Here is a 72,089-nt window from a genome sequence, read left to right on the forward strand (position 1 = left end):
TTAGAAGGTCCATTACCTATTTCTGGTCTTCAGTCAGTAGACTTGTTTTATGAATATGAATGTTCACACCCAAAGTCAATCTTCCTCCGTGCACCTGCTGCCTTGCTGAGTAAACCAGCATCATTCCTGATTGATGAGGTTCACTCGGGGCTGCCCTTGGAGGTCAGCATTATGGTAATGGAAGTACATCACGTGCAATGTAAGGAGAGCGTTGAGAAGCAATTAAAACAGAAAATGCCGGATAAACTGAGCAGGTCTGGCAACGTCTGTGGAGAGAGAAGCAGAGTTAGCTCTCTGAGTCCATATCGCTAACTCTGCTTCTCTCCCCACCAATGTTGCCAGACTGCTGAGTTTATTCGGCATTTTCTGTTTTTATTCCAGATTTCCAGCCTCTGCAGCATTTTGCTTTTATTTCAGGTTCCTTTTAATTGAACTTCAGCCTTGCTATGTGATCCCTCATGCTCGATTCAGTTGTTTGTAGTGCATGTGGGTTTTCTCTCCTCTTCTTCCTTCTTCCATTCTTCCTCATTGTCTTCTTCTGCTTCTCCTTTAGATCCCCAGGGATAGTGTCTAGACCTTCATGACTGCAAGATTGTGGGTTTAGTTTCTAGACCCTCATAACTATCAGATTTTCAGCACGAAACAAGGAGCATGCACACACTCCTTTCGGGCATCTACTGCAGAGGTTCCCCCCCCCCCCCCCCCCCACACACACACACACACACCCTCCTAGCGATTTAAGCAATGCTTTCTCTGCTTTAAGAGCCTGATGATTTGCTCCACAGATTGGCAAGTGGTTCCATGCCTGCCTTTCTCAGTCAAGGTTCTCTAACCTCATGTGGTCAGATTTCAGAGGAGGGTCAACACCCTTACGTCTCTGAAAAGCCATCTAGTTAATCCTGGAAGGTTAAAGATGGGGCAGATTCTTGCAGAATAAAAACATCGTGGGTGCTGCCAGGATAGCGTGCCTACACCAAGATTAAGTTTTTGGTGTGATCACAGACTAACCATTCATTGACAGAGTGACAGCCCCCCCTGTGGTTGAACAACTGCTTCACAGCTTCACAGAGCTGTATGTGTGCAGTCACCTGCTTCCACCTGGTGAAGAAAGGAAAGGCAAGACCTTCACAGCCAATGGGGGTGCCGCCCTACCTGGCTTTAAGTCATTGAGAATGAGGTGGCACGTTTCTTTTTATCTCCTTAATGAATGTCTCCTGAGGGACTGAGAACCCTGCTTCATCTCAATATCATCCCAAGAGATGGTATTCCTGGAAGACCCTGGTCCTGTGGAGTGTCCTAAGGCGAGCCTTCCTTTTCTTCCTCCTCACATAGGTTCCACTCTTTGCTTCCTCCTCTGCCCATTCTATTCACCTTACAGAGCAAGTAAATACTATCCCCATACCAATGTAAGGCAATGCTTTTTCTTTACTTTCCTGCAGTCAGCAAATTCCTCTGGCAATTCACAACAGCGCTTCTACCAAAGCTGCCTGAGCACATCAAGCTGCAACTGAGGCTTGTTAAGTAGGCTGAGAAATGGGGCCCACATTGTCTCCTATCACCATTATTGATTCAGCAGTGAATAAGAAAGATCTTCCCTGCATTATGTTTGACCAATTTTGATCAAGTTTGATATTTCTGTATTGCATCATCTCATTGACACCAGTGGCATCATGATTGTGCACATGCAGCATGTTCAGGTGCTGCAGGGAAGCCTCTGTGTCCATCGCTTCCACTGTCCCAGGCCCTGTGGATCACATAGGAAGCGGTCAGCAGTGCCTCGCACACTTCATCTCCCTGTGTGCTGCTAAGCACAGCTTGAGCCAGCTGAATTTCACAATCTAAATGTCTACAGGTGTGGGTGAGGACTGCTTGTGGGGGTAGTCAAGGGCAGAAAGAAGTGTTTAGGCATCATGGCCTAGGCATCATGGTGGGGCACAGGTTTTAAAGAGATTTTGTCTGGTCGAAGCATATATTTCCCAGAACAGAAAAAGATCAGCTCCCGAAAGTTACCATCTCAGCTCAAACAGGCAAATGAGTAGTGGCCATTTATATAATGATCCATTTGAGCCATATTTAGTGCTTGTACATCATCTGTTCAAATTTCACATGTGTGTGCAACTCCCTGACAAATACTTATCCATCTGGAGAAAGAGGTTTTACATGAACAAATGGAAAGCTTTTATGATTGATTCTTTCCTGAAGTACATTTTCTCTCGAGCAAAAATTGTGGGCAGGGCAAATTGAAGTACTGTAAGTTTGAACGCTCACACTGAGAACAAGGGTAGATGGGAAAGAAACATGAGAGAACAGGCCAGTTGACCAAAGAAGGAGGTCAAAATGCAATTGAGAGGATCTTCCAAAGCTAGTATTAAGATGGTGAACTTCCTAAAAGCTCCAATGAAATTGAAGCAGGACCCGGCTTGAGGATATTGAATTAAGCAAGTGATTATATCATAATTAAAAACAGAAAATTCAGGAAATTCTCAGCAGATCTGGCAGCATCTGTAGAGAGTGTAACAGCATTAAAATTTCAAGTCAATGTTCAGTTCTGATGCAAGGATGTTGATTCGAAACATCAACTCTTTCCAAGTGATATATCACTTGAGGAGGTAATATTCCCTCCGAGCCTGTAAGAAGGGAAAAAAGGGATTATCAGTGAAGGAATTATCAGGTAATGATGGTTTAATATTCAGATATGAAGCATGGGTCATCCTGGAGGGCTGAAGGAATCAATTCCATGATCAGGCGCACAATCTGGTGCGGTTGTACTCTAACTTGATAGGTAGAAGTAATCTGATGGGACTGTTGTGTTATGCTTCTTCATGTAGCATAAGCTGCTTCCTTGATGTATATTCTGACAAAGGAAGGTTCAGACTTGGAGATAGGTTTAACACATTTATTGAACAGTTAACAATTCTCCTACTTGAGATCGACTCTCCTGCTAATCTTGCTATTGTAACGCAGTCTAACTAACCAGTCTGCTCTAAGCCATGCGGTGGGTGTGATGCTTCCGATCTGCCCCTGTCTCTCTGAGTGTCACCTATGGAAAGAAAAAAGAGCATGTGTGCCCTGTCCTTTTATATGGGTATCCCCCTTGTGGTAGTATCACCTCTGGGTATTTCTTGACTGCCCATTGATCATGTCCTATCCTACTGACCGATTGCTTAAATGTCTGTGTGTCATGATGTCTCTGGTGCTCCTTCTAGTGTTTATTTAGTCCTAGTGTATCTACATTAACCCCTTGTGTAGTTACAGTGATGCATATGACCATATCCCCCCTTTTTTCGTGTTACATATTTTCTGTACAGTTTTAAAGAAAATTGAACAAAATAGGTAGATAAGTGATGACATATACAAATCATGATGACAGCGACGATTACACAATACCAAATAATATTTTCAAGTCCAAAGTTCATGAATTAATATGGTTGAGTGGCTTTCTTGTTTTGTTCGTGAAGTGGTGATGTTGATGGTGGCATGTCCTTGTGAACACCATCACTGTTCCTGTGCTTAAGGAACCAAGAAGTGGTCAAATCACTTTGTCGTCTGATTTGGACTCTTTTTTTCTATGCTTGTGGTCGCGACGTAGTATATCATCTGTGTTGTCCGGCCTGGACTGTTTCTTGTTATTGCAATATTGATGCAGTATGTCATCTGCCTTGAAAGCTGGTTTGCTTGTTTGCAGTGGAGCAAACTTGAATCAGTGAGATTTACTGTCAAGCCATGGTATGGCTGTAGTCTTGCCAATGTTAGAAGCTGTGCTGTTACATTGTCTTTCATTTGCAGAGTTGTACCATGTCGTACCAGTCGTTGTTCCAGTGCTGTTGTTTTTGTCGTGCTTGTTGTTGACATTGGTGCCTTTGGTATTCTTCTTGTTGTTGTCAGTGTTGTTGTTTTTGTAGGTTTTGTTTGTGTTTGTTGCGCTCAATGACCACACCGAGTGGAGAATTCGAGTCCTTCACAAAGTTACTTGTGTCAGTGTCCTATGTGGCATCTACTGTTTCATTGAGTGTGCCGTCTCTGATTCCTTGGCGCTCCCTGTCTGGAGTCATGTCCGGTTCACTAGAATCATCTTTGGCTTGTCGATGCTCCCCGTCTGGAATCCGTTCTGGTTCACCTGAATCAGCTTTGGTTTCTTGACGCTCCCCGTCCGGAGTCATTTCAGGTTCACTCGAATCATCTAAGGTGTCACTTGAATCATCTGAGGTGTCACTTGAATCACCTGAGGTGGCTTGATGCTCCCTATCCGGAGTCAAAACGTTCAGGAATGCATTTTCTTGTGGAGCAGCTCGAGTGGATGATGTCTGAATTAACGTGGTGTCACTGGAGTCAGCAGTAGTCTTACTTTGACTGTCGAGTGCCTCTGTACATACTAGCTGAGAACAGTCAGTCTCGCTGTCATGTTGCACATTCTGTATGGGAACTGCGATGCCTTCGTCACTTGTCGCACATACAGTGGGAAGACCTTCTGTGTCTTCTTGTCAGTTAATTGAGCTAGCTAGACTGTCAGTCTTCTTCTGGTGGCTCAAATAATCTGGATGGACTGTCTTAGTCGCTGTGTTGTTCACGTGGGCATGATAGACTGTCATAGACTTCTTGCTGTGCACTTGAGCGTGGCAGATTTGCATCGTCTGCTGCTGGTTGCTCAGATAAGGTTGCTGGTACTTGATGGTCTTGTTCGTGCAAGGACTGTGCTCTGGATGCGTTGCTTCCATTGTGGAGTCTGTCAACGAGCTCGCTGTGGAGGCTTGCGTTACTCTCTCTGTGGAGTCTTTCAGCGTTCCCTGTGTGGAATCGTGCATTGGTCTTGCTGTGGAGTCTTTCATCACTTTCTGTGTGGAGATGTGAAGTTGAATCGCTGTGGAGTCCGTCATCACTTTCTGTGCGGAGTCGCGGACTCTTTGTGGTGTGGGGACCACCTTTTGTGTGGAGTTGAGGACTCTTCGTGGTGCATGGACCACTCTCTGTGTGGAGTCGGGGACTCTTCATGGTGTGTGGACCACTCGCTGTGTGGCATCAGGCCGCTCTCTGTGGGCTTGTACCGCTCACTGTCTCTTGGTGTCAGGCTGCAGTAGAATCCGGTACTTCTGGGTTAGGATGTCGTCTGTGCTGGGCTAAGGATCCTCAAATCCGAAGAACTCGTCCATGTCTGTGTCGGATTCTTCACTGTACAGCACATCTCTTTGGGGTTCGGATTTGGTACTGAGGTCGCCATGTCCAATGATGAAATTATCTTCCGAGTTGTAGTCTTCAAGGACCATATCATCACTTTTTGTGTCGGAGCTGTCATTGTGGTCGCGATGTCTAAAGAAGTAATCAACGTTTGAGTCATAGTCTTCAAAGACCAAATCATTTCTTTGGGTGGTATAACTGCTTGTTGCAGGTTTCTGCGGAGGTTACTTTCAGCTACTGGTTGAAGTTCAAGCATTGTGCTGTCGTTCCAGGTGAAAGAATTGTGTTTTCCGGCTTTAAACTTTTTTTTCACTATGTTGGGACATTTCCCCTTTAAGTGGACGTGCTCCAGGGCCTCTGACGTCATGACGTTTGTGACGTAGAGCATGGGAATGGATCGCGCATGCGCAGATTGCTTTTCCGGTACTTTGTGCTCTTTTGCAACTGCGCATGCGCGGCTTCTCGGGCATGCGCAAATGGACCTTCCTGTTCTGTGCGCTCTTTGCAAAACTGCACATGTGCGGCTTCTCACGCACAGTTTTGCCGATACGCTTCGTTTGGGGAACTGCACATGTGTGGCTCCTTTCCAAGGTGGCTGCCAATCAAAACTGCCATTTTCTGCATTTGCAGGCCTACCTTCGCCTCGTGGTGAGTATTGGCGCCTCTTTTATCATTCACTGTGTTTTCCTCGCAGTATGTTTGAAACATGTCCAGGACTGTCTGGAAGTCTCTCTTGTCTTGCCTTTTGGAGTACTTGAAGGTCTTGATGATTTCTGTTGCACTTGCACCCCGCTTTTGTGAGCAGAAGCTTTATTTTCTCTGCATCCGCTATGCCATCTAGGTCGGATGCTTCCAGGTAGATCTTGAATCTCTGCCTGAACGCACGCCAGTTTGCACTGAGATTACCGTTGTACCTGAGCTGCTGTAGAACCGGAATATCGAACATCTTGCCCGGGTGCTGTTGCCTGTAGTCACGGATTTGTTGAGTTGAACTATAGGGATTCAACAGGTCACTAACTGGTACCATGTTGTGTTATGCTTCTTCATGTAGCATAAGCTGCTTCCTTGATGTATACTCTGACAAAGGAAGGTTCAGAGGTAGGTTTAACACATTTATTGAACAGTTAACAATTCTTATACTTGAGTTCGACTCTTCTGCTAATCTTACGATAGTAACTCAATCTAACTAACCAGTCTGCTCTAATCCATGCAGTGGGTGTGATGCTTCCGATCTGCTCCTGTCTCTCTGAGTGTCGCCTATGGAAAGAAAAAAAGAGCATGTGTGCCCTGTCCTTTTATATGGGTAGCCCCCTTGTGGTAGTGTCACCTCTGGGTGTGCCTTGACTGCCCATTGATCATGTCCTATCTTACTGACCGATTGGTTAAATGTCTGTGTATCATGATGTCTCTGGTGCTCCCTCTAGTGTTTATTTAGTCTTAGTGTATCTACATTAACCCCTTGTGTAGTTGCAGCGATGCATATCACCACAGGGACTAGAGGCAGTCACTGAGCATTATAGCCACAGTAAAACCCAAATCCTGAAGTTAAAAAAAATCCTCTTGAGACTCAAGCACATGGGGTCCTTGGATTAATTTACAGGTTGAACTATTCGACCATTCCCACCATCCTCAACCAGTAAGATGGTGACAGTGGATCCCCTCTCTAAATGGGTAGAATCATTATCTTGTACCTAATGTTTCCAGTAAGAGAATGGCAAAACCTTGGTGGCCCATGTGCTCACAACATGGAGGCTGCTAAAATTTATCAGTTTAGAGAAAGGAAGTCATTTCACTGTCTGGCTGTTGCAACATGCCATGATGCCGTTCTGAGTTAAAAAAGAGATTTCCACATTGCCCACAAGTCCACTTCCTCAGGAATTGTAGAAAGGGTTTGATGCGACCATCAATTCATTCATAGACACAAGTGAAGTAAACTGTGACTTTAATCGACTTACAACTGAGCCTGCCTGCGACTAACTGAACTGAAGCCAGGCTCGCAAGACCGCAGCACTTTATACTTCCTGCTGGGCGTGGAGCCAAGGGCGGAGCCCTGTACACGCTCCTCATCTCCTCCTGTGGGCAGAGCCGCACAACGGCTCACAGATGGAGCCCACAGGGGCACAGTAATATACAGTGTGGATTTATAGGTTGTACATTCACCACATTCCCCCCCTGTTAGAAAATCAAGTCCGGCGGGGGTGACGGGTCTATAAGTTCAGTCGGTCCGACGCTCGTCGTGCGTTGGGACCGACGGAGCACCGGAGTTGCAGCCGCTTCGGATGGCTGTGGACAGATGTTCGGTGCGAATCCGAGGGTGGACTCCGGGGGTGGTTCTTCCAGAGCTTCGTTCCTGACCGGTGTGACCGGTGTGACAGGGGCGCAGGAAGCCTGTAGGTTCATGGGCGCAGGGCATGGGAGGCCGGATGGGGTGTAGTTTGAGGGGTACTTTGGCGGTAGTGGTAGTAGTAGTGGTAAATCCTGCAGGTGCCAGGTCCCGGAGGGAAACGGTATCCTGTCGGCAATCGGAGTGTTCGACAAATGCGTAGTGGGGGTTTGAATGCAGGAGTAGGACTCTCTCTACCAGGGGGTCTGTTTTATGTGTCCGGACGTGCTTCTGTAGGAGGACAGGGCCCAGTGTCCTCAACCAGGATGGAGGCGAGGCCCCCGAGGTAGTGCCCCCAGAGAAGACAAATAATCGCTCGTGAGGAGTCTGATTTGTGGCCGTACACAGGAGGGACCTAATTGCATGGAGCGCGTCGGGGAGGACCTCCTGCCAGTGGGAGGTCGGGAGATTCCTGGACCGTAGGGTCAGTAGGACGGTCTTCCAGACCGTCGCGTTCTCCCTCTCCACCTGCCAGTTCCCTCTGGGGTTATAGCTGGTAGTCCTGCTCGAGGTGATGCCCTTGCCGAGCTGGTACTGACGCAGCTCGTCGCTCATGAAGGATGAACCCCTGTCACTGTGGACGTAGCTGGGGAAACCGAACAGGGTGAAGACACTATGCAAGGCTCTGATGACTGTATGGGAGGTCATATCCGGGCATGGGATGGCAAATGGGATGCGAGAGAATTCTTCTATAATATTGAGAAAATAGATGTTACGGTTGGTCGAGGGGAGGGGCCCTTTGAAATCAATACTCAGTCGTTCAAACGGCCGGGATGCCTTTACCAGGTGGGCCTTGTCTGGTCTATAGAAGTGTGGTTTACACTCCGCTCAGATCGGGCAATTCCTGGTGACAGCTTTAACCTCCTCGGTGGAGAAAGGCAGATTGCGGGCCTTGATGTAGTGGGCGAGCCGGATGTGGCAGAGGTCATTGTGGATAGCCTGTAGTCGGTCGTCTTGCGCGCTGGCACATGTGTGCAGGACAGGACATCTGGGGGCTCGTTGAGCTTCCCCGGACAGTATACGATATCATAATTATATTTAACCCCTGTCAGCATTCTGAAGGGTCCGTTCTCTCAGCAATACCCCGGTCCACTTCTCCATCACGCCCAATGCATCATCCCTTTCCCACACAAGGGACATCACATCTAATTGCAGGAGGTGCAACACCTGCCTCTTTACCTCCTCCTTCCTCTCCATCCGAGGCCCTAAATACTCCTTCCAGGTGAAGCAGCGATTCATTTGCCCTTCTTTCAATTTGGTCGACTGTATTCACTGCTCACAATGTGGTCTCCTCTACAATGAGAAGACTAAATGCAGACCGGGTGGTGACTTCGGGCAGTCCACAGCATGATCTGACCTTCCGGTCGCTTGCCATTTTAATTCACCATCCTGCTTTCATGGTCACATTTCCTGTCTTTAGCCTGCTACAATGTCGGACTCCGATGAAGCCTGACAGATTCTGAGGGAACAGCAACTGATCTTCCGATGAGGCAAGGTACAGCTTACTGAATTCAATATTGAGTTCAAGAACCTCAGACCATGAACTCTGTTCGATATTTTGGATTCTTCCCCCAGGTGCCAGTCGGTATCTTGTTCTCTTGTTTTTGCTTTCAAACAGCATTGATCTTTATTCTGCAATTACGACTAACTCTGACCAAGCTTTGTATCTTTAATACTATCGCTACCATTCCTTTTGCCTGTATTCCATTACATATTTTCTTCCCTTCCACCAACTTTTACAAAAGCATACACCTATCACATTCTGAGGAAGTCGTAGTTGGCTCGAAACATTAACTTTGCTTTTCTCTCTCCGTAGATGCTGCAAGAGCTGCTCAGTTTTTCCCAAAACTTTCTGTTTTTACATAATAAAAAGACAAAGGGTAGGATTATGCCGTAAAGCTATCTAAATAAATGTAAAGTCGCCATAGTCCCAGATGACCGTAGGCTGCTTTCCCCTATGAGGGGGGAGCTGACTGGTGGTTGAGTTTAACCTGACCCTCAGGGTAAATCACCACATCTCAGGCGAGAAGCAAGGTTGAGAAGAGGGGGGGGGGGGGGGGGGGGGCTTCATGAATAACCTCTGTAGTGATCTCTAAATGTGCATGTACACAAGGGGTTAATGTGTAATCAGTAGCACCACATGATCACTAGAGGGCCGGACCAACAGGGGTATAAAAAGCAACCACATTGGGTCTCTCACCCTCTCTTGGGTGCACTGTGACCAGGGCAATAGCAGACTAGTTCAGATGGCTAGTGGAGTTACATATAGTTATCGTAGTTAGATCTTGTTAACCTTATTACTAGTATCAAAGTTAAAGTAAAGAACTCTTGCAATTATTGTTATGGTTACTCAATAAACCTTTTGTTAATACTGGAGGAGTTCGAGTCTTCTCCATCGGGATTCGGAATACCTCATCACTAACCAAGGTTTGAGTAGCACATGTTACCTACCACACAGGTAACAAAAACAACTCAATCTCAGCTACTTCGGGTATTGAACCCAATCTTTTGGCCTTGCTCTGCTTCATGAACCAGCTGCCCAGCCAAGTGAGCTAAACAAAATTTGATGCTGAACCACCAAAAGAATATTTTTAAAAACATTTTTAATAAAAAATTTAAAGTGTCCAATTTCTTTTTCCAATTAAGGGGCAATGTGGTGTGACCAATCCACCTAGCCTGCACATCTTTGGGTTATAGGGGTGAGACCCATGCAGACATGGGCAAAATGTGCTAACTCCACACGGACAGCGACCTGGTGCCGGGATCGAACCCGGGTCTTCGGCAGTGTGAGGCAGCAGTGCTAACTGTCACGTCACAGTGCCGCCCCAGATAGAATCATCGATTCCTACAGTGCAGAATGAGGCCATTCGTCCCATTGTGTCTGCATCGACCCGCTGAAAGTGCACTATACTCAGGCCCTATCCCCGCAACCCCACAACCCCACCTAGTCTTTTGGACACTAAGGGGCAATTTAGCATGGTCAATCCACCTAACCTGCAGACCTTTGGACTGTGGAGGAAACACACGCAGACACTGGGAATCTTCCCACAAACCTCACACAGTCACCCAAGGTCTGAATTGAATCTGGGTCCATGGCGCTGTTAGCCAGCAGTGCTAACCACTGTGCCACAATATATAAAGAATATTAAGGCAGATGACCAAAAGATTTGTCAAAGAGGTAGGTTTTCAGGGTTGTCTTTAAGAAGGAGATTGCAGTAAGGATGCAGAAAGGTTTACAGAGGTAATTCCGGAGACTAACGACACGGTTGTCTGCTTTTTACACAATGTATCTTTAAATACATCTTACACTAACATTAACCTGTGGTATGAAATTTGCAACAAATACGAATGGAGCAATGATATGCCTCCTGGGAGCAATCATTCTTTGTCTACTCACTTTGTTATTTACTGTGCAAGCATGTGTATGCATTTCTTTGGATTGCACGAGCACTTGACAATCATCAATGATCAGATCTTTGGTTCAAAGTGTAAATCGATAAAACTCATCTACTTGAGGAGGAAGTGTAGAGAGTGATTGAGTAAACCCACTGAAGGAAAATATCATCAATTTTAATAACCCTACCTGGTAGCCATGCCTTCAGTTGCTAAGGTGCTAAGTCTGGTATTCCTTCCCTGATCTTGTCTGTTTCTACCTCTCTCTCCTTGTAAGACACTGCTTAAGGTCTACCTCCTGGACCAAGCTTCTCTTCATCTGTCCTTATATCTCCCAGTGGCAAAGGTTTCATAACATATCTCTGTAGTACCTTCAGATTCAAAAAATATATATATTTTTAATTAAGAGTACTCAATTGTTTTTTCCAATAAAGGGGCAATTTCGCATGGCCAATTCACCTACCCTGAACATCTTTTTGGGTTGTGGGGTGAAACCCACGCAGACACAGGAAGAAGGTGCAAACCCCACACGGACAGTGACCCAGGGCCGGGATCGAACCTGGCACCTCGGTGCCGTGCGAGCCACTGGGCCTCCATGCCTCTCCTATCTTCAGATCTTTTATTATGTTGAAGGCTGTTACTGCTGTTATGTGGTGATGCATCAGGTGCTGGTTTAGCACAGTAGGCTAAACAGCTGGCTTGTAATGCAGAACAAGGCCAGCAGCGTGGGTTCAATTCCCGTACTGGCCCCCCTGAACAGGCGCCAGAATGTGGCGGCTAGGGGCTTTTCACAGTAACCTCATTGAATTCTACTTATGACAATAAGTGATCATTATTATTATCATGTGATATTTGACCATGATGTAGTCAACGATGTTAAGCGAGGGACAATCTTTGTAAATACAACAGTAAACCTGTCATCAAACTATCTTGTGGAAACTCATTGCAAGACATAGGAGCAAACAATCAAACCAAGTGACTGTTAGAGAACAATCATAGAATTATTTTTCATAGAATCATAGAAGTTACAGCGCAGAAGGAGGCCATTCAGCCCACCGAGTCTGCACCGGCCCATAGAAAGAGCGCCCTACTTAAGCCACACCTCCACCCTATCCCCGTAACCCAGTAACCCCACCTAACTGTTTTGGACACTAAGGGCAATTTATGAATGAAATGAAATGAAAATCGCTTATTGTCACAAGTAGGCTTCAATGAAGTTACTGTGAAAAGCCCCTAGTCGCCCCATTCCGGCGAGGCTGGTACGGGAATCGAACCGTGCTGCTGGCCTGCTTGGTCTGCTTTAAAAGCCAGCGATTTAGCCCTGTGAGCCAAACCATCCCCTATTTATCATGGGCAGTCCACCTAACAAGCACATCTTTGGACTCTGGGAGGAAACCAGAGCACTCGGAGGAAACCCACGCAGACACGGGGAGAACGTGCAGACTCCACACAGACAGTGACACAAACTGGGAATCGAACCTGGGACCCTGAAGCTGTGAAGCAAAAGTGCTAACTGTTGTGCTACCGATAAAGATGTGAAATGGTGAACCAACATGATAGACTGATAAAGAAAAATGTGCCGAATCAAGAAACAGACTTAAACACTGTTACACGCAGAAACAAAATGTTGAGGCCCCCAAAGCACCGTTGGCTGAGGTTGTGTTACCATTGACAAGAGAACACAAACCCAAGGGCAGCTTCAAGAGAACAACACACTCAAACAGAGAAAGAAACAGTGACAAAGCAAATGGCATGATCAGACTTTAAAGTGCATCTAGGTTTTTAACTGATGGAGGAATATCTTCCATCTGGGATAAGTGTCTCATCGTCCACTCATATTTCCCTATTATACATGGTCTGCATTTGTCTTGTAAATGATTAATTTTTTTCCACAATTATGTCCCATCTAGAGTGGGGAAGAAATAGACCAGATAAACTAGATCCACAGTATCTGTGTGTTAATTGGATGGATGTCTGACTAAAATAGTGGACAACGGATATTAAGAGCTTGTGAGCTATTATTCCTGTGGCTGAATTGATAACACCCTCAATTCTGAATCAGAAGCTTCTGAAATCAAACTACGCTGGCAATCTCAAGCATGCATTCTAGTCTAACATTTCAGCATAGGATGGACAGACGTGTAGCTTTTGAATGTTAAGCCAAGGCACTTACTGTTAATTGTGGTGGTTAGGTCGTACGCGAAAGACCCCACGGACCATTTTCCTGACCAGCTAAGCTCAACCAACTTTACAAAAATGAATGGACTGATAAATGCACAGTTAGCTGACACATTTGCTTAAATAACATCATTGAGGGGTCTTCAAAAAGTAATTTTTTAGCTGTGAAGTGCTTTGAGACATTCTATGGATGTGATACGTTGCCTCATAAATGCAAGTTCTTGCTCCTTCATTTATATTGGCATGATTTCAAAGTCATGGAGAAAAGATGATAACAAGCGCTGCATGAAGAGAAAAAACAAATAAGGATGTTCTGCCAGTGGCATAGAAGCATAGAAAATCGAAGCTGGAGGAGGTCATTTGGCCCTTCGAGTCTGCTCCACCATTCATTATTTTCATGGCTGATCATCAAGTGCAATACTCTGATCCTGCTTTCCCCTACATCCCTTGATCCTTTTAGCCCCAAGAGCTACATCTAATTTCTTCTTGAAATTATGCAACGTTTTGGCCTCAAATACTTTCTATGGTAGCAGATTTCACAGATTCACCACTCTCTGGGTGAAGCAATTTCTCCTCACCTCAGTCCTAAAAGGTTTATTGCTTATCCTCAAACTATGAGCCTGAGTTCTGGACTCTGCCACCATCGGGAACATCCTTTCTAAATCTACCCTGTCTAATCCTGTTAGAATTTTGTAAATTTCTATGAGATCCCCTCTCACTCTTCTAAACTCCAAGGAACATAACCGTAACCGACGTTAGTCTCTCCTGGTATGACAGTCCCGCCAACCTTGGAATCAGCCTGGTAAGCCTCCATAACAAGAACATCCTTCCTCAGATAAGGAGACCAAATCTTCACACACTATTCCAGGTATGGCCTCACCAGTGCCCTATACAATTGCAGTAGAGCGACTCTATTCCTATACTCAAATCTTCTAGCTATGAAAGCCAACATACTATTTGGCTTCTTTTTTTATTCATAAAGCTACATTACAGTAAAGGTAAAGTTACTATAGTCCCAGATGACTGTAGGCTGCTTTCCCCTTTGAGGTGGCTTAACCTAAAGATCACCACACCTCAGGCGAGGGGCAAAGTTGAGGTGGGAGAATAACCTCAGTAGGGGGAGTTGAACCTATGCTGCTGGCCTTGTACCTTATGCTACATCACAAACCACTGATCTAAACCAGCCCCCTACCATTTTCCCTCTTTATCCCTGCTGTACTGCACGCATACTTTCGGTGCTTGACACGGCACGAGGACTCCGAGGCCTCACCGAGTATCCACCTCTCTCAATTTACAACCATTCAAATAATAATCTGCCTTCTTATTTTTGCTACCGAAGCAGAGAACCTCACATTTATCCACATTATACTGAATCTGCCAAGCATGTGACCACTCTCTCAGCCTCTCCAAATACCGCTGAAGAATCTCTGCATCCTCCCCACAGCTCACCCTCCCACCCAACTTTGTATCATGTTCAAATTTGGAGATAATAGATTTAGTTCCCTCATCCAAATCATTAATATATCATGTGAACAGTTGGGGTTCTAGCACAGATCCCTGTGGTACCCCACTAGTCACCGCCTGCCAATCAGAAAAAGACCCATTTATTCCAGGATGTAGGGGGACAATAAGGGGGATATTCAAGGTGTCAGCATCCTGCAGTGTCTCGCCATTCCGTTTTATTTTACCTGAAGCTGCAGAGATATTAAAATGTGAATCCAGATTGTAAAAGACAAGGGCCCTGAGCTACGCTGTAGGATACTAAGGGGCAGATGCCAGTTGGTTCATCTCTCTGATATAAGAGCAAAGAGAGGCATATCAGATGACTGCCAGTTTGTCTTAGTGTCTATGTTGATCGACTTTTTAATCTTCCTTGTGATTCATGCTTACAAATGTTAGGAACTAGGAACAGGAGTAGGCCATTCAGCCCGTCAAGCCTGCTCTGCCATTTAATACGATCATAGCTGATTAGAAACTTCAATGCATTTTACACCCACTATCCCCATAACCCCTTATAGAATCATAGAATTTACAGTGCAGAAAGAGGCTATTCAGCCCATCGAGTCTGCACCGGCCCTTGTAAACAGCACCCTCCACCCTATCCCTGTAACCCAGTAACCCCACCTAACCTTTTTGGACACTAAGGTCAATTTAGCATGGCCAATCCACCTAACCCAAACATCTTTGGACTGTGGGAGGAAATCAGAGAACCCGGAGGAAACCCATGCAGACACGGGGAGAATGTGCAGACTCCACACAGACAGTGACCCAAGCCGGGAATCGAACCTGAGACCCTGCCACTGCGAAGCATCCTGCTTTCCACCACATGCTCAGGCAGTGCGTTCCAAACCCTAACCACTTGCCATATAGTTTCTCCTCATATCATTTTTGCTTTTTTTACTCATTACTTTACATCTGTGCCCTCTCTTCCTCGATCCTTTCACCAGTGGGAACAGATTCTCCCTATCCATTCTGCCCAGACCGCTCATAATTTTGAACACCTCTGTCAAGTCTCCTCTCAGCCTTCTTTTCTCTAAGGAAAACAGTCCCAGACGTGGGTGTGAGGCTTGCAAAAGGGCTGTGTGTGAGAGTGATATTAATCATATGAACTATAGAGTTGAGTTCTGGTTAAAAGTAACTGTTGGTTGATGGATGATAGGGGCGTAGAGGTTTGAGTGGTGGATAAAGCTGGTGGCACAGCTGGTAGAATGTTAGAAGTTGAACTCACTCACCTTGAGAGTATATAACAGATCATTAAACATCTTCCTGCATTGCACCGATGCCTTTGAAGGACCACTTCTGCTTGTTCTCATTGCCTCCTGAGCATCTCTTTGGAGGATCTCCTTTTGTGCACATCTCGCCTCCTCTCCCCTGTTCCAGAAAGACCTCCGGTGCAGTATATAAAAACTAAAAATGCTTGCTTTCCTGTATGTTCAGCTACTCTTTAATCTTTCACAACTACAGATTCAGTTCAAAAATTTCCAATTAGTTTGTGCAGCCACAATGCACCTCCACCTTAATAGGTCTGGTTACCTTTAATCAGTGCTGGCAACGCATAATATTGGTGCCCCCCCCCCCCCCCCCCCCCTCCCGCCCCCCTCACTCATAATATTAGTGACCACCCAGCTCCCAAGGAAGATGTGTGCAGCCAATTATCAACAAGAGTAGCGATCATGCAAAGTCATGCTGCCTGCATACAATGACCAGACAAGGGTTAAATCACGAACCATTTATTTGCTATGTATCTTCACTCGCACCTTTTCCCTCTTCAGGAAATGGCGGAGAAGCATTGAAAGTATTAGCAGACCGGTTCCAAATGTTGTGTTATGCTTCTTCACGTCACATAAGTTACTTCCTTGATGTATACTCTGACAAAGGAAGGTTCAGACTTGCAGATAGGTTTAACACATTTATAGAACATTTAACAATTCTTTTACTTGAGTTCGACTCTCTTGCTAATCTAACTATAGAAATTCAATCTAACTAACCAGTCTGCTCTAATCCATGCGGTGGGTGTGATGCTTCCCTGATCTGCCCCTGTGTCTCTGAGTGTCACCAATGGAAAGAGGAAGAACATGCGTTCCCTGTCCTTTTCTATGGGTAGCCCCCTTGTGGTATTGTCACCTCTGGGTGTGTCTTGACTGCTCATTGGCCGTGTCCTATCTTACTGACTTATTGGTTGAATGTCTGTGTGTCATGATGTCACTGGTGCTCCCTCTAGTGTTTATTTAGTCCCAGTGTATTTACATTAACCCCTTGTGTATTTGCAGTGTACTAGTATATCTACATTAACTCCCTGTGTATTTACAATGATGCATATCACCACATCCCCCCCTTTTCGTGTCACATATTTTCTGTACGGTGTTAAAGAAAATTGAACAAAATAAGTGATGATGTGTAAAAATCATGATCACAATGATTATCATACAATAAGTCCAAATAATATGTATGTGTCCAAAGTTCATTAATGAATATGGCCAAGTGGCTTTCTTGTTTTGTTGGTGAGGTGGTGATGTTGATGGTGGCATTGCTTTGTAAATGCTGTCAGTGTCCCTGTGCGTAAGGAACCAAGAAGTGGTTAAATCACTTGGTTGTCTGATTTGGACTCTTTTTTTTCTTTCGATGCTTGTGGTAGCAATGTATGCAATTTGTGACGTCCTGCCATGGTATGTCATTATACTGAGCTGAGCGGTAACAGTGTCCCGCATTTGCAGAGTTGTACCAGCTCGTACCAGTCGTAGTTCCATTGTTGTTGTTTTTGTCGTGCTTGTTGTCGATGATGTTGCCGTTGGTACGCTTCTTGTTACTGTCTTTGATGTAGGTTTTCGTAGGTTGTGTTGATTGCGCTCAATGACCATCCTCTGTGGATAATACGAGTCCTTCACACAGTTACTCGTGTGAGCATCCTTTGCGGCACCTGCTGTTTCCTTGAGCGTGCCGTCTCTGATTCCTCGGGACTCCCCGTCGGGAGTCACGTCCGGCTTACTTGAATCAGCTTTGGCTTGTCGATGCTCCCCGTCTGGAGCCCTTTCTGGTACACCTGTGTCAGCTGAGGTTTCTTGATGCTCCCCGTCCGGAGTTATTTCAGGTTCACTTGAATCTTCTGAGGTTTTGTGATGCTCCCCATCCAGAGTCAAAACATTCAGGAATGCATTTGCTTGTGGAGAGGCTCGAGCGGATGAGGTTTGAATTAACGTGGTGTCACCGGTCACCAGTAGTCTCACTGTGATTGTCGAGTGCCTCTGTACACACTAGCTGAGGTCTGTCACGTTGCACATCTGGTATGGGAAGTGGGATGCCGTCATCACTTGTCTCACATACAGTGGGTAGAGCCTCAGTGACTTCTTGTCATTTACTTGAGCTGGGTAGACTGTCAGAGTCTTCTTGCTGTGCACTTGAGCATAGTAGACTGACATAGTCTGCCTGCTGTTCACTGGAGGTTGCTAGACCTTCATTGTTTTGTTCATGCAAGGATGCTCTGGAGTCTTGCATTGCTTCCAACGTGGAGTCTGTCCATGAGCTCGCTGTGGAGGCTTGCGTCACTCTCTCTGTGGATTCTTGCAGCGTTCCCTGTGTGGAGTCATGCAGTGGTCTCGCTGTGGAGACTGTCATCACTTCTTATGTGGATGCTGGGACCCTTCGTGGTGTGTGGACCACTCTCTATGCGGCAGCAGGCCACTCTCTGTGGGCTTGTACTGCTCTCTGTCGCTTGGCGTCAGGCCACAGCATAATCCTGCACTCACGAGTCAGGATGTCATATATGCTGGGCTGAGGATTCCCCAATCCGAAGAACCCGTCGTCGGGGCCTTCAATGTACAGCACCTTTAGTTGCGGTTCGGATTTGGTACTGGTGTCGCCATCTCCAAAGATGAAATCTTTGTCTGAGTCGTAGTCTTCAAGGACCATATCATCACATTTTGTGTCGGAGCTGTCATTGTGCTTGCGATGTCCAAAGAAGTAATCAATGTCTGAATTGTAGTCATCAAGTACTAAATCATTACTTTGGACTGTGCTAACTGCTTGTTGCAGGGTTCTGCAGAGGTTACTTTCTGCTACTGGTCGAAGTTCAGCCATTGTGCTGTTTTTCCAGGTGAAAGAATTGTGTTTAATGGCATTAAAACATTTTTTCACTGTTTTGGGACATTTCCCCTTTAAGTGGGTGTGGTCTGGGGTCTCTGACGTTATGATGCTTGTGGCATAGAGCGTAGGAAGCGATTGAACAGGCACAGATCGCTATTCCTTTACTTGGTGCCTTTTCTGCAACTGAGCATCTGCGGCTCCTTTCCCAAGATGGCTGCAAATCAAAACTGCCGTTTTCTGCATTTGTAGGCCTACCTGTGCCTCGTGGTCAGGATTGGTGCCTCTTTTACCGTTTTTTCTAGTGTCTTCCTCGCAGAATTCTTTATACTTGCCCAGGACTGCCTGGAAGTCGCTCTTGTTTTGCCATTTTGAGTATTTGAAGGTTTTGAAGATTTCTTCTGCTCTTGCATCCACAATGGTGAGTAGAAGCTTTATTTTCTCTGCATCCGCCATGCCATTTAGGTCGGACGCTACCAGGTAGATCTCGAATCTCTGCCTGAACGCACGCCAATTGGCACTGAGCTGCTGTGGAACCGGAATCTCGAACATCATGCCTCGGTGCTGTTGCTGGTTGTCACGGATTTGTTGAGTTGAACTAGAGGGATTAACAAGCACTCCTGGAACCATGTTGTGTTATGCTTCTTCACGTATGCTTCCTTGATGTATACTCTGACAAAGGAAGGTTCAGACTTGTAGATAGGTTTGACACATTTATTGAACAATTAACAATTCTCCTACATGAGTTTGACTCTCTTGTTAATCTAACTATAGAAACTCAATCTAACTAACCAGTCATCTCTAATCCATGCGGTGGGTGTGATGCTTCCCTGATCTGTCCCTGTGTCTCTGAGTTGCCTATGGAAAGAGGAAGAGCATGAATCTCTGTCTGAACGCACGCCAGTTTGCACTGAGATTACCGTCGTACCTAAGCTGCTGTAGAACCGGAATACCGAACATCTTGCCTGGGTGATGTTGCCTGTAGTCGCGGATTTGTTGAGTTGAACTATAGGGATTCAACAGGTCACTAACTGGTACCATGTTGTGTTATGCTTCTTCATGTAGCATAAGCTGCTTCCTTGATGTATACTCTGACAAAGGAAGGTTCAGACTTGGAGGTAAGTTTAACACATTTATTGAACAGTTAACAATTCTTCTACTTGAGTTCGACTCTTCTGCTAATCTTACGAAAGTAACTCAATCTACTAACCGGTCTGCTCTAATCCATGCGGTGGGTGTGATGCTTCCGATCTGCCCCTGTCTCTCTGAGTGTCGCCCATGGAAAGAAAAAAAGAGCATGTGTGCCCTGTCCTTTTATATGGGTATCCCCCTTGTGGTAGTGTGACCTCTGGGTGTGTTTGACTGCCCATTGGTTGTGTCCTATCTTACTGACCTATTGGTTGAATGTCTGTGTGTCATGATGTCTCTGGTGCTCCCTCTAGTGTTTATTTAATCCCAGTGTATCAAGTTAACCCCTTGTGTATTTACAGTGCCCTAGTATATCTACATTATCCCCCTGTATATTTGTAGTGATGCATATCACCACACCAAGCATGCCACGGACCACGTTTTCTGTGAACAGCAAGTCCTGGAGTGGAGCTTGAACCTGGAGCTTTTGGATCAGACGCAGCGCTGCCATCGACTGAGTCGCAAGACCTATATCATGAACCTGTGATCCCTAGTCCCATTTCAGATCATATCCAAATCAATCCCTTACCTGCCTCAGGAAGGATGCTTCAATTTTAATGACTAAGTATATATACAGTTGTCTTCTCTGTTCACACACGTTCCAGATCTCCTGTCAATGATCCACAGCAAAATGTATTTCGAAGCACAATAAGTTCCATAGAGAAGCACACAAAATGTCTTTGTCAAATTAAAGTGGAATGAATAGCAAGGACCATTTGTTCATTGCAAATGGTAAAATACTGCACAATGTCTTCTTATGGAAAGGCACATCCTGTGCCATAGAAAAAAGGCCCCCTGGTAGTATAGGGGAAATGTTGATAAGAGGATACAAATCAAAGAAAAGCATGTTGGAAGATGTTATCGCTATATTAAAATTTCTCTGGTCTCAAGGCATGTTAGTCATTTGTGCTGACACGAAATTCCACTTTGAAGAATATGCCGAAGGCATCGGGACTTAATAATATTTTGGTTTGCAGTGGGTAATCCGTTCAAGGTGTCTGGCCGGGAGATGAACATCCACTTTCCTTGCCCCAAAATTGATCAAACCTTATGTGAGCGGAAAACTCCACCTGTAAACCGAGATGAAATAATGAAAACCTCACAGTGATTACTGTGCTGGTAATAGGATTTAAAGAATGCTAAGCTGTGTGATGGATCATGCATTATAGATGGCAATTGAATCATTTTCACAGAAATGATTGCCACCGATTCAGTTATTTACTTACAGTGCAAATTGCTCTGGTTCAGACATGCAAACTGGGAAAGGTCAGTTTGTCTTAAAGTTGATGCACTTTCCCTTCTTGTCTCCTTTAATTTAATATTTGATCTTGAGATGTGAACGACAAGGTAGAATTTATTATACATTTCTGCTTTCCTGGAGAGCATTCAGAGTTGATGTAATCCTGACCTCGTTGGGAAAGGAAGAATCATAAGATCTCTACCGTACAAAAGGAGGCTATTTGGTCCACCAAGTCTGTGCTGACCCTCTAAAAGAGCACCCTACCTAGGTTCACTGTCCTGCCCTATCCCCATAATCCCACCTAAACTTTTTTTTTCCAATTAAGGAGCAATTTAGTGTGGCCCATCCACCTACCCTGCACAACTTTGGGTTGTGGGGGGTGAGACCCATGCAGACACGGGGAGAATGTGCCAACCCCCCACGGAGAGTGACCTGGGGCTGTAAACGAACCCGGCTCCTTGGGGCCGTGAGCCAGCAGCGCTAACCACTGCGTCACCGTGCCACCCTCAAATCCCACCTAACCTGCGCAGTTTCTTTGAAAAGGTTTCTTTGCCTGGAGGATTGAGTTACCACACAACAATTGAGCAGCCCTCATGGTCATTTTCTCATGCCATCCCACAAGTTACCAAGTGGTTTGAATTAGCAATCTCTGGATAACGATTCCAGCTCCATGACCACTAGTTCACTGATTCCTTTCAAGCTTGTACCTCATGTTTTGTGGTTGAGTCCTCTTGCAACAAACCATGGGCGAAATTCTCCGACCCCCAGCAGGGTCGGAGAATCGCCTGGGTCCGCCGAAAATCCCGCCCCCGCCGTGGCAGAAATTCTCCGCCACCCGGGAATTGGCGAGGCCCCGCGATGGGCCGAAGTCCCGCCGCTGGGAGGCCTCTCACGCCACCGAGGTTTGAACCACCTCTGGTGGCAGCGGAAGCGGCGTTGCGAGCGGGCCCCCGGAGTCCTGTGGGGGGGTGCGGGACGATCGGACCGCGGGGAGTGCCCCCACAGTGGCCAGGCCCGCGACCGGGGACCACCAATCGCCGGGCAGGCCAGTGCCGTGGGGGGCACTCTTTCTCTTCCGCCGCCGCCACGGCCTCCGCCATGGCGGAGGCAGAAGAGAATCCCCCAGTGCGCATGCGCCGGTGGTGACGCCAGCGGCAGTTGCCGCTGACGTCACCGGTGCATGCACGAACCGGCGAAGGCCTTTTGGCCAGCCCCGGTGCCGGGCGCCGGGCCTGAAAGGCCCCTGGTGCCGGTTTTGGCACCAGTCGGCGTGGTGCCAACCGCTCTGGTGCGGGCCTAGCCTCCAAAGGTGCGGAGAAGTCCGCACCTTTGGGGAGGCCCGACGCCGGAGTGGTTGGCGCCACTCCCCTACGTCGGGACCTCCCACCCCGCCGGGTAGCGGAGAATGCCGCCCCTTTTCTGCATTATTTTGAAAGTTAAATTGTTTATAAGTTAGTACTCTTTAAGTACTTTGCTAGCCGGGCTTTATTGAGAATAGGTTTAAGTTTCTCCTAATTGTAATCAAATAGTAGATCTCTACCAGATCCGACTGGAGAACATAAGGCTGGATTCTCCTATTTTGAGGCTATGTGCAGAGGAAGGGTCTAGCTATACAATGAAAAGGTCAGCGGTGCCCCTGCACCGATGCTCTGCCAGTTGGAGGGCTAGCAGCCGTGCCACATGGAATTCCTGGCGTTTCCGACATAAACCGCCGGAGAATTGCCAGATCCATGGCCTTGCATGCACACGGCGATGACCTGCAGCACAATACAACATGGCATGGCCGGTGCGATCCACCGGGACAACTAATGTCCCCCTGGATACCCCCTTGCCACCCCCAATATCTAACCAGCCCTCGCCGAAGCCTCCCTTCCAGCACCACGGCTCCCGTCCGACTGTGGCAGCGCTGATAGTAAGCGACTATTTCCTGATAGATCTGATAGGTGGAAAGAACTATTTAGTGTAAATATTAAGACCCAGTTTTAAGATCCATTTTAAAATGAGGATTTCAGCACTCATAACCTCAGGTCTTGCCAAAACACATGGCTTCAGCAGAAACACAAAAAGCCTGACACATGCATAAACTAATTGGTGATAAAAACAACATTTTCACGAACCAAGATGAAAAAGCCCATAAACATATTTTCAAAGACAGTTTGACACTAAGAAATGAGCTGTACCAGTAATCAGATCAAGGCCAAGTAAGCACCTTAGCAATATGAAGGCACCATTGTCCAGAATGTAGATAAAAGCAAAGTCAGCAGAAAACCAGTAGAAAGCAGTCATGATAAAAGCACAGAATCGCATTCCATAACATACACAAATATTCAAACATGAAACATTCAGAACTTACGTTGCACATTAAAGATTAACAGTTAACTATTGAATCAAATGATTTTGATTTAACCCAAACCAATTAGGACGACATTGAGGTGTAGATAGATGGCTCAAGACTGATAAGATTTCCTTTAAACATGATGGTCCTACGGCCATCTTTATTCCGTGATCATCCTATACTTTGATCTAACTATTCGCTAACTCTATTTTTTATATTTTCACTTTTTCACTCTAACTCTTGAAGTAAATGCAAGCAGTTTTGCCATAAGCAACAAACCATTTCTGTATTATTTTGAAAGTTAAATTGTTTATAAGTTACTTCTTTTTAAGTCCTTTGCTAGCCGGACTTTATTGAGAACAGGTTTAAGTTTCTCCTAATTGTAATCAAATAGAGGCAATAAAGGTTCTTGTTTGCATCCGAGAAGTTTAACTCACATTTCTACTGAGTTTCAGCGTCGCAAGACTTCACTAATTCCGCATGGTAGATCTCTACCAGCGCCAACGGCAGAACATAAGGCTGGATTCTCCTATTTTGAGGCTATGTGCAGAGGAAGGGTCTAGTTATACAATGAAAAGGTCAGCGGTGCCCCTGCGTCGATGCTTCGCCCGGTATTCCCAACATGAACTGAGAATTGCCAGGTCCATGCCGTGCATGCACACGGGGATGACCTGCAGCACCGTACAACATGGCGCTGGCCGGTGCGGATCCACCAGGCCAACTAATATCCCCCTGGATACCCCCTTGCCACACCCAATATCTAACCAGCCCTTGTCGAAGCCCCCCTGCCAGCAACACGGCTCCCGCCCGACTGTGGCAGCGCTAAACGCAGTCCGCAGCCGCCATGCCAGGTTTACGAAAACTCAGACCACATGTGACCTGCGTGGTTGAGAACTCGACTCATCGGGGGCGGAGCATCGGGGAGGGCCTCAAAACGACGCACTGACGCAATCGCAACGGCGTGCGGCACACGCCTCAATGATGCCGATATGGAGGGGGCAGAGCATCTGAAAAACCCCTATCTGCTGACCCTTATTTGGTTGCCAATGGGAATTCTCCTCCCGATCGCTGAATATGATTTAGCCATCGGGCAACGGAGAATCCCGCCCATAGTCTCCCAAACGGAGAATCCAACCCAGTGCTTCCACTGTATTTGAGGAGGAAAATTTCAGAGACTCACGATACTCAGAGAAAACATGTCTCCTCATCTATGTCTTGAATGGGTGACCCCTTATTTTTAGACAGAGACTCCCTAGTTCTTAATTCTCTCACAAGAGGAAACATCCTCTCCACATCCACCCTATCAATACCCCTCAGGATCTCAAAAGTTCTGATCAAGTTGCCTCTTTCTATTCTAAACTCTAATGGATACAAACCTAACCTCCTCAACCTTCTCTCATAAGACATGAGGAGAGGGGACATGTTTCCATTGGGGTGTCCGCAAAGGTTGAATGAATAGAGAACAATATTGTCATGGGGCAAAGCCAACATTGCACACAATTCTTTGAGCCTATTGTCACCTGGAAAGATGGATTAAAACTAGCCCAAATGGCCAGAATAAAATGAAGTTGAATGCATGTAACAATCTCTGTTAATGTTCATTTACAATCTATCTCCTTACTGAATTCCGCTGAAGAAAATAATCAGCAATGCCATGCTTCCGTTAAAGGAAACATTGCACATCCCAATTACGCTGTGATTAAAAGATACTTTATTCATTTCAATAAGTAGCTAGCGTTTTAGATAACAGAATTTGCAACGCACCGTTGGGACACTTACAAACATAATCAGACTTATATGGTCCTTGAAGAAACGTTTCATTAGACCTTTCTTGTTGAGGAACCCGATTAAACTTGCTAATGAAACAAAGTGGTCTCTTTGCTCAGTAAGTTTGAATCAGGGAAACAAAATGATTAGACAATGTAGCGATTACCTTTCGCCTATTCAATTAGAGCAAATAGAAATAAGGGCAAATCAGTTTAGGACCGAACACAAGGAGATTATTCAAATTCTCTTCTGTAATCTGCCATATTTACATTAATTAATTAGCACTATGAGTGGAAGCAATATCATTGGAGGTGTAAAAGCAAGGGTGAAAATTGAATGGCTGCCTTTAAAGAGCAACTACTTTACCCGAGTATAAAAACAGCTCATTGATAACTCCTCTCCTGGTGAATTTTACTTGTGGCCTTAGAGGATCAGAAAAGCTATCTGAATAATAATAATAGCAATAATCTTTATTGTCACAAGTAGGCTTACATTAACACTACAATGAAGTTCGTGAAAATCCCCTAGCCGCCACATTCCGGCGCCTGTTCGGGTACATTGAGGGAGAATTCAGAATGTCCAATTCACCTAACAGCACGTCTTTCGGGACTTGTGGGAAGAAACCGGAGCACCCGGAGGAAACCCATGCAGACACAGGGAGAACGTGCATACTCTGCACAGACAGCGACCCAAGCCGCAAATCGAACCAGGGACTCTGGCGCTGTGAAGCAACAGTGCTACCCACTGTGCTACCGTGCCACCCAAAAGGCAAATAATAAAGACTTGAGCTTTCTGTCATTCCTGTGTGTTGGATCGATTATTCCACATATTGGTTCCTCTGGCGAAGTTTTAGTTTGACTGGCAGAACACACATTAGATAGTGTTGACTGACCAAAGATTGCTTAAGGCCTGAAACAAATTCTTTCCGTCTAGGTATCCTCCAGAATGAATAGATATCGGCAGATGAACTATATGTGTGCACAACCGAGAAGGCAGCCATCTGGCCCTTTGGGTTCATGCTGGGTCATTTTTACAACAACCCAAAATTAATTGCATTGCACTGCTTCTTTCCCAAAGCTTTGAACAGTCGCTGCTTCAAATATTTATCTATGTTACCCTCAGTCTCTTGTCCTAACCACTCTCTGTTTCTGAAGCGCATTAGGAGAAACCAAATAGTGTAAGCCTGGAGTCACATAGTTCAGAAGAGGTAGGCTCTATAAATAAATATGAGATGCTGATTTTGACATTTGAATGCTGCAATATATATTTGTTTCCACAGGTAGGAATTCACCTTTAAGTACTCAGACTAGTCAGGATGGAAGTCCTTCTTCAGCTGACTTTTCTTCACAAGAGTACAGCAGAGAAAATAGTTGCACAGAGTTGTTCTAATGATCTGGAATACAAAATGTGCACCAGCACACATGCCCACCGTCACCTGGGACAGTCCGAATCCGTGATACAGAACTAAATCACATCACTGGAATCAAAACCACTAACCCGAAATAACAATTCTAAATTCAGGACTCTTTCCTCGATGCTTCAACCAGAAGAAAAAATCTTTCTTTTATCAATCTCTCAGTTAAGTTCCACATCACTGATACAGCATCAATCAGGTAGAAATTATGACAGAATGTAGCACACAAGGGCAAAGTTGTTATTTGGACATATTAATTTTACTGAACTAATAATTCATAAGACTGGAAAAATAACCCAGAGAAGTTGTTTGCAGAGAACGGAAATCCTGAGCTGGGGAGCAGATGTTCTGATTTTTTTTTAATACCTATCTGGGCTTTCGGTCAATTTCACAGTGTTTGTTAACATAAGTTAAGTGGCTTTAAGCATTTGTGTTTTTTGAAACTTTAAAGTTCCTGGGTGAATGGCAGATTTTTTCGTAGGAGAAAGTTATCAATGGAGTACATTTTTTCCAAGATTATTTCCTTTTAAAGATACCACCATACACTATGGTGTTCACTGGGTCTTGAACGTGTACAGTGAGTCAATGGGCATGGAAGTGCCAGGGTTTGGCATAGGGTCATGAGGGACATGGGGACATGGCATAAAATGGCATGAATGGGCATAGGGGATGGTGAAAGGACATAATTAAGCATAGGCATGGTAGCATTTCATTAACACTGTAATTAAGTTACTGTGAAAATCCCCTAGTCGCCACACTCCGGCGTCTGTTCGGGTACACTGAGGGAGAATTCAGAATGTCCAATTCACCTAACAAGCAAGTCTATGGGACTTGTGCGCGGAAACTGGAACACCCGGAGGAAATCCGCACAGACACGAGTAGAACATGCAGACTCCGCACAGACAGTGATCCAAGTCGGGAATTGAACCAGGGACCCTGGCACTGTGCAGCGACAGTGCTAACCACTGTGGTCACAACTGTAATTCAGAGGAATCTACTGATCAATAGGTTTTTGATGGACAAGGGTAACAAGGAATAGAGAGAAAATGTGGATAACTGGGACCAAGAAGCAGGTCAGCTATTGATCCAATTGAATGATGATGATGCTTCATTGAGGACTGACTGGCCGAACTCTGTTACTAATGTTCTTGTTTTCTTCTGATGTTTGCCAGCTGTAGTTTTGAGCCTGGCACTATAACCAAAATCTTTGCGAGATTTTATAAGGTTTGCTAAAGTCTTTTGATGAAGTAGAATGCAAGAATGGAACAGAGGAAGATATATTGGTCACTGATGCCCCAACACACCGCAATGCAAAACAAAATCATGGCACACAAAGTAGAAAAGTTCCATTCAATTGTGCCACTTATGTGTTGCTGGTGATGTGTGCAGTCAGATAGTCAACAACTTGACGAATGTTATTATCCACTGAAGATCTCCATGGGCCTGAGGCTCAAGTCCTTATCAACTATGTGTGAGTGTTGTCAAGCTCAATACAATAAATCAGATTGATAGCAAAGTGATGAGAGTTCTTTAGCAATTTCAAAATAATTAATAATCCAATAACATTACTGAGTCATTCACTGGAGCTGTCTGTCTCTTTCAACTTAGAGAGGAGGTAACAGAGCTTTATTGCTTCTGTAGCTTGTATTTCTCACTGACTCAATTAACTGGAAGCAGTTTTATAAGTGACATAGGCTTGCGGGTGGGGATAGACAGGAGATATCCTGATGTGCAATCTGTAACAGAATCAAAAATGTTTCATCGACAACAGATTTATGATTTTATTATATTTAACCCCCACACCTCGCATCACTTTGTAAGAATGTACGATCTGAAGCCACTTACGAAATAAGGGTTGTTTAATGGTTTGAAGGGTTTATGGTATGTGATCTGGCCCGCTCCCGTAGACAAAATTAGGATCTCGCCGTAGCGTGGTGAGAAACAAAATATCACAACTTAAGCCCTCTTTCCATACTATTAATGGGAGCGGCCTCAAATCCAACAACCTTCTGTCATTCCTTCACCTCCCCAGCAATTGGTCACACTGACGCCGATTTGTACTCTTTTAAAAACATGAACCTGGCAGAAGGGCTTCTGTGGGGAGGTGAGGTGGTGATTAGCCATCGTTGCTCACAGGCAACAAGCCAGTGGGCGCTGGGCTTGCCACTCCAGTGCTCGATGGGGAGTGGGGGGAACCTCGGCTGGGGGGAGGAGGGGTGTGGGGGATACCCGCCAGACTGGTGGACTTTCATGGGAAAGGGCAACCACGCACAGCACCAGCATGCCAACACCTGGATTGTGTGTACCCATTCTGGGGGCAACACTAGCCCATACCTGCCTGCCCCCAAGACCTTCCATAACCCTCACAGACTGCCGAGGCCTCTGGCCGTATGGTTGAAGGCTATTGCTCATAGGGAACTGGCAATCGTTGTTACTTGAGCATTTCATACAACCCAAGTGGATTCCAGTGGGTGGGCAGGAGTAATTTCCCGCATCTCTGTTGCTCTATTTATTTGGTTATAAATATGGCAGTCAATATGGTTGCCTTCCTTAATCCTAATTATGTTTACACTTAGAGTCGCCAGGTATCTCTCGATACCGCCACAAGATTCAAACCCAAATACTGATCAAAGAGCCAATGCACCAGTTAGTTAGTTCAAAGTCAATACTATTTATTTACACACACAGTAAGATCTACTCATGCACAAAGTACTACAAACTAAACTATCTCTAACGCTAATGCCTATACTTAACTTTGGGTGCCCACTCAGTCAGAGGAACAATGGCCGTTGTTAGGATCTGAGGTTGTTGGGTTTGAAGTGGTACAGCAGAACAGCTAAAGTGGTCCATCTGGTAGTGAGCGTTGACCTTGGACTTACTTGCTTTTGGTGCAGCTGGTGGACGGGTCTCTCTGCTTTGAGAGCCAAGTCCAAGAGAGCGATTCTCTCATGGGGGTTCCTTCTTAAACCTTCAGGGGCTTTGCGTGCTTTTAGGTGGGCCTTAAACGTGGCCCCAATTAATTGGGCCGCTTCTCAATCGCTGTTATCGATCTTGACCAATAAAGGGGTGGGTGCCCTGATGGCCGTTGGTCTGGCTTTGTTTGTGCTTTCGGTTTGGGGAACTGGCGCTGGGTTGTCTGGAACAGTATCGGTTGCTTCAGTGTCTTTCCTTTGTTCCTGGAGATGGGCCATCAATATGCTAATTGACGCATAGTTTCAATTCAGTCTGGGAGCTGTCTGTCCAATATGCATGCAGGGTCTGTGCCTGCTGGTTTTCCTGACATTGTCCACAGTTCCCTACATTCTTTGCGAGTGTCCATTTTGTATTCTGAAAGTGGCCATCCTAGATGGCTACACTCTGCAGCACCTCCGCAAATTCCACCTGCGACAGGGACAAGCTCCACAGCGCCTCAGCGATTCCAATCCGAGAGCGGGACAGTCCTGCAGCACCTCATCAAGGTTAGTCTGGTACTGGATCACATCCCCCAGTGAGTATGACATTCTGCCGAGACCCTCAGCCATGGCCGTCACCGACCTGTGCAATGCCTTGGACACCTTCACTCATGGTGCTGAGGTTGTGCACCAGGCTCTCTACTGTGGCCGTCACTCTAATAGTGTTGGCCTCGGTGCCACGCATTGCCACCAACATCTCCTACGCTCGTAGCCTCTGGGACCCCTCCAATCGGTTGTGGACATGCTGGAGTGTCGCTGACATCTCCTGCTGAATATCCCGGCCACTTCATATTGTCTCGATCATCTCCGGGTAATGGAGCAGAGCATTGAGTTGCTTAAACAATGATTCCACTGCCTGGACTGCTCTGGTGGAACCCTATGGGACTTGGTGACATGCGTGTCAGAATTCTTCATGGCGAGGGCAGCACAGTGGCGCAGTGGTTAGCACTGCTGCCTCACGGCACCGAGGACCGGGTTCGATCCTAGCCCTGGGTCACTGTCCATGAGGGGTTTGCAAGTTCTCCCTGTGTCTACATGGGTCTCACCCTCACAACCCAAAAAGGTGTGCAGGCTAGGTGGATTGACCACACTAAATTGCCCCTTAATTGGAAAAAAATAATTGGGCTAAATTTTTTTTTTAAATTCTTCATGGTGCACTGCACGGTGCACAACCTCGACATCATAATGGCATTGCCTTTACCGCTAGCAACGGTGGCAACCAGCTGAGATGGGGAAAAAGTTCTGGAAGAGAATGTCTGTGAGTGACTCATCTGCCTGTGATAGCTCTAAAAACAACCCAAATTTTCCACAGTCCCTGTTCTACTCACTGGGACTGACTGACCTTTGTGATCCTGCCCCCTCATCTTTACCTCCCCATGGTGACAAGTACCAACCTCTGGTTTATCGTGGTGGCTCAAATGCAGACGGTGTTGTGGATTAGCATCATGACTGCTATCTTGGGCATTGGTGGTGCAGTGGGTTAGCCCTGCAGCCTCATGGCACCAAGGTCCCAGGTTCGGTCCCGGCTCTGGGACACTGTCCGTGTGGAGTTTGCACATTCTCCCCGTTTTTTGCGTGGGTTTCGCACCCACAACCCAAAAGATGTGCAGGCTAGGTGGATTGGCCACACTAAATTGCCCCTTAATTGGAAAAAAAGAATTGGGTACTCTAAATTTAAAAAATAAAATGTTTTTTAAATCTTCTGCATTGAGCTGCATGATGCACTATCTGTAATCACAAAACTGTTGAAATCCCTCTCAGTTGTAGTACGTATCAGAATTGACATTACGCTTCTACTTATCTATAATAACCCTCACAAGACCCATAGGGACACATTGATTAATCTCCCCGTGGGACTCGTAGAATATGAGCTCCCTTGTAAATTCACCCTTTTAAAGCCGGGACCGACAATTCCAGCAGTCCCGGCAAGGATTCATTCATAGAATTCACAGTGCAGAAGGATCGAGTCTGCACCGGCTCTTGGAAAGAGCACCCTACCCACCCGCACACCACCACCCTATCCCCATAACCCAGTAACCCCACCCAACACGAAGGGTAATTTTGGACACTAAGGGCAATTTAGCATGGCCAATCCACCTAACCTAATCTTTGGACTGTGGGAAGAAACCGGAGCACCCGGAGGAAACCCACGCACACACGGGGAGAACGTGCAGACTCCACACAGACAGTGACCCAAGCCCGGAATCAAACCTGGGACCCTGGAGCTGTGAAGCAATTGTGCTAACCACTATGCTACCGTGATGCCCACGGATCTTTGAGCTGTAAATCACATTGCAGCTTTTATGTCATGTTAACAAATTAAATGTTGTTTCACCTACTTTCTCGGGCCTCTTGAGCTTTTATCCTATCCATAGAGTCAATGACACCCTGCACCATGGGGAAAACATGGCCAAGACCTTTTATACATTCAACTCCTTCCAGACTGGAGTAAGTGATATTAGCACTGTTCCAGTTTGCCATGCATTATTATATCAGGAAGTTCACTGATTCTGTATTCTCAGAGGGCTGAATATATTTCATTCTCTCTCGCCAGTGAAAAGCAGGCAAAGTAAGAACTTTGCCTGCTTTTCACTGGCGAGAGAGAATGAAATATATTCAGCCCTCTGAAAATACAGAATCAGTGAACTTCCTGATATAATAATGCATGGCAAACTGGAACAGTGCTAATATCACTTACTCCAGTCTGGAAGGAGTTGAATGTATAAAAGGTCTTGGCCACAGATGGCCAATTTTACAGTCACTGACAATGCAATTCTCACCCTGCTCTGATGTTCTACATGCAACTGCAGAAAGTGGCAGATTTCAATGAGGATGTCCGCAATGGAGCACAATCTGTTCTTCACCGAGATTCAGGTCGTGGGATTGGTCCTTGAAGATCCGAAGCAGATGTGCACAATCTCCATTTGTGAGCCCTTCTTCCCATGTCCTCCTCTCTCTTCAGTAGCCTGTTCTGTTCTGCACACATTCTCCCTGCCATGCTGGACATCGAGCGGGGTGCCAACTACTGCATCCATGTTTGGGATCGATTGATTTGTGAAGAAAATTTCAGCATGTGTCACACCACACCCTGTGGACGTCATCAACTTTAAACAACCCTGGCAACTACCCAACACTTTTACAATCACAGTAGGAGGCAGTAGAAATCAATGAGCAACTAACTGGAAAATAACTGATGATCCCTTTAAACAGCTCTGGCGGGATGTTCTTCTAGCTGCAGAACATGCATTCAGCTGTTCAAGGTTAATAGAAAGCATTAGGTGGGGTGCTGAGATCCAATATAGCACCACGAACATCAAATCAACACTACACTGCGTTCCCTACATACCCTCGGTGAATCCTCACTGCCACTTTCAAAATGCCATCTGGCCTGGCTAACACTGAAAGTCTGCACATGGCCCTCGGACACTATTTTGGAAGAAAAGCAGCACTCATAGCAGCTAAAAACCTCACTGCCAAAGTCAGGTTCATTCTTGACTCAACTAACAAATATTGAATTGAGATCCTCTTTTGATGCCTTGCACCTTTGAAAGTATAATTGGTTAATGCCAAGCTATGGATACCAATAGGCAAGGAACCATTTTAGCCATGATTTTTATGATCAAAATTCCTTCTTTTTGTTTTACTCGTTTGTCTTCCCTTTGTTCTGATGGTGTGGCCTCATGCTGGTAGATGCTTCCATGGTTTTCCTGCACAGCATGTTGCCTGATCGCATTAAACAATAACCATAGACGCAATAATAGAATGGTTACAGCACAGGATGAGATTGTTCTGCCCATGATATTTGCATCGGCGCTGCAAAGGAACAATTTACCTACTGCCACTCCGGGAATCGGGCCCAGGGGTGGCGTGTCCATGTGAGGTAAGGTACGGGGTGGGGGGGGGGCCCTAAGGACCCCCTTATAGGTGAGTTGGGTCATGCCGAGGGGTTGGGAGATTGGGATGCTATTTAAAAATGCTGTCCTGATCTCTTCCCGCACTGAGGTTTCTGGCGAGCATAGCTCTTCATTGCAGGAAATGTGCCTAAGTGTGGCCTCAGTTGGGGGGGGAGGGGTATTCCCCGCTGGGCCACCAAAAAAAACAGTGTGCTGATAGATAGCAGGGTTGTTCCCGCCACTTGTAGCGCTGGAAACAACCTCTCAATTCCCGCTCAGAACGGACTCCTTTTTTTGTTAGATCGCGCCCGTATTGCCATGCTCAACCTGCCCTGTCACCCGCAATGATTTATGCACATTTCCGTCCATATCCCTCAGCTCATATACTCCTTCAGAATTGTGCCCTTTATTCTACACTATCTTTCTGCCCTTTTTCTACCAGAATTTCTCACTTCACCCTTCTCTGCATTGAATTGCATCTGCCACTTGTCTGCCCATTCCGCTGACCATCATTTTGAAGTTCTGCGCAATCCTTCTTATGTGTGGCGAGGTGGCACAGTAGTTAGCACCTCTACCTTACAGTGTCAGGGGCCTGAGTTTGATCCAAGTTTGCACATTCTCCCCATGTCTGCATGAGTTTCCTCTGGGTGTTCTGGTTTCCTCCCACAGGAAGATGTGCACGTTAGGTGGATTGGCCAGGCTAAATTGCCCCTAGTGTCCAAAGATCTGCAGTTTGGGTGGATTGACCGTACTAAAATTGCCCCTTAGTATCCAAAGATGTGCCGGTTGGGTGGGATTACGGGGATAGAGTGGGGGAATGAGTCTAGGTGGGGCGCTCTTTCAGAGGGCCAGTGCAGACTCGATGGGTGGAATGGCCTCTCCTACAATGTAGGGATTCTGTGGTCCAGGTTTTGTGTCATCTGCAAATTTTGAAAGTCTGCATTTGAATTTGCACTTTAGTGGCATTAGGGTAATAGTGTACCTCCAAAAGCTAATGCTGTCCATCAAAAGAGGAGAAATTTATAGCTAATGTATTCTGAACAGATCGTAAAACCCTGTCTCCCCTTCAAAGACCATGGGTTGATTTCCATTGAGGAAAGCGTTTAATGTTTCTGGCTTCTCCCAATCCTCCATAATAGTGACTGATCCCAGGAAACTGTGGAGATAGAGTCGTTATGTTTTCCCCTTGACATTTTTATGGGGCTTATACTGAAGTTATGACAGAAAATATGAAGGAGACCCAAGGACATTCAGAGCCCCCCCAATCCCACCCCTGCCGCATCTTATGGCGTACTGCTCTGATGAATCAGATATGGAAAACAGCACCAACACAGGTAGGGCAGCACAGTCATTAGCACAGTTGCTTCACAACTCCAGGGTCCCAGGTTCAATTCCCGGCTTGGATCACTGTCTGTGCGGAGTCTGCACGTTCTCCCTGTGCCTGAGTGGGATTCCTCTGGGTGCTCTGGTTTCCCCCCACAGTCCAAAGATGTGCAGGTTAGGTGGATTGGCTATGCTAAATTTCCCTTAGTGTCCAAAAAAAGTTAGGTGGAATTACGGGATAGAGTGGAGGTGTGGGGTAGGGTAGAGGTGTGGGCTTAGGTAGGGTTCTCTTTCCAAGGGCCGGTGCAGACTCGATTGGCCAAATGGCCTCCTTCTGCACCGTAAATTCTATGATATGATTCTATGATAAGTAAATGGTAGAAAATTTGTAGGAACATTCTGTCTTAATATTCAAGCCTCTTATCCACTTCAACGAGCTATGTTCCTACCATCCCTTACTTTTGATGCACTCCATGTTAATGTATCCACGAAAAATGATATTTGAACACAAAAGTGGGACATTAATATACAGGTTATGTTTCTCTACAATGGTGCAGACAGTAATTCATCTAAGTACACCGATGGGTTGAAAAGATCACGCAGAGAAAACTGACTCCACAATGGTTCACTGGGAGCTATCAGATTAAGAACTGAACAAATTATTTCTACATAACACACAACATGATTCCCACATTCAAACCCATACTTTGAGACATTACAGCAGAAATTGAAACAAAAGACTGCACATTGACACTAGCCCTGGTCCCTGGTTGCTGAGAGACGAAGGAGGCAATCATGCACGGAAGACAATGAAAATCCTGGAGGCTGGTCCTGAGTATCAAAGGTTTGAAAAGGATCTGAGAAATGGTCCTTCAGAGGCAGACAGAAGAGCTGATAAAACAGAAGTGGTAAATTTGCAATATTGTTTGAAGTTTGTTGTACAGTGAGGGGGCCATAAGTCCAAACTAGGAAGAGGTATGTAGTGATCTGTATATCTGCAGGTATGTAAGGGGTTAACAGTTGTAAGTAAGTGCCAGACAGCCACTAGATGGCAGCACCAGATATATGTATATAAACTACACTCAGAAGGGGTTCTCGCCTCTTTGTATCAGGAGTGACGGGTGAACAGAGTGTTAGAGATAGCTTAGTAAGCAGGAGTAGTTAAACATTAAATATACTTTTTCTTATTTATTTAATGTTCAATCATAGTTGCAGAAGAGTGAACATTGTTATTTACAATCGGTACTCAGTAAACAGTAGTTGCTTAATTTGAAGACATAGTTTTACTGAACATCAGCCATCAGACCATTCTGGAAGTGAGCAAAAGAGTAACAAGATATTACTATAACGTAATATAACATGGTACCAGGTTTTGGCTTCGGAAAAACTAGCTCGATAGATTAGGAATATCAAGAAAAGGAGAAGTTAGGAGCAGCTATTCAACTGGGGAAGCTTTGCAGCAATCGGATCCTTTGCAGAAAACCACCTTGGTAGACCACGCACAAGCTCCACGTCAACTCAAGACAACCGGTAATCTTAATTCTAATTGGAATTGTTCAAGCACCAATTTCAAATCTACCTAGAAGCTATTGATTTAACCGCCGCGACTGATGCTAGGAAAGTTGCATTGCTTCTATCAATGGCAGGACAGCATGCAATTGAAATATATAATTCATTCCTATACTCTGAAGGTCAGGACAAAAGCAAATTCGACTTAAGACTCAGTAAATTTGATGACCACTGCAAAATACAAATACAGCCCTGTTTGACCCCAGTTTGCACACACGTTGGATCTATGGTGGTTCCATTGGTGAAGATCGCGGTTTGCATGGAGAAGGCAGAGAATGGTGACGAATTTCTGCGGGCAGCCGAATTTGAAGAGGATGCGACACAATCACTCGCAGTTGACAGGTCGAAGGCCTTTGTGAGATCAAAGAAGGTGATGTACAAAGGTTAATGCTCTCCTTGCACTTTTCCTGGATTTGTTGCACGCTGAAGATCATGTCTTCTCCTTAGGGGCTGTTTAGCACACTGGGCTAAATCGCTGGCTTTGAAAGCAGACCAAGGCAGACCAGCAGCATGGTTCAATTCCCGTAACAGCCTCCCCGAACAGGCGCCGGAATGTGGTGACTAGGGGCTTTTCACAGTAACTTCATTGAAGCCTACTCGTGACAATAAGCGATTTTCATTTTTTTTTCATGTCCATTGAGCCTTTTGATGGGCGGAAGCCTCATTGAGACTCAAAGAGGAGCTCTTCAGCCACAGGGAGAAGGCAGTTGAGGAGTATGCTTGCAATGACCTTTCCCATGGCAGAGAGCAAGGAAATCTCTCTGTAATTTCTGCAGTCGGACCAGTCTCCTTTCTTCAAGATGGTCACAATTAAGGCATCTCTGAGATTGTCCAGCATGCTCTCTTGCATCCAGGCAAGGGTGATGAAGTTGTGGATTCTTGTCAAGAGTTCATCTCCACCGCATTTTACTACTTCTGTGGGGATTCTATCTGTGCTGGAGGTCTTGTTGTTCTTCAGCTGACAAAGTACAAAGAACAAAGAACAATACAGCACAAGAACAGGCCCATCGGCCCTTTAAGCCTGCACCGACCATGGTACCTGCCTAAACTAAAACCGTCTGCACAAACGGAGTCCGTATCCTTCCATTCCCACCCCATTCATATATTTGTCTAGATGTCCCTTAAATGCCACTATTGTACCTGCTCCTACCACCTCCCTAGACAGCACATTCCATATATTTACCATCCTCTTGCCTCGCACATCTATTCTAAACGTTTCCCCACTTTAAACCTATGTCCCCTAGTACTTGACTCTCCTACCCCAGGAGAGAGCATCTGACTATCCACTCTGTCCATGCCACTCATAATCTTGTAGACCTCTATCAGGTTGCCTCTCAATCTCCATCGTTCCAGTGAGAACAGATCGAGTTTATCTAACCTCTCCTCATAGCTAATGCCCTCTATACCAGGCAACATCCTACTAAACCACTTCTGTACCCTCTCCAAAGCATCCACATCCTTCTGGTAGCGTGGTGACCAGAATTATGCACAATATACCAAATGAGGCCTAACTAAGGGCCTTGTACAGCTGCAACATGATTTATCAATTTTTATATTCAATGCCCCGACCGATGAAGGCCAGCATGCCGCTTGCCTTTTTGACCACCTTATCCACATCCATTGCCACTTTCAGTGATCGGTGGACATGCACTCCCAGATCTCTCTGCCTCGCAAGAGTTTTACCATTTATTGTGTAATTCCTACACGCATTGGACCTTCCAAAGTGCATTACCTCACACTTGTCCGATTAAAATCCATCTGCCATTTCTCCACCCAAGTTTATAACCTGCTGTATCCTCTGACAATCCTCTTCACTATCCGCAACTCCACCAACTTTTGTGTTGTCTGCGAACTTACTAATCAGACCAGCTACATCTTCTTCCAAATCATTTATATACACCATAAACAACAAAGGCCCCAGAACTGATTCCTGTGGAATGCCACTAGTCACATTCTTCCGTTCAGGAAAGCACCCTTCTACTGCTACCCTCTGTCTTTTATGCCCAAGCCAGTTCGGTATCCAACTTGCCAGCTCTCCTCTGATTCCATGTGACTTCATCTTTTTTACCAGTCTACCATGAGGTACTTTGTCAAATATCGGATGGCTTTCTCAACCTCACGGCGAGCTGGGGTTGCTCTGACATGGTATCGGGAGCACTTGTATCGAAGGTTGTGTCTTGGTTGAGGAGGTTATCGAAGTGCTCTCTCCAGCAGGTCTTGACTGCATCTCTGTCTTTGATGAGCGCCTCATTTTTGGCTCTCAGTGGGGTGAGTCCCTAGGTACTCGGATAGTTTTGATTGTGTTGATGAAGCCACGTATATTATGGTTGTCAGCGAGTTGCTGGGTCTCCTGCACTCTTTCCATTCACCATCTGGTCTTTACGTCATGAGTTCTTTGTTGCACCTTAGCCTTCAGTTGCCTGTAGGCTTGTTTCCTCTCACTTGAATTTTGGTGGACCTGACAGTTCAGGAACGCCTTGCGCTTGTGGTCAAAGGGATCCTGGATCTCCTGATCGTTCTCATCAAGCCAATCTTGGTGTTTCCTGGTCGAGAGCCCAAATGTCTCCTCAGGTTAGCTGTGAGGCGCCGACGGAGCATCTATTTTTTTCAGGGTCTTTGAGTCAAGCGACATTGAGTGCCCTGTGGCAAAGTTTCTTCTGCCTGCGCCGCTTTGGAACAAGGGTGAGGGAGATGGTAGAGCGGATTAGTCGGTTCCGGTCATGGCGCGGGTGATGCTGACGCCTTGCGGTCCCTTGCCCGGACGATGATATAGTCTCTTAGGTACTGGTGCTTGGAGTGGGGGGGGAGGGGGGTTGCTATGAGGCCTTCTGCTTGTCCCTTTGACAGAACAGGGTGTTTGTGATGACAAGGTCATGTTCTAAACATTTTGTCAGCAGGAGGACTCCGTTGGCGTTTGTTTTCCCTGAGTCTCCCCTGCCTAACAAGCCTTTCCAAAGGTTTGCGTCCTTCCCAACTTCAGCATTGAAGTCACCGAGGAGAATCAACTTTTCTCCCTTTGGGATGTGGGGCAGCGATTGGTTGAGACTGGAGTAAAATGCCTCTTTTTGTCTTGTCCGCTGCATCTACGGATGGGGCTTAGGCACTAACGGCTGTGCTGCCTTTGAGTTGTAGTGCCATGAGTCATTCACTCACCCCGCAGGGGGGTTCACTGAGACGTCCAACCAATTTGTTTTTTACGGTGAAGCCGACCCCGTAGAGACCATTTTCTTCTTCTGGTTTGCCTCCTTCGTTCAGCTGGCCTTCTGCTGCCAGTCATGTCTCGCTGAGGGCAGCGATTTCAATGTTGTGACGTCGGAGTTCCTGGGCTATAATGGCAGTGCGACCTTCTGGTCGGTTGCTGTTGGGGTTGTCCATGAGGGTCCTGACATTCCAGTGTTGGTGGCATGGGGTTAAGGTGGAAGGTGCCTGTGCATGGACTCTTTTAACGTGAGGTGATTGTTGCACACCAGTGACCACATGATATCAGCGGAGCAGGGTCTTGGCGCAGTGGCAGGGATCTGAGGTGACTGGAGACCAGGCTTTGCTGTAAAATGGGGACAATATTGAATGAAATGCTTGACCTTGGTATAGCAACATTTCCTTGAGGTTAAAAAACCAGGATATATAGAAGGCAATCTGTAATGAAAGGCTCGATAAATCAGCCTGTTAGCTACAAACTGGAGATGGAAAGAATATATCAACCTTGACTCAAGTCTGCGAACAATATGTGTGCAGTAAATGCTTTGAAAGAAGGCAAAATAGGATGGCCTCTTAAAATATGTGTCTTTTGGTGAACATTGAAATCGTCTGTGAATAGGTCTCATTGACGATTTCTATTACTGCTGAGGCAGCTATTGTAAATTTGACGTCTCAGATTTAATTCATAACTTAATTTCATGGCTGTTAAAAAAACCCATCGTTCTTTAAATAACCATAACTGTGTTCATTCTGAAAACTGATGGTCCAGATCAAGGCTATTGACAAGCTCTGCAATATGGATACCGTTTCCACTGTTTAATTCTCAAATGAAAGCAAAATACTGTGGGTTTTGGAAATCTGAAATTAAAACTGGAAGGGCTGGAAATACTTAGCCGGTCTGGCAGCATCTGTGGTGAGAGACAAGAGTCACACTGGACTCAAAATGTTGACGTCGGCCGGAATTCTCCGGCCGTTAGGATTCTCTGTTCCCGCCAGCAGCGAGCCCCGGACGCGGGTTTCATGTCAACGTGGGGTGTCTTCACTGGGAAATCCCATTGACAGGCAGTGGGAGTGGAGAATCCCGCCACCAGCTAACAGCACGCCGCCAAGAAATACGTGGCCGAGGAACCAGAAAATCCCGCCCTCTGGTTTTCCCTCTCCGCAGGCGCTGCCAGACAGGCCGGGTTTTTCCGACACTTTGTTTTTTGTCTGAAAGTTGCTTCAGTTTTTACCTCCCCATTTGCTAACTAACTGTATATGTGACTGAGGAGGGAAAATTATACGATCACTCCTACAATTAGGAAATGATTCGCCTTGAAATCACCCCGACATAATCGCAACTGAAAGTAATCAGTGCTCTACGATGATAGCATGTCACTGCATTGAAGCAGAAATCAGAATATCGCATCAGAAACTAATTAAAGTCATGACCAGCAACCAAAATGCTCTTACCTATTCAAGCCCAGATAATGCAGATATTTTGAAATATTTTGTCTCCAAATTTCATTGTCAAGCTTTGTTTTAAGCAAAAAGGCATCTCATTTCCTGTTTACTGTGAGTTTCTTCTGATTTCTGATCTGCCGAAAGATAATTTCACTTTAACTAGCCACAGGCAGACATAACAACCAGATTATGTGGCTTTAAAGAGACGTACAAACAGTTCCACCACAGCACAATGGGCCATAAGACAGTTGAACACTTTTGTCCTTGCTAATTGCAGCAAATTATTAGTCTCCTGTCAAAACAAAAATGTCTGTCTCATTTAGAATATCCTTGTTGGATAGAAAACTGATACAATTGTTTGGGTATAGAAATGTAACCAGTCCGTTTGACACCGCAGGCTTTCCGTAGTCATGTGACCAGGCCCTGAGAAGTCTGCCTCTGGGGCAGGCATGCTTAAGATCAGTTCAATAAAGTTCTCACAGAGACATGCTAATGAAGACTGCTTTCCTCATACTTGCAACAATCATGTTTGGCCAACAGTGACATGTTTTACATTAAGATTTTGACAGACTTCAACCATCAAAATGTTTCAGAATGTACTTTCTCAACATTAACTGGGACAGCCATAGCACTAGGGGTTTGGATGGAGAGAAATTTGCTGAGTGTATTCAGGAAGAATTCCTTATTCAGTATGTGGATGGCCCGACTAGAGAGGAGGCAAAACTTGACCTCCTCTTGGGGTATAAGGAAGGGCAGGGGACGGAAGTGTTAGTGAGGGATCACTTCGGGCCCGCTGACCATAATTCCATTAGTTTTAAGATAGCTATGGAGAATGATAGTTCTGGCCCAAAGTAAAAATTCTAAATTGGGGCAAGGCCAATATCGAGGGTATTAGGCGGGACCTTTCAAAAGTTGATTGGGGGTGCCTATTTGCAGGCAAGGAGACAGCTAGTAAGTGGCAGTCTTTCAAAAATGTGTTAACAAGGGTTCAGGGTGAGCACATCCCTCTTAGAGTGAAGGGAAGGTTGGTAGAAGGAGGTAACCCTGGAATACTCGGGATATTGAGACCATGGTCAAAAGAAAGAAGGAGGCATATGACATTCATAGGCAGCTGAGATCAAGTGGATCCCTTGAAGAGTATAGAGCTTGTCGGAGTAGAGTTAAGAGAGAAATTAGCAGGGCAAAAAAGGGGCATGAGATTGTCTTGGCATATCAGGCAAAGGAACATTCAAAGAGCTGTTACAGATACATAAAGGTTAAAAGGTTAACTAGGGAGAGGGTAGGGCCTCTTGAGGATAAACAAGGTCATCTTTGGGCAGATCCGCAAGGGATGGGAGAGGACCTAAATGAATATTTCTCGTCAGTATTTACTGTTGAGAAAGGCATGAATGTTAGGGAAAATAAAAAGTGATATCTTGAGGAATGTACATATTACAGTGAAGGAGGCGCTGGAGGTATTAAAGCGCATCAAGATAGATAAATCCTCCGGACTTGATGAAATGTATCCCAGGACATTGTGGGAGGCTAGGGAGTAAATTGCCGGCCCCCAAGCTGGGATATTTGAATCATCGATAGCCACAGGGGAGGTGCCTGAAGATTGGAGGGTAGCAAATGTTGTGTAGTGCCAGTGTGCAAATCAAACAGTAGACGGCATTATTAATTCATTGTATATAAGACAGCAATTCTGGTAAAAGCTGAAGAGAACAAGGGGGCGAGATTCTCCCATCCCGCGGTAGAGTGTCCACGCCGTCGTAAACACTGTCGCGTTTTACAACGGCGTGAACGGGCTGCTGCCAGGAGTAATTCTGGCCGCTACAGGGGCCCAACACGGCCCTGGAGCGGTTCACGCCACTCCAGCTGCCGATCCCGGCGCGAACCGGGATGCGCGGTGGCCTTCATCAATGCACCGGCCCCAACGCAACATGGCGCAGGAGTACAGGGGCTGGCACGTAGGAAAAGAGGCAGGGGGACAGAGAGGCTGTCCCGCCAATCGGTGGGCCCCGATCTTGGGCCAGGCCGCATCGGAGGCCCCCCCCCCGGGTTGGAGCCCCCCTCCTCCCCCACAGGCTGCCACCCGACCCTTGCACGCAGAGTTCCCACCGGCTGCGAGCAGGTGTGGACGGCACCGGCGGGACTCAGCGTTCTAACTGTGGCTGCTCGGCCCATCCCGTGTCGGTGTCAGGGTGGCATTGCCCGGTCATGGGGATTCTCCGGTCTGGCCCTGGGCTGAGAGAATCCCGCCCATGATGAGAAGCTTCAGAGAACAGAGTGAGAATTAATTGTAGAGACATAGAACAAGGTCAAGTCATAGTGTAGTTTAATAGTTAGATAGAATATTGATTATTGCACTACAGATTCAGTATTACTAGTTTAGTATCTGTTACTCAGTAAAGTGTGCGAACCTAATCAGTGTTTGTGATATAAAATAAATTTGTTTTGATTCAAACTTCTTATTTTTATATTCTTTATCAACATTACATATCTGGCTAACTTGGAGGAAAAGGCAAGGAATATAACATGGTTTTTGTCAACGCTATACATATCTGGTTATCTTGGAGGAAAAGGCAAGGAATTCAATAGTGCCATTTTTAAAAAGGGCTGTAGGGATAAGCCTGGGAACTACAGACCGGTTATCCTTACCTCTGTAGTGGGTAAATTGTTGGAAGGTATTCTGAGGGACAGGATCTACAGGCATGTAGACAGGCAAGGGCTAATTAGGGAAAGTCAGCATGACTTTGTAAGGGGAAAGCCATGTCTCACAAAATTGATTGTGTTATTTGAAGGGGTAATCAAGAAGGTAGATGAGGCCTGTACAGCCGATGCTGTCTACATGGACTTTAGCAAGGCCTTTGACAATGTACCGCATGGTAGGTTGTTGCAAAAGGTTAAATCTCACGCAATCCAGAGTGAGGTAGCCAATTGAATACAAAATTGGCTTGGCGACCAAAGCCAAAGGGTGGTTGTGGAGGGTTGTTTTTGAAACTGGAGACCTGTGACCAGCGGTGTGCCTCAGGGATCGGTGCTGGATACACCGTTCTTTGTTATATATATTAATGATATGGGCGAGAATGTAGGAGGCATGGTTAGTAAGTTTGCAGATGACACCAAGATTGGTGGCATAGTGGATAGTGGAGAAGGTTATATAAGATTGCAACAGGATCTTGACCTATTGGGCCAGTGAGTGGCAGATGGAGATTAAATTGGATAAATGTGAGGTGATGCATTTTGCTAGATCAAAACAGAGCAGGACCTACTCAGTTAATGGTCGGGAGTTGGGAGAGTTACAGAACAAAGAGATCTAGGGGTACCGGTTCATAACTCCATGAAGGTGGAGTTGCAGGTGGACAGGGTGGTGAAGAAGGCATTCAGCATGCTAGGTTTTATTGATCAGAATATTGAATACAGGAGTTGGGATGTCTTGTTGAAGTTGTACAAGACATTGTTAAGACCACACATGGAATGCTGTGTTGAGTTCTGGTCACCCTATTATGGGAAGGATATTGTTCAACTAGAAAGAGTACAGATGAGATTTACAAGGATGTTACCAGGACATGATTGTCTAAGTTATAAGGAGAGGCTGAATAGGATGGAACCTTTTTCCCGGAGTGTAGGAGGCTTAGGGGTGATCTTACAGAGGTCTATAAAATATAGAGGAGCGTAGATAAGGTAGATAGTCAACATCTTTTCCCAAAGGTAAAGGAGTCTCGAACTAGAGGGCGTAGATTTAAGGTGAGAAGGAAGAGATACAAAAGAGACCAGAGGGGAAACTTTTTCACACAGAGAGTGGTGAGCATCTGGAATGAGCTGCCAGAGGCAGTCATAGAGGCGGGTACAATTTTTTCCTTTAAAAAACAGTTTGACAGTTATATAGGCAGGGTGGGTATTGAGGGATATGGGTCAAATGCGGGCAAGTGGGACTAGCTTAGTGATAGAAACTGGGCGGCATGCACAAGCTGGGCCGAAGGGCCAGTTTCCATGCTGTAAATATCTATGATTCGATGACTTTATTGCAAAATGTGACTGACGCCTGTTCTAACTGATTAGAATGTGCCATTGACTGCCTCATCAGCAAACGAAAACCAACATGTTGCCTGTCCATCTGCAGGGGAAGTAGGATATAAAATCGGGCATAAGCAGTAGCATAGTGGTAATGTTACTGGTCCGATAATCCAGAGGCCCTGACTAAAGATCTGGGGATACAAATTCAAACCCCACCACTGCAGATGGTAGAAATGAAATTCAATTAGTAAATCTGGAATTAAAAAACTAGTCGCAGTATTGGGGATCATAAAATCACCCAATTGTTGTAAAAACCCACCCTAGTACACTAATGCCCTCAGGGAATGAAATTTCTACCACCCTTATGACTAAAAATAAATTCAGAAGGACCACCTGGTACCGGCCGATGCATTGGACACTGCAAAGTACTCCTTGCAAACTGGTGACTTGTATCAAAATCAGGGGAGCAACATCCTGACACAGTCATCCTCACTGAATCATACCTTACTTCCAAGGTCCCTCACTCCTTCAGCCCTGGTGTATCCTGCCCCACTTACAAATAGATTCACCAGAGGTGGGATCACAGTAGGGAGTAGCTCTTGGAATCCTGAACATTGACTCCGGGCCTAGGAAGTCTCACGGCATCAGGTCAAACTTGGGCAAAGAAACCTCCTGATGGCTACCACTTACTGTAATGATATGTATATAGGCTAGCTAGTGAAGGGTTAATTATTACATCTCTGTGCAATTCAAACACTAGAGGGCACCATCATTTCTCTGTATATATATTAGACCTCAGGGAATGCTGGGTAGTGTTAGTGAAGGAGAAAGCCTGATGACAGCACTCGGAGAAGATTAGATTAGAGAGAGTTAACACGAGGATATTATTAGTGACAACTAGATTATTGATTACTGCTCGACAGATTCAATATTACTTTATTATTAACTATAGCTCAGTAGCGTGTGCAAACTTCATTTAATTAATAGTTATACAATAAATTAGTTTTATTTCAATCTAATGATTGGTGGATTCTTTGTCATCAACTCAACCATTCTGGAACAAAAGACAAAGAACACGACATATTACCATCAAGGGTAATACAATACTTACCAGCCTCCTTCAGCAAATGAATCAGTAGTCCTCCATGTTGGACATCATTTGGAAGAAGCACTGAGGGCAGTATGGGCACGGAATGTTTTCTGAATGGGCAACTTCAATGTGCATCACAAAGAGTGGCTCGATATGGCACTACTATTGGCGGACTAAATCATACCTTACTTCCATTGTCCTGAAGGGTATATCTGCGAGGCTGGCATGCGACAGGTGGTGATGAAACCAACAAGAGGGTATAACCTCCTTGACCTCATCCTCACCCAACTATCTTTATTAGACGCATCTATCAATAACAGCATTGGTCGGATTGACAACTGCACAGTGCTGATGAAAACAAAATCCTCTCTTTACAATTCATTGTGTAGTGTTGCACCAGCAACATGCCAAATGGAATGGATTCAGATCAGATCTAGGAGCTTAAAATGGACATTCCTGAGGTGCTGTGGGCTATCATATTTTAGTTGGACATATGTCTCACTCTATTATTACCAACAGCCAATCTGGTGAAGCTACAACATAGGACTTTATTCATGCTAAACAACAGAAGCAGCATGTAATAGACAAAACTATACTATCTCGGAAACAATGGATCAGATCAAAGTTCTGCAGCCCTGCCACATCCAATTACGAAAGAGTGGTCGACAGTCCTATCAAGTGTCAGTTACACTTGATAATAATGTGCTCTCTAAAACTCACGTTTGGATTCACCATGGCCATATGCCTTGGTCTAAAAATGGACAAAAGAACTGAATTCAAGAGATGAGGTGTGACTGAGTTCCCTTAACATCAAGACAGAATTTGATCAAATGAGGTATCAAGGAACCCTCGCAAGGTTGAAATGAGCGCGAGCCGGGGAGCAAACTCACCACTGGTTGAAGTTATACTGAGCACAAAGGTTGTGGTTGTCAGAGGCCATTCATCTCAGGCCCAGAACATTGCTGTAGGAGTTCCTTAGGTTATCTTCCTAGGCCACCATTTTTAGATGCTTCATCGAAGATTGTTTCTCCAACATAAGGTCAGAAGTACGGATGTTTGTTGATGATTGCACAGTCTACAGTACCATTTGCAACTCCTCAGACACTGAAGCAGTGTATGAACAATATTCAGGCTTGGGTTAGTAAAAGAATAAATTCACACACACAACTGCTAGGCTATGATCATCTCCAACAAGAGAGAATCAAACCATCTTCCCTTGACATTCCATGGCATTACCGTCGCTGAATCCTCCACTATCAACATCCTGGGGTTAGCGTTAATCAGAAACTTGACGGGACCAGCCATATAAATACTGAGCAGGTCAAAGATTGGAGTAACTCACTCCTGAGTCTCCAAAGCTTGTCCACCATCTACAAGGCTCAGGTAGATAAACGTGATCCAGGACAAAGCAGCCCACTTGACCGACACTTCCTCCATTACATTCCTCCACGACTACCACACAGTGGCAACAATATGTACCATCTACAAGTTGCACTGCAGCAACTTGCCAAACCTTATTCAACAACAAATTCCAACAAACTTCTGTTGCCTAGAACGACAAACAATAGACGCATGGAAATGTCACCATCTGCAGATTCCCCAGCGAGGTCTCCGCCATCCTGGTGTGGAAGTAAGTCACTATTCTCTCATTGTTGCTGGGTCAAAGGTCTTGTCCTCCCTTCCTAACAACGCTTGTGGATGCACCTGCAATAGATGAGCTTCAGCTGTTCAAAAACATGTCTCCTCACCACCTGCTCAAGGGCAATTAGGGATGGACAACAAATGCTGGCCTTTCCAGAGACTCTCACATCCATGAGCATGAAAACAAAAACCAGAAAACCATATGTGGTTTTACTTTTCGGACTTTTTGTCAGAACGGGAATGAGAAATCTGACCAGCTATTGTAACAAACTTCTTCCTACGCAGTTAAATTACTGATAATATTCTTCTGGCTGCGGTTACAGACAGAGGAGATTTAGTAATTAAATTGTAAATATTTACAGACGGCCTTCTGGATAAGTTCAAAGTAATAGCCTTCACAGGGCACAGTGTGTAGGGCATACAAACTTCTAGATTAAAAGATTAGGGCTGAGTTAACCTGCCAGTGTTTCAGAAAGCCTGGGCGTGATTCTCCGCAAATGCGTAAAGGCTGCCGTGAAACCGGCCGTGTTTCACGGCAGCCTCCGCGCCCCCACCCGGGACCCGATTCACCCCCCCGGTCGGGGCTAGCATCGCGGCCCCGTGAAGAACGGCATCGCGGACTTAGCAAACGTTAGCTAAGACCGGCCGCCAAGACTCACGGCGGCTGACGCGCACGATGACGTCAGCCGCGCATGCGCGGATTGGACGGTCCAACCCGCGCATGCGCGGATGACGTCATCGCGCATATGCGTCAAACCCGCGCATGCGCGGTCCGTCATGCCCCTCAGCCGCCCCGCGGACTGATCCTGCGGGGCGGCAGAGGGACAAAGAGTGCGCGGGAATCGGACCCGCTGCCCGCGATCGGTGCCCACCGATCGCGGGCCCATGCCACCCTTGGCACGGCCGTGGTGCAGCCCGTTTTCACGAATGGTGAGAGCAGGTATGTTTAAATTCGTGAAAACAGCCGGAAAGGCCTGGGAACTCGGCCCATTGGATAGGGGAGAATCGCTGTTCGCCGTAAAAAAACGGCGAGCTGCGATTCGTGTCGTGGGGTGGCCGTTGGGGGGGGGGGGGGGGGGGGAATAGCGGGAGGTCGGGAAAAATGTCGGGAAGGCCCTCCCGCTATTCTCTGACCCGTCGTAGGGGGCGGAGAATCGCGCCCCCTATTTTTTGTTTCGTATTGTGAATCCTACCATAGGGCCAACAGAGTGGAAGAATTTCCACTTGGCAATACTGGAGATCCAAGTGGAAGGGTTATCAGATGCGGATACTTTGTTTATAGAACATACTCTATGTTCTTGGTCTCAGGAACCACTTTGGTACAAATGCAAGACACTGACGGGGAAACACTGCACAAAGACAAAAACTTCAGAAAGCAAAGTACTGTGCACACCCCTGTCAGCATCAAGGGGGCTGAATGGAGATGGTTAGCAGTTTCAAATTCCGAGGGGTACACATCTCCAAAAATCTGTCCTGGTCCACCCACGTCGACGCTACCACCAAGAAAGCACAACAGCGCCTATACTTCCTCAAGAAACTGATGACATTCGGCGTGTCCACATTAACTCTTACCAACTTTTACAGATGCACCATAGAAAGCATCCTATCTGTGACTGCATCACAACCTGGTATGGTGACTGCTCGGCCGAAGACTGCAAGAAACTTCAGAGAGAGAACACAGCACAGTCCATCACACGAACCTGCCACCCATCCATTGAATCCATCTACACCTCGCGTTGCCTGGGAAAAACGGGCAGCATAATCAAAGATCCCTCCCACCCGGCTTACTCACTCTTCCGACTTCTTCCATCGGACAGGAGATACAAAAGTCTGAGAACACGCACAAACAGACTCAAAAACAGCTTCTTCCCCACTCTTACTAGACTCCCAAACGACCCTCTTATAGACTGACCTCATTAACATTACACCCCTGTATGCTTCACCCGTTGCCACTGTTTGAAAGTTACATTGTGTACCTTGTGTTGCCCTATTATGTATTTTCTTTTATTTCCTTTTCTTTTCATGCACTTAATGATCTGTTGAGCTGCTCACAAAATAAAACTTTTCACTGTATCTTGGTACACGTGACAATAAACACAATCCAAATCCAGGTCAAATGTTCTTCCTAAATACAGAGAGTACCTTCATGTGGTCCTGTTTCCAATCCTGAAAACCTGTGAGCTAAAGCTGTCAAGGAGGTGAGTGAAGCCTGGCCATTGGGCTCCTGGTCCATGTTGACTGTCATTCTCAATGCCAATATCTTAGAGTTAAGTCCATCAAAAATATACTGATTAATCTCACCGATGAAATGAAGCCTCTGAAGGCATTAATCCTCTAACTGCTCCAGCTCATTGTTTCATGGCTGCCATATTTGATTGGCAGAATAATGATGGGTACGAGCCCTTCTCTTGTAAGGTTGCCTTACCTCCTCAGCAATCAACAGTTGCTCCTCAATGTCCAACTGTTCATTAAGGTAGCATATGAATAATTGGACTGGAAAGGACACATCCATTGTGGAATCAGCAGCAGTGGGCAGTACAACCTCAACAAAGGCCTAAAAGCACCTAGAACCACATAGTATAACACAACTGAACCTCAGATTTCCTTTCTAAATGGCTGAGATAAAGAAAATCTATCCCCAAACTGAAAGTTGCTAACTGCCCCTTTGGAATGCTCAAGGCACAAAGTATTCAACAACTAATGCCCAGTCTTTACAGACATTCATAGAACATAGAACATACAGTGCAGAAGGAGGCCATTCGGTCCATCGAGTCTGCACTGACCCACTTAAGCCCTCAGTTCCACCCTATCCCATAACCCAATAACCCCTCCTAACCTTTTTTGGTAACTAAGGGCAATTTATCATGGCCAATCCACCTAACCTGCACGTCTTTGTACTGTGGGAGGAAACCAGAGCACCCGGAGGAAACCCACGCACACACGGGGAGAACGTGCAGACTCCACACAGATAGTGACCCAGCAGGGAATCGAACCTGGGACCCTGGCGCTGTGAAGCCACAGTGCTAATCACTTGTGCTACCGTGCTGCCCCGGACATTCCACCAAACAGATGTTCATTCAGTATTGAAAAATTTCATAAGGTCTTTAATCACATAAAATGGCTCAACTTGGAGAATGCAGTAATCCAAGAGACATGAAGCTGAAGGTTGACCTAATTTTATTTCAAACTGAAAAGTAAAGCTGTGCCTGCAGCAAATAACACGTGTCCCGGTCCAGGTCTGGGATGGTATTGAAAGGGCTCGACAACGAGTCCTAGCTGGACAGGCCTCTGCCCGTTACCATGGGAACCCTCACTCCATAGGGAGATCGATGAGTGGCCCCACCTGGTCCGCGTGAGGGTTATCACAGAGAGGGCTGAGAACATTGTGGAAGAATTTGTGGTTTTTAAAAGACACGGGCCGCAAATTCTCCGACTGTTGCGATTCACTTTTCCCGCTGGGAGCTCACCCTTGCCTGTGGGGTTCCCGGCGGCGAGCGGTGACTTCAATGGGAAATCCCATTGACAAGTGTCGGGCTAAACAGCTGGCTTGTAATGCAGAACAAGACCAGCAGCACGGGTTCACATTCCCGTCCCGGCCTCCCCCAACAGGCGCCAGAATGTGGCGACTAGGGGCTTTGCACAGTAACTTCATTAAAGCCTACTTGTGGCAATAAGCGATTATTATTGTATTTAAATACTTTTTCTAGCCAGCTATATTGTCAGATATGTGCTTTACCAATTAACCTCAGAATGACCACTCAATGCCCAGGTTTCTTCAATAAACAACAAAATCTTTAGTTTATATAAAACCAGACTTGTTAATTCAAAAGGCGATGCTTATTAATGGTCAGTGTAAAATATGAAAGTGTAATAATGAATCTTTCTAAATACCCGAACTCACACATAAAAAGTAAGTTTGGGGAATTCTGCCAAAAGGTTAAAAGTCAATGGCTCAAGAGAAAAAGATAAATGGTGGAGTCCTTGAAATGGGTTCTGTAGTTGGTGTCTTCACACTAGTCCCAGACAGACTTTGTGGAAAACTTGCAGTCAGTCAGTTTCAGCATGTAAAGCAATTTGGGCACTACTTCCATTCACTTTTCTTGCTTTGGAATGGGTCAGGAGCTGTTTCGTCTTCTTCACCCAGGCAGTTGATCCTTCTTGCTTCCTTCTCCAAAGCAAAACCGAAACCAGCTTTTTAAACACCGTTTTCCGGGCATGGCTATTCTTTCAAAGCTGTAAGCCAACCATGTGACCCTTTTGTAAACAGTCCACCAAGGTCAAGAGGTTTCAGCTTCTTTTAAACTGCTCTATTACCATTTCTCATCAATGTTGTCTTTTCCAAGAACAGCAGCAGCCTTGCATCGACCCTCCAAGGAAAAGTGGGCGAGATTCTCCTGTTTCCCAGCTGCATGTTTCTTGACTGATGTACCATCAATTGAACGCAAGACGAGTTGCTGTACAAAAGTATGGCTTTAATCAGCTAGATGTTAGCCCTGCGGTCGATTACAGTATAAGGACGACCGCCGGGAGTACTGGGTATTTATACCCCGCCCTGGAGGCGGGGTTAACTAAGCCTCTCGACCAATCGGGGAGCCGTCACATGACTGGTCTCAACCAATCGGTCAAGAGGCACTATGACCGACCAGGGCCAATGGTAAGCCGGTGTTCTGCAGCAATGGCAGGCAGCTATGCTAATCATACCACCACATTGACGCACGTCATTCGCTGGCCACAGGTTTCAGGGGCTAAACCAGCCCCTGATATATGTTGTGACCATTGAATAGTGGGAGAAAGAGAGAGGGAGAGAGAGACAGTGCACCCCTCCCATCTCAGTCATAACATGAACTGAGGAAATGTATCCTTTCTATCCCCTGTGAGCTATACTCTTCTAAATATGCGGATGCAATGAAACAAAGACGATATTATGTGCAATTGTAGAAACGCATGTAGAATTTAACGGCAAGCCATTTCAAGCTCTCCTGGGTTATTATTTAAAAACGTTAATGCTGGTTTTCCATCTGTTGAGACTTCCAAAGCTATTGGAGTGATGTATTCTTAATAGGCTGCATATTGAATTTAAGCTCTATAATTGCAGTAAAGTGTTTAAAATGTATTGAAAACACTCCAGTAGATTAAGGTATAAAGCATGATGTATTACACATCACACTTGATTGAGGCAACGTTCAAACAACAATTGTCTCAAATTTGTGACAATCCCCAGAAATATTAGCTTGCCAAATTAAAAAAAAATTATTTTATGGGATGTGGGCTTCACTGGTTAGGCCAGCATTTATCGTGACTCCCTAGTTGCCCTTCAGAAGGTGGTGGTGAGTTGCCTTCTTGAACCACTGGAGTCCTTGAAGTGTAGGTACACCCACAATGCTCTTAGGGAAGGAGACCCAGAATGTTGCCCCAGCGACAGTGAAGGACTGGCGATATGTTTCCAGGTCAGGGTGGAGAGTGACTTGGAGAGGAACCTCCAGGTGGTGGGGTGCCCAGGAGTCTGCTGCTCATCCTTCTAGATGATAGCAGTCATAGGTTTGGAAGGTGTTGTTTAAGGAACCTTGGGGAGTTATCCTGCAGTGCATTTTGTAGAATGGTACACATGGTTGCCACTGTTTGTTGGTTGTAGAGGGTTTCAACGTTTGTGGAAGGAGGAGCAATTAAGTGGGCTGCTTTGTCCTGGGTGGTGTCGAGCCTCATGAGTGTTGTTGGAGCAGCACTCATCCAGGCAAGCGGAGAGTATTCCATTACACTCCTGACGTGTGCTTGTAGACGGTGGACAGGCTTTGGGGGGTCAACAGGTGAGTTACTCGCTACAGGATTCCTAGCCTTTGTCCTGCCCTGGTAGCTGCAGTATTAATATGGCTAGTCCAGTTCAGTTTCTGATCAATGGTCCCAATGGGGGATTCAGCGATGATAATGCCATTGAATGTCAAAGGGTGATGGTTAGACCCTCTCTTGTAGGAGATGGTCATTGCCTGGTAATTGTGTGGCGCAAATGTAACTTGCCACTTATCAGCCCAAGCTTGGATATTGTCTAGGTCTTGCTGCTTTTGGACATGGACTACTTCATTATTTGAGGAGTCATGAATGGTGCTGAACATTGTGCAGTCATCTGTGAACATCCCCACTTCTGACCTTCTGATGGAAATGAGGTCATTGATGAAGCAGCTGAAGATGGTTGGGCCTAGCACAATCCAAACGCAATGCACTGGATGCATAGATGGGTGGAAACATATATACAGAGTATCCAGCTCACCAGACCAGAGAATTGGAAGAACAACCTTGAAGAACGTCAGGAAGAATGTGCACACCATTCCCTTATCTCCACGGCCAAATTTTATGGAATGAATAGGAGAATTGCTGCTGAGATTTACTCTGGGAAACTGTAGCTCCCCGAAATTCTGATACAAAAATTATGATTCTATTTTGGCACAGCCTTTAATTTAAATATGTTCATATCTACTAAAGAGAGATGAGAAGAATTAAAAATGACTGACCGAGATTTCATTGCTGACATTGAAAAAAGTCGCCCACAAACACCTAATGATTTCTGTGCTATGGATTTCCCCTTTTCAATATTTATTGGAATTTGACACCATCAAGGGGTTCTTCAGGGTCCAGTAGCAGTCTTGACATCAAGCACAGAAAGCAGCCAATCACATTGAAGTATTTTCACAGACAGCAAACCAAGATCAAAAGCTGCTGATTGTCCTACACTTTTTGTTAAATTTTACAGAAAGCAAAATAAATGAACTGGGATATGTGCATGGGATTAAGGGAGAAGCTGAAACATCATGAACAAATTTTAATAATGAATTTTCACTTTTAAAAGAGGTGGAATTATCTTTTCGTAGTGTAAAAGTTTTATTTTTTTGAAATGTAACATTGTTTTTGTCCAGGAAGAGAATGTTTCTCAGCTGTAATTATAAACTTAGTATTCCGCTAAGAAAGAACAGGATGAAATCTTTAAGCCCAATGGGATTTACAAAGAGCTAGGTGGGTGCTAAAAATAGAGCCATCAGTTGTTGTGCAGAATCTCTGGTTCCATCTATTCTGGGCTATTTTCTTGAAGGCAAGATGGGGGCCTGAGGCAGGTCTATCTGCCCTCAAGGGAGGGGTAGCAAATTGACCTTGTTAATGATCTTTTAAGACCAATTGACAGATGCCAACTGTGACACCAGTGAGCACCTTTTTTCCAGCGACACATTCATCTGCCTTAGCCTCCTATTTCTGTACGCGCCTATTGCACTTGGCACCAGATATACTCCAGAGATGACTACCTTTGAGGTCCCACGAGCTAATTTTCTACCTAGCTCCTCAGATTCTAACTGCAGGACCACATCTCCCTTCCTATCTAAGTAATTTGCACCAATGTGGACCATGACCTCTGGCTGTTCATCCTTCCACAGAAGAATATCCTGCAGCTTCCATTGTTGGATTCTCCCAGTTACAGGGCTCATCGATTGTACCCTTGTATCCATTAACTACACAGTGACTGGCCAGTGAAGTTTAACAACATCAAGGGCTTCCACCACCTCCATTTTCTTTTGGTTTGCAAATACATGTTGTTATATTACACTTTGTGGTAATATGTCATTATTCTTTTACCTTCTGATCCAGAATGGTCTGATGAGTTGATGATAAAGAAACCACCAATCTTTAGTTTGAAGCAAAACTAATTTATTGAATAACGATTAATTGAATAAAGTTTGCACACACTACTGGCCTATAACTATTAATAAAGTAAGGTTGAATCTGTTAAACAGTAATCTATAATCTAGTATTAACTAATGATGACCTTGCATGATGTGGAAGGAAGTTAATGAGTTACCAATTTAGAAGCATCCTGGGAATATTGACTATATTTTAACACTGCTTTTGAGCGAAATTAAGTAGGTCAGGTAATGTAAACCTAGGTCAGATAATGTAAACTAAGTACTGGCCTTATTATGATAATAAGTTGTTCTTCCAAAGGACAACAAAATGCGTACTCGACTTGTTTTTAAACCAAGGGCAAAACATTCATATTTCCTCTTGCGTATGTTTTAATAAGTGCGTACAGAAATCTCTTCAAAGTTGTTTAGTTCACACTATAAATATAATGGTTTTCGACTGCATAACTCAGAGAGCAGTGCACTAGCTTTTTGCAGCTGGAACGCTCTCTCTCCACAAATATATTTGTGTCAATAAATTTCCTTAAATCGAACCTCGAGGAATTTGACTTTATTATGATTTCCACGACACATGAACTCTCTCTCTAACTTAAACTACTCCTCGTGCTGTGATCAATACTTTTCCTTTGCTAACCACCCAGCCTTCCCTGAGGTCTGATATTTATACTGGGAACCGTGGTGCCCTCTAGTGTCTGAATTACACCAAGATGTAATAATTAACCCTTCACTGGTGTACCTATATACATATCATTACACATGTGTCCTTGCTTTCCCAGCAGATGCCTGGACTCCTTCATCCTCTGGCCGTCCAGGATTCTGCAGTTTTGCATTCCACCCCTCAAACTCCAGGATTGGATCCTAGGGGATCAAGGGATATCCCAAAAGAAGGTGGATGTTCAGCCCTTTATGGGAACCCAAGACGGGGTCATGTAGCCAAGGCAGTCTGTTCACAGGGACCATAAGCAGCAGATCATCGGGTTTCTGAAGATGCCTTTTTAGGGCCTGGACCGATCAAGTGGCACATTGCTAGACATCACAAGAGTTTCACATGCTGTGCTGGTTTGCTGCGCTGTCCAGAGAAGTGAGGTGCTTGAAGAGGGTGAAGCCATAGAGTGACACAACTTACAGGAGCAGGAGGTAAAACAGATTTAAATTAGATTAGATTTACATTTATTGTCATGTGTACTGTGGTACAGTGAAAAGTATTGTTCTGCGTACAGTCCAGGCAGATCGTTTCATGTATGAAAAACATAGGACATGCGACAAATGCACAATGTAAACACATAGACATAGAAATTGAATGAAGCATATGGAGTGTAATGCTAACATCAGTAGAGAAGATGCGTAGAGTGATCAGTTCAGTCCGTCATTCAGGAGATCTGACCCACTACGTTTGTGTCATCAGCAAATTTATAGGTGGAGTTGGAGCCGAATTTGGTCACACAGTTGTGTGTGTATAGGGAGTATTGTAGAGGGCTACATACACAACCTTGTGGGGCCCCGGTATTGAGGATTATCGTGGAGGAGGTGTCGTTGCTTATCCGTAATGATTTTGGTCGATGGGTCAGGAAGTTGAGTATCCAGTTGCAGAGGGAGTAACCAAGTCCTAGGTTTTGGAGCTTTGATATGAGCTAGGCTGGGATTATGGTGTTGAAGACGGAGCTGTAGTCAATGAATAAGAGTCTGACATAGGAATTAGTGTTGTTGAGATGTTCCAGAGATGAGTGTAAGGCCTGAGAGTATGGAGCATGTTGTAGACACTGAGAAAAAGGACTTCTTGATAACAGATTTCTTGCAAGGACTCTCCCTGGATTGAATAAGGAATAGAGAGGGAGAGCTCAGGGCGTGTGACCAGGAAGCAAGTCAATGACCTACACCTGGCTGCACCCACCCCCCGCGACCTCTCCCCACTCCCCCACCCCCACAGATGCGTCCATCCACCCTCCTCCTTCAACACCCCAACTCTACCTCCCCTCCCCCCTTCAACTCTCCCAACCCCTCCAACAATGTCCTCTCTGTATCTCCTCAGTAAAAGCTCTCCCACAATCAGCAAGAGAGGGCCCAGACTGGCGGTGGGGTGCCGGACATCAGAATCCTCACCCCCTTCGAAGAGCGTGCCCTGGAGGTGACCGGTGTGGCCAAGGACAGGGCGCTCACTAACGCGGAGGCTGGCGGATGCCACAGAGGTAAGGAACTACCGGGCTGTCAAACGTGAGTACTGATTGTCTTACTGACTACCCACTCCCTCCCACTGACCACATGTCCATTCTCCCGCAGGTCCTCCAGACAATGGAGCCGCCCGTCCCGGGTGGCCCCCTCTTCTGACTCCGAGGAGGATACCTTGGAGGAGAGCTCCGAGGACGCAACTGTGGTCATGGCACAGCTGTCATCCCCACCTTCCACCAGCGCAGATACGCACACCTCAGTGGGAAATATTAGTGGTCAGGCATCTGACGCACAATCTACAATTGTGGGGGAGCACCACACCACTGATGATGCACATCAGGTGGAGGCAGGAACTCCCAGGCGAGACAGCAGTTGGAGGGCTGCTGGATCCCAGATGCTGACCTTATGAAAGTGAGTTGCCCGGATGATAAGGAGCAGCCGGGAAGCTCAGAGCGAGATGTCAGCATCGCTCCAGCAGATCCATAGCTGATTGGAGGAGTCCCAGAGGCTACAGGCGCAGGGGATGGCACCGGCAATGGATGGTACCGAGGCCAACACTGCTAGGGTGGCGACTGCAATGGAATGCCTGGTGCACAATGTTGGCACCGAGTGAAGGTGTCCAAGGCATCGTGCAGTGACAGCCATGGCTGAGGGTCTCGGCAGTATGTCTGCCTCACTGGAGGATGTCACCCAGTGCCAGGCCGATCTTGGTAAGGTTCTGCGGGACATGTCCCGCTCTCAGATGGGCACAGCCGAGGCATTGTGGAGCTTGTCCCAGTTGCAGCTGGGCATTGCCGAAGCATGGCCCGGTCACTGGGGGAATGTGTTCCAGTCACTGAGGAGTATCACCGAGGGTGTCGATACCATGACACAGACATTAGGGAATAGCCTGGCTGGCAGAGCCACATGGTGCAGCGGCAGCCGGGGCTTGATCCAGCTGCCACCCGCCTCCCCACCCTCCCCCCCACTCACCACCCCGCCCCAAGGTGAACCGCAGGGCCCTATGGGGACTGACTGGGAGGAGGGGGCCCTGGGTGCCAATGCGGACCCATCCCATGGAGTGGTGAGGGTGGGCACCAGCTCCCCCAAGATCCAACCATCTGATGAGGCTGCGTCTCGCAGCCAGCACACGGGACAGAGTGGCTTGGCTGTGCAGGCCGACAAGTGAGCCGGGGCCCTCCGGGGCCCTCCAGTTCCAGAGCCCCCAGAGGATGCCTGTCAGGGGCATCGAGGGGCACGGGGCAAGGTAGGCAGCTGGCTGTCTTTGAATCCTGGGGACACAACTGGACGTAGCGGTAGAGTGAGGAGGACCAGGCACGTTGAGGATCACTGAGGGCATTGGGGTGGGGGAAAGGGGGGGAGGGGTTTGGAGGGGGCAGCACCACTGGGAGTGGGGTACAGTGCAGCACATTAAAACCCTTTTTGCACAACCATTATGATGTCTGTCACCTCTTTCCACAATGCGGGCTGAGCACTGGACCCTTTGCCCATCTCTCCAGGCACCCCCCCCCCCCCCCCCCACCAACTCAACGTGGCATTCACCCACCCTCTGGCCTGGCCATGGACATGTCCCCAGAGCTGTGGCCCATCCCCTGGGTGTTCAGATGTTGGCTGCTGCATGTGTGGTGTTGTCTCCCGCATTGTTCAAGCACAGTGTCCATGCAGCAAGTTGTGATTGGGATGCTAGGCAATGACTCCCACATGCTACATGACCCGCCCACCCACGGAAATCTGTGAAGTGCTCACTTCTTAACCATGATTGCCAATTTACAATACCCTTCAGCCGCGCAGCCAGAGGCCTCAGCAGTCGCTGGGGGTTACGGTAGTCGTCGGGGCGGACGGGCAGCGATAAGAGTCACCCCCGGGAATGGGAACACACAATCCAGCATTAGTATGGTGGTGCTGCTAGAGGCAGCACCCCCCCTCCCCACCCCAGGTTGGGTCCCCCACCTCCCTCCGAGCACGTGTGCAAAGGTGGCTACTCACCTCCTCGCTTCCCCACTGAAGCCCTTCCGGCAGGTTCACGTTTTTCAAAAAGACTAATCAGTGCCAGCATGAGCACTCGCTGGGGAGGTCGCTGAATGACGGGAGGCCATTGGATATGGAATCTTTCTCGTTAATTGTATGGAGATGGGGTTACGTGGTGATAATTGATTTCTCGCCGCACTACTTACCAAAGTGGGCCGGTTGCATCGCAGGTATGAATCTCATTTTTGGCCTCTCCCGCCATTCACTGGCCTCTTTACGTTTGAGCGAGAGCGCACCGAGGCCGGAGTATCGCGCCCATTGTTTTGATGCAGGCTCTTTCACAGTGCGTTCTGTTTAGATGCCCTTCAGATAGCCAGGCAGGCCTATTTTGTTGATGATGGCCCATTGTGAGGGGTGAAGATCAAAGGCAGTGTCAGCTCCTGGGTGGCACTCCAGATCACTAGAGGGGAGCATGGCCTGTGATCTAACTCATGTCCCCTCCAAAATCCTCTGTGCCATCAGTCATCACTGATCGTCACTGCATGTTAGTGCACTTCTCCCGTACCAATTCAGAGTCCTGCGTTTTATGGATCTCCATGAGATTGGCGACGGTCTCAATGGAAGGTCTGATGCATTTAAGTTGTTGAGCTGTGGTGGCTCACATGAGTTGGATGGACTAAGCAGCCTGTCACTGGAAAAATGGTGGTGTTGCTCTGACTGCAAACCAAAGCAATGGGCCGAAGTCGCGCCGCTGTCCGGCCTCTCCCGCCACCGTTGTTTAAACCACCTCTGTGCCAGCGGGATTGGCGGTGTGGGCGGGCCCCCGGAGTCCTGGGGGGGTCACGGGGCGATCGGACCCCAGGGGGTGCCCCCACGGTGGCCTGGCCCGTGATCGGGGCCCACCAATCGGTGGACGGGCCAGTGCCATGGGGGCACTCATTTTCTTCTGCCGCCGCCACGGCCTCCACCATGGCGGAGGCGTAAGAGACCCCCTCCACCGCGCATGCGCCGGTGGTGACGTCAGCAGCTGCTGACGATCTGCGCTGCGCGGGCTCACGCTGACCGGCGAAGGACTTTCGGCCAGCCCCGCGCCGATCGGCGTAGCGCCAAAGGCCGTTGGCGCCAGTTTTGGTGCAAGTCGGCGGAGCGGGAGCCACTCCGGCACGGGCCTAGCCCCTAAAGGTGTGGCGAATTCCGCATCTTTGGGGAGGCCCGACGCCGGAGTGGTTGGCGCCACTCCGCTACGCCGGAACCCCCCGTCCTGCCAGGTAGGGGGGAATTTTGCCCCTGTTGTGTTCGGTGCACTGGTCTAACACTGGCTGCAACTAGATGCACCTTACATCAGAAAGATACTCCAGACCTTGAAGTTAGTTCAGTCAGGTTTATTGAGCTAATAGCACAGTTAGCACAGTTCTCTGTGAGTTTGACTCTTTGCTAATTTAAGTGTGGTTACTCTGTCTGACTGAACCAGACCAGCTCTTAGCCACGTGGTGGAGGTGTGAAATTGTAACAAGACCCTTGACTGACTCTCTAGATATTCATCAGTGGAAAGGGGCGGAGTGTGAGTGCCTCATGTCTTTTATAGTCAGATCCCACCCCTGAGTGTTCTGCCTGCTTATTGGTCATGTCCTATTCTCTGTGACCATTCGCTGTTTATCTATATATCATTATGTGTATGCCTGCATGTCATGACAAAATCCTGACCTCCGTTTCCAATAACACTGAATGCCATTTGTTGACAAAATCACTTAATCCGATTCTCTGATAAGCTCACTTGCATAATTCTAGACTAAATTCAACCCAATCATTCCGGGCTAAATTTGAAACCAGGTCATGTTAACCTAGGGAACAGCTTAACCCACAGCACTAGTCCACAGCAACCGCCCACGTCAAATCCTACCTGAGAGCCTGCTGAACAAATCTTACAGCTTTCTTACAAGCGATTTCAAAAACTTAGATGACATAAGAACATAAGAACTAGGAGCAGGAGTAGGCCATCTGGCCCCTCGAGCCTGCTCCGCCATTCAATGAGATCATGGCTGATCTTTTGTGGACTCAGCTCCACTTTCCGGCCCGAACACCATAACCCTTAATCCCTTTATTCTTCAAAAAACTATCTATCTTTACCTTAAAAACATTTAATGAAGGAGCCTCAACTGCTTCACTGGGCAAGGAATTCCATAGATTCACAACCCTTTGGGTGAAGAAGTTCCTCCTAAACTCAGTCCTAAATCTACTTCCCCTTATTTTGAGGCTATGCCCCCTAGTTCTGCTTTCACCCACCAGTGGAAACAACCTGCCCGCATCTATCCTATCTATTCCCTTCATAATTTTATATGTTTCTATAAGATCCCCCCGCATCCTTCTAAATTCAAATGAGTACAGGCCCAGTCTACTCAACCTCTCCTCATAATCCAACCCCTTCAGCTCTGGGATTAACCTAGTGAATCTCCTCCGCACACCCTCCAGTGCCAGTACGTCCTTTCTCAAGTAAGGAGACCAAAACTGAACACAATACTCCAGGTGTGGCCTCACTAACACCTTATACAATTGCAGCATAACCTCCCTAGTCTTAAACTCCATCCCTCTAGCAATGAAGGACAAAATTCCATTTGCCTTCTTAATCACTTGTTGCACCTGTAAACCAACTTTCTGTGACTCATGCACTAGCAGACCCAGGTCTCTCTGCACAGCAGCATGTTTTAATATTTTATCATTTAAATAATAATTTCTTTTGCTGTTATTCCTACCAAAATGGATAACCTCACATTTGTCAACATTTTATTCCATCTGCCAGACCCGAGCCCATTCACTTAACCTATCCAAATCCCTCTGCAGACTTCCAGTATCCTCTGCACTTTTCGCTTTACACTCATCTTAGTGTCATCTGAAAACTTGGACACATTGCACGTGGTCCCCAACTCCAAATCATCTATGTAAATTGTGAACAATTGTCGGCCGAACATTGAACCCTGAGGGACACCACTAGCTACTGATTGCCAACCAGAGAAACACCCATTAATCCCCACTCTTTGCTTTCAATTAATTAACCAATCCTCTATCCATGCTACTACTTTACCCTTAATACCATGCATCTTTATTTTATGCAGCAACCTTTTGTGTGGCACCTTGTCAAAGGCTTTCTGGAAATCCAGATATACCACATCCATTGGCTCCCCGTTATCTACCGCTCTGGTAATGTCCTCAAAAAATTACACTAAATTTGTTAGGCACGACCTGCCCTTTATGAACCATGCTGCGTCCAGATGCCTCGCTATTTCTTCTTTGATGATAGATTCCAGCATCTTCCCTACTACCGAAGTTAAGCTCACTGGCCTATAATTACCCGCTTTCTGCCTACCTCCTTTTTTAAACAGTGGTGTCACGTTTGCTAATTTCCAATCCGTCGGCACCACCCCAGAGTCTAGTGAATTTTGGTAAATTATCACTAGTGCATTTGCAATTTCCCTAGCCATCTCTTTTAGCACTCTGGGATGCATTCCATCAGGGCCAGGAGACTTGTCTACCTTTAGCCCCATTAGCTTGACCATCGCTACCTCCTTTGTGATAATAATCATCTCAAGGTCCTCACCAGTCATAGCCTCATTGACATTATGCTAATGTATTATTCAGCATGTGATATGTTATTAGAAAAAGGGACTCATATTGAGCCTGACACTTCGCAGCTTATTAGTTGAATTTGCAAGAACAAAACAGAAGGGCAAAAAACCTCGAGTGTTTGCTGAACCAAAGTAATGGGCATTTCGTTCTGATTCACCGACATTGTCCAGCCAGCTTACAATTAATTTTTTTTAAAAATTCATTTATGCGATGTGGGCTTCGCTGGCCAGGCCAATATTCATCGCCCGTACCCAATTGCCGTTGAGAAAGTGGTGGTGAGCCGCCTTCTTGAACCGCTGCAGTGTATGTGGTGTAGGTACACCCACTGTGCTGTTAGGGAGGGAATTCCAAGATTACGGCCCAGCAACAGTGAAGGAACGGCAATATATTTCCAAGTCAAGATGGACTGAGCACAGCTTATATCAAGATAAAGAAGAAAGTATGGCCTGAATTTTACGCTTCCTCACTGGCAGGTTTTTAGGTAGTGGGAGGGGAGGGGGGGGGGGGGGGGGGGTGGCGTGTTAAATTTCAGGGGCAGGATTCCCTCTGGTTCCCACCCCACACAACAATTTTACACATGGGAAGCCTGCCCTTCCCCTCAATTTCGGGCAGGAAGTGGGGAGGGGGTGCAATCTCAATCAGAGGCCTTCTGCGTGGGCGCCCTCCCACCTTAATGCCCAGTGAGCTCCAGACCTCCCTCCCACCCCCAACAGCCTCTCTCCCGGGACACCCATCACACTCCTTGTGACCTCCAGGCATTCCCTACCCTCCCCGCCCAGGGACACTTGACACCTTGTCCTCTGGTTCTGGGGCTTTGGATCAGGCAGGTTCATGCTGTCCTTGCTCCATAAACTGCTGCACTGTTGCTACAGGGATTGGAGGGCTCCTGGACAATTAGATTGGCTGGAAGCAATCTAAGGCAGAACTTCCTCGTGATTGAGGGGCGACTGTCCCCTCTAATGTCGATCCACACTTATTGGAGTCGTAAATGGCTCTTCAGGGGCCTATGATTCCCTGCCCGTGTTTGAGTGTGTAATTCAGGAACCAGCCAGGTACATCAGGCTGCATATTATCTTATCAATGTGAGAGTGATTTTAAAGTCCTGGCCAGGAAGTCAGCAAATCGTGCAGTGGGAGAACATTTTGGAACAGTTAAACAACCTTTCTTCATGCTGGCCCATCTTTAAACAGAGGTATGAATGGGAGGACTGCCATTGGTGCAGAGCATTGGTTTCCCATTGGCTCTGGCTGGTCATGTGCCTCTCGTATGATTGGCTGGGACTAGTCATGTGACTGCTCACCAATTGGTCGAGAGGCAGGTAGACCCCGCCTCCGAGGTGGAGTATAAGTACCCAGAGTTCCCGGCGGTCGGCCTTTCTCTGTAGTCGACCACCGGGCTAACAACTAGCTGATTAAAGCCAAAGTTTGGACCTTCATCGTGCCTCGTATCCAATTGATGGTACATCACAACCTTTCTTCATGCTGGCCCATCTTTAAACAGAGAGACAAACACAGCTCGCTGGCTTGTGCCCTGTGAAGATCAGACAGCTTCGAGGCCTTGTGCGGGTGGGGTTGGAGGGTAACCGGGAAGGTTTCCTCAGGCAAAAGGAGAGAGCCCTGGGAGTTGCACTCTTTCCATCACCAAGTCTCACAAAAAGAAGGTTCTGTCTTACCTGACAAAGACTCTGTTGGCTATATGCAAGGTTTTATTGAGCATCACTAGTTGCCTTGGGCTGTTATGAGGGGCTGGTTTGGTACAGTGGGCTATACAGCTGTCTTGTAATGCAGAACAAGGCCAGCAGCATGGATTCAATTCCCCCACCAGCCTCCCCGAATAGGTGCCGAAATGTGGCGACTAGGGGCTTTTCACAGTAACTTGAAGCCGACTTGTGACAATAAGTGATTATTATTATTATTTCTGCCCCCTTTCGAACCGGGACTATTCTGACATTATTTATTTCTTCCTCTATTTCTCCACTCCTTCCCCCAGCCCCCAGCTCCCAGCCTGCTTTGCTTGTCTCCTTCAGGGCCCCTTTTTGTGCACCATTTCTCAGCTGTCAATACAACTATTCAATATAGAACAATTTAATTCATTATGGCAGTGTTCGACACCACAGACTACCAATCAGCAAAGCCACAGGGGGTTAGCTTTCATTGTGGCGAACTTCGGAGACCACATGACCTCCTTGTCCGAGGTTTCGGCAAATCTCAGAGGCCACGTGGCTTCCCAGCCAATGGAATCAGAGCACGCGCAGTTTCAGCTGGAGCACGAGCCTTTAAAAGCCACAGTCAAGGTCTGGACATCTGTGGAGGTCTAAGTTTCTGGCTAACATAACCAATGCATGATGGGACGCTTGGCCATAATTATAATGCCCCCATAAATCTACTGACAGGGTCAGAATAAGAAACTACCTATTTGAAAAGCATATTTGCAGTATCAGTTAAACATAAACTCTCATCTGAAACCACATACCTTGTACAAAGCGCTTTGACCTCGTTAAAGTGAGTATGCAGCCAGAAATGAAGCAGACCCTAACCCTGTCTTTACTCATATCAACTGGACAAACCAACCAGACATCTGGGGCGTGAATCCCGCCCCGCCGCTCCGACGCCAGCTGCCGAATTATCCGGCGCCGGTTTTTCGGCGGGGGTGGGAATCACGTCAGGCAGTCTGAGGAGGTTGGCAGTGCCCCCCCCCCGACGATTCTCTGCCCCGCAATGAGCCGAGCGGCCAGTCCCGCCCAATCCCACCGACGTAAATCAAACCAGGCCGGCCTGGCGGGAAATGGCTCTGCGGGCGTGAACCACTCCGGCATCGGGCCGCCCCGAAAGTGCGGAATCCTCCGCACCTTCAGGGGCTAGAGCGGTGCCGGAATGGTTTGCGTTGCGCCAGCCGGCGTGGAAGAGGCCTGGCGCCACGCTAACCGGCGCCGAAGGGCCTCTGCCAGCCGGCGTGAGTTGGCACTTGCGCTGGAGCGCCTGCGTGTGCTGGCGTCATCCCAGCGCATGCGCAGGGGGGGTTCTTCTCCGCGTCGGCCATTGCGGACTTTTACACCAGCCAACGCAGAGGAATAGAGTGCCCCCGCGGCACAGGCCTGCCCCCGGATCGGTAGGCCCCGATCGCGGGCCAGGCCACTGTGGGGGCATCTCCAGGGGGCCGGATCCCCCCCGCGGACCCCGGAGGCCGCCCGCGTAGCCAGGACCCGCCGGTATGTACCTACTCTAATTTACGCTGACGGGACCGACCGAAAACGGACGGCCACTCGGCCCATTGCGGGCCGGAGAATCGCTGGGGGCCGCTGCCACCGGCCGCCGACCGGCACGGCATGGTTCCCGCCGCCGTCAAATCCCCGGCGCCGGAGAATTTGGTAGCCAGCGGAGGTGGGATTCACGCCCCTCCTCCTCCTCTCCCCCCCCCCCCCCCCCCCCCCCCACCACCAGGTGATTCTCTGACCCGGTGGGGGATCGGAGAATGCCGTCCCAGATTTTTATAGCGTTGGGCCGACTTTTGGAGGCTTTTAAAAATGCATGCCGGTCCCGGTTCTGGGACCCCTGCCCCTATTGCCAGTGGTTGCTATTTTCAACTGTTCGGGTTAAGGATGCAGTTGGTGAGCCCAAACCCTGGTCTCCCTACCTGGCCGGCTCCATTGCAGAGGTAGGCCTCTCATACACCCCCACAATTTTCATGGAGTGAGGCCAAATTCTCAAGGTTCAAGGCCCCTCGGAGGATTTGTGAAACATAGCCTGGATTATGGAACCCTTTGTAAGGTATGTTCAAAAGGTCTTGTCCTTGTCCCCAATCATAACCCTCCATGTCCCCCTGCATCCTCCATGCCGACTCACCCAGTTTGAAGGCCAGAAGCAATGAACCAGAAGATAACATTGGAAAGTCTTGAAATGCCTCCTTCGCAATAAAAATATTGTGGTTTGGGGCCCTTTTCAAGAAAGCAGACCTGCCAAATCAGGAAATTTCTCCACTTGAGCTTCCTGCATTGATGGTGAAAATCTATGTTGCTTTTAATTCAGTAAAATGTCTCAAGGCATTTTATAGGAGGATTATCAAAAAAAATTGAACATCGAGTCACATAATGAGGAATTTAGCTAGATTACCAAAAGATTGTAACAGAGACAGGTTTTAAGTAGCATCTTAAAGGAGAAAAGAGAGGTCAAGAGCTGGAAGGGTTTCGGGAGGGAGCCTCATAGTTTAGGAACAATTAAAACGGGCAAATAATGCCAGGATTGGAGAAGGATTGATATACTGAAGATCTGTAAGACTTGTGAAGGTAACAGATACTAGGAGGTTGATTATTACCTGAATATCTTTAAATTAAGAGAGTGGAATGTACGAGACCTGTTTGTTCTTATACACCAGTTGTTGAAGGTAAGCATGGAGGTGCAGTGGACGGTAAAGGAGGCAAATGGGAGGTTGACCTTCATTATCAGAGGATTCGAGTACAGGATCAAAGATATCTTGCTGCAATTATACAGGGCCTTGGTAAGACCACACCTGGAATACTGTTTGCAGTTTTGACCTCCTTATCAATGGAAGGATGTTCTCGCAATAAAGGTTTACCAGACTGACTCATGGATGGCGGGACTGACAAATGAGAGATTGAGTCGATTTGGATTATATTCACTAGATTTCAGAAGAATAAGGAGAGATCTCATGGGAACCGAGAAAATTCTAACAGGACTAGACAGGGTAGATGCAGGAAGATTTTCCTGATGGTAGGAGTGTCCAGAACCAGGGGTTATAGTCATAGGATACAGGGTAAACGATTTAGGATTGAGAGGAGGACAATTTCTTCACCCAGAGAGTGGTGCGCCTGTGGAATTCGCTACCACAGAAAGTAGTTGAGGCACAAATGTTGTATATTTTAAAGGAGGAGTTAGAATTAGCACTTGGAGCTAAAGGGATCAAAGGATGTAGGGAGGAAGGAGGAACGGGTTACTAAGATGGATGATCAGCCATGATCGTATTGAATGGTGGATCAGGCTTGAAGGACCAAATGGTCTCCTCCTGCTCCAATTTGATATGTGAACGGCAGTCATGGGATATTTGTCTCTTGGAATCCATTATTAAAGGCGTTTTGTCAGGATATTCAGAATATTCTAATACAATCAATCACAGTCAACATGACATTATGAAAGGGAAATTCGTACAAATTTATTTGAGTCCTTTTGGAATTAAACAAGCAGAGTGGATAAAGGGGAATCAGTAGGTGTAGTACATTTGGATTTCCAAAATACATTTGATAAATTGTCACATTAAAGGTTACCTCATATAATAAAGCTCATGGTATTGGGAGTGATATATTGGATGGACAGACAGCAAACAGAGAGTCAGGATAAATATATCATTTCAGATTGGTAAACTGGGGAGTATAGATGAAGCGGGGGCTTCAGCTACATACTGGGCGAGATTCTCCGACCCCCCGCCGGGTCGGAATCGTCGGGGGGGGGGGGGGGGGGGGGGGAGGAGGGGGGGGACGGGGGGGGGCATGAATCCCGCCCTGCCGCCCCGATGCCGGCTGCCGAATTCTCCGGCGTCGGGGTTTTGGCGGGGATGGAATCGCGCCGCGCTGGTCGGCAGCTGCTGGCAGCAGCCCCCCCACCCCCGGCGTCTCTCCGTCCCGCGATGGGCCGTGCATCCACCCATTTTCGGCTGGTCCCGCCCGCGTAAATCAAACCAGGTCCATATCGGCGGGATCTGGCTCTACGGGCGTCCTGCAGAGTCCTCGAGCGGCGGCGCGGCGGGATCTGGCCCCGGGGTGCCCCCACGGTGGCCTGGCCCGCGATCAGGGCCCACCGATCCACGGGTGGGCCTGTGCCAAGGGGGCACTCTTTCCCTCCGCGCCGGCTGCTGTCAACCTCTGCCGTTGCCGGCGCAGAGAACAACCCCCCTGCGCATGCACTGGGATGATGCCAGCACATGCTGGCACTCCCGCGCATGCGCCAACTCGCGCCGGCTGGCAGAGGCCCTTCGGCGCTGGTTGGCGTGGCGGCTAGTCCTTCCGCACCATCTGGCGTGGCGCCAACCCTGCCGGCACTGGCCTAGCCCCTGAAGGTGCGGAGGATTTTGCACCTTCCGTGCGGCCCGACGCCGGAGTTGTTCACGCCATTCCTCGGCACTGGTACGGCCCACCCCGCAAGGTAGGGGAGAATCCCGCCCACAATCTATATTAATGACTTGGATGAAAGTATCAAAGGTATTATACCCAAAATTGTGGCAGTGCAAAGTTAGGTAGTAAGGAGGACACAAAGAATCTGCAAACGGTCATAGCTAGGTTAATTGAATGGGCAAAATATTGACAGATGTACTATAATGTGGGAAAATGTGAGATTGTTCACTTTAGTAGGAAGGATAAAGGAGCAGAGTATTATTTAAATGGAGCACCACTTCAGAATGCTAAGCTACAGCAGGATCTGGATATCATTGTACATGAATCATAAAAGGTTGGTATGCAGGCACAACAAATAATTAAGAAGGAAAATTGAATGTTTACCTTCATTTCAAGGTGGATGGAATACTAAAGTAGAGAAGTCATTACAATTGTCCAGGACCCTGTTGGAATCACACCTGGAGCAGTGTGTACAGTTTTGATCTCATTTGAGAGGGACTGAGAACTTACATTGTATATTTTTATAAAATATATAGAAATATCCTCATGGCTATTTCTAATATTTAAAAAAACTGAGCAATGATACTTAAATTGACGGAATCTATGTCTGCCTGTGACTCTTGAACAAAAGGAGCTATCTGGCAGCATTAGGGAAACACATATCTTGTTATCTCTACAGAGCCATTAATGACCCTGTGGGCTGCACAGGCCAAATTCAAAGAGTGCTACACAAAGGCCATTTGCCATAACTAAGGCTGACCAACAGGAGTCTGCATGTCTGCTAAGACAAAGGGTCCCACAATCTTCCGGTCAATTTTTAATGGTTGAGACATTTAACAATCTCTCGGACTCAGATGAGCATTATGCATCCTTTGTCAAAGACAGCATGGAAAGGTGGGTGTCACGTGACATGGGCCTCTAGCTTGTGGAACCATTAACTTGGTGAACTGCAAAGTTCAGTCTACTGTTTATCATCTAACTGGCAGCCTCACGGAAAATGACCTCTGCCCAGGATGAACACCCAGCCCCATCTGTACTGCTAAGCTGGGTATTCTGTACCATCACCCACAAGCCTGATTCGCCTCTGCATGCCTTCATCATGTGAAATCAAAGCCATCAGAAGAGTAGTGAATTATCCAGCATTGGGTTTTAGTCCACTGACCTCCTCATTGGACTTTGGTTCTGGACTTTGGAAGCAAAAGGCAACAATATCCCTTGTGGTCTCTGAATTGTATTTTTTTTAAAGAATGTTTATTCCACATTTTCAACATTCTTACATTTTCAACAATAATGAACCCACACAGCACATTAAACCCACCATCCACCCATACCACCCCTCCCTCCCCCTCCCCACCCCTCCCTCAACAATAACGGTAACAGCACCAAAATGCATTTAAACAAACCCCAAATTTTATAGAAACCATCACTCACCCCTCCTTTAGAGCAAATTTCACCTTCTCCACGGCCAAAACCTCCAGCAGGTCCCCCCACCCGCCATGCCAAGGGTGGAGCTACAGGGTGGAGTAGCTGACCTCCACTCCAACAAGACCCGCCTGCGAGCAACCAGCGAGGCGAAGGCTAAGGCATCTGCCCAGCCATCCGTCTGCAACGGCTGGTCTGACACCCTGAATGTGGCTTCCAGGCTCCACATTTCCATGAAAAACCTCTGAAATGATGCTGAAAATCACCGTCCAAAACCTTTCCCGCTTCTGGTAGGACCAAAAGATATGTACATGGTTCGCCACATCCCATACCACGTCCATCCAATGTGCAGCCCACCAAATGCCAAATACGCTGCCCTCTTAACTCCAGCCAACAGTGCCTTCCCCGCCATGAAAAAGTCAATCCTTGAGAACACATTGTGCACCAGGAGAAAAATAAATACGCCCGATCCCTCGGATGTAAAAATCTCCATGTGTCAACCCCCCCCCCACCCATCCTCACTCATAAGCCCAGCCAATGCCTCCCCCTGCACCTCCCAATGGGGTCAGCGGGTGTGGCTGGGACCTATCCACCCTCAGCTCCAGCACTGTGTTCCAATTGCCCCTCCCACCAATTGGGTGCATATATGCTTAACAATACCACCAGCCTTCCCCCCAGCACACCCGTTATGATCATGTGCCCGGCCCCCTGATCTGCCACCACCTTCTCCATCTGGAACCTCACCCACTTGCCCACCAAGGTCGCCACCCTTCTATCAAACCCCGAATGAAACACCCAACCCTTATTAAGCCTCATCTAGTCCGTCATCCTCAGATGGGTCTCTTTCAGCATCACCACATCGGCTTTCAAACTCTTCAAATACGCAATAATGTTTGCTCTCTTCACCGGTTCCCCTAATCCTCTCACATTCCATGTCAATATTCTGACCAGGGGCCTCTCAAACCCCACCCCCTTCCCATCCCGTTGCGACAGTGCCTCCTCCACCACCTTCATCTTCTCTCCTTGCTCCTGCGCCTCGCCTGATACCTTAATTATTAATGCAACCTCTATGGTGAGCACTTCCTCCAACCCATCTTCAAGCGAAGCCGTTGTCTCCCTCCAGAGCACCTCTAAACATTTGGCGAGCAGCCTTTGAAACTCCCCCGATGCCACCTAGGTCAGAATCTCACCCGTGATGGGAGCGCCCCACTGACCAACCAGCCTCCGCCATCTTTCCTCCTGCTGGACTCACAGCGGACCTTCGCTCGCCCCCTTATTTCCCTGTCCTTTCTTCTGGAACTTTGACATTCCACTGACTCCTTATGACTTCCCACGCCAGCTCATCCAAAACGTAGCCC

The sequence above is a fragment of the Scyliorhinus canicula genome, chromosome 17, assembly GCF_902713615.1.
Source record: "Scyliorhinus canicula chromosome 17, sScyCan1.1, whole genome shotgun sequence".
NCBI lineage: Eukaryota > Metazoa > Chordata > Chondrichthyes > Carcharhiniformes > Scyliorhinidae > Scyliorhinus > Scyliorhinus canicula.